The sequence below is a fragment of the Hemiscyllium ocellatum genome, chromosome 3 (genome assembly GCF_020745735.1).
Source record: "Hemiscyllium ocellatum isolate sHemOce1 chromosome 3, sHemOce1.pat.X.cur, whole genome shotgun sequence".
In the NCBI taxonomy this organism is placed as follows: Eukaryota; Metazoa; Chordata; class Chondrichthyes; order Orectolobiformes; family Hemiscylliidae; genus Hemiscyllium; species Hemiscyllium ocellatum.
Window position 1 is genome coordinate 3,375,322 of NC_083403.1, and position 70,046 is coordinate 3,445,367.

Sequence of the window (70,046 nt, forward strand, 5' to 3'; positions counted from 1 at the left end):
CGAAGTTACTATTACTCCTCCTAGACACATGGTGGCGCTGCAGGATGAAGTCACTGCTACTCATCCGAGACATTCGGTGACGCTGCAGGAGGAGGTCACTGACAATCCCAGACAATGGGTGGCGCTGCAGGAGGAGGTCACACACGCTCCCAGACAATGGGTGGCGCTGCAGGAGGAGGTCATACACGCTCCCAGACAATGGGTGGCGCTGCAGGAGGAGGGCACACACGCTCCCAGACAATGGGTGGCGCTGCAGGAGGAGGTCACGGACGCTCCCAGACAATGGGTGCCGCTGCAGGAGGAGGGCACGGACGCTCCCAGACACTGTGTGGCGCTGCAGGAGGAGGTCACGGACGCTCCCAGACACTGTGTGGCGCTGCAGGAGGAGGTCACGGACGCTCCCAGACAATGGGTGGCGCTGCAGTAGGAGGTCACATACGCTCCCAGACAATGGGTGGCGCTGCAGGAGGAGGTCATACACGCTCCCAGACAATGGGTGGCGCTGCAGGAGGAGGGCACACACGCTCCCAGACAATGGGTGGCGCTGCAGGAGGAGGTCACGGACGCTCCCAGACACTGTGTGGCGCTGCAGGAGGAGTGATTTGGACGAGCCGGTGTTGGACTGGGGTGTACAAAGTGAAAAATCACACAGCACCAGGTTACATGTAAGAGGTTTAATGGGAAACACTTAGCTTTTGGAGCGCCGCCCCATTCATCAGGCGGTTGTGGAGCGGAGAATTGTGTAACAATTGCAGAAGGAGTGACCTCCCATCCAGCTGGCGGCGCTGCAGCAGGAGGTCACTGTTACTCTTCCCAGACATTGGGTGGACAAAGTTAAAAATCACACAATACTCTTTCGGACCTGATGCAGGAGCAGCGCTCTGAAACCTAGCATTTGGAAATTAACCTGTTGGACTATAACGTAGTGTCGTGTGATTTTTAACTTTGTCCACTCCATACCGACGCTGGCTCCCCCACATCAGACATTGAGTGGCGCTGCAGGTGGAGGTAACGGGTACACCTCCCAGACATTGAGTGGCGCTGCAGGTGGAGGTAACGGGTACTCCTCCCAGACATTGAGTGGCGCTGCAGGTGGAGGTAACGGGTACTCCTCCCAGACATTGAGTGGCGCTGCAGGTGGAGGTAACGGGTACTCCTCCCAGACATTGAGTGGCGCTGCGGTAGGAGACTATGGTTTCTCCTCAGAGCCAGGGGGAGGAGCTGCTGAGGCCACACCCCCCTCGGTGTTGGCCAATGGCAGCGGAGAGACGGTCGGTCTGAGATGGCGCAGTGAGGTCACACTGAATCTGGGCGCCAAAGTAAAGGAGCAGTTTGTCTGGGGTGGGGGCGGCAAGGGGGTCAGTGTTGGGGAGGGGGGCTCAAGTGTTGGGGGAGGGGAGCGCGGGGGAGGGGGCTCAGTGTTGGGGAGGGGGGGGGTCAGTGTTGGGGAGGGGAGCGCAGGGACGGGGGTCAGTCTTGGGGGAGGGGGCTCAAGTGTTGGGGGAGGGGAGCGCGGGGGAGGGGGCGTCAGTGTTGGGGGAAGGGAGTGCAGGGGGAGAGGGTGTCACTTGGGGAGGGGAGCGCGGGGGGAGGGGGTGTCAGTGTTGGGGGGAGGGGAGTGCAGGGGGAGAGGGTGTCAGTGTTGGGGGGAGGGGAGTGCAGGGGGAGAGGGTGTCAGTGTTGGGGGGAGGGGAGTGCAGGGGGAGGGGGTGTCACTGTTGGGGAGGGGAGCGCGGGGGGGAGGGGGTGTCAGTGTTGGGGGAGGGGAGCGCAGGGGGAGGGGGTGTCAGTGTTGGGGGAGGGGAGTGCAGGGGGAGGGGAGTGCAGGGGGAGAGGGTGTCACTTGGGGAGGGGAGTGCAGGGGGAGGGGGTGTCAGTGTTGGTGGGGGCTATAGTAAAGAGTGTGCTTGTTTGGGGTGGTGTTTTTGGGAAGAGGGCTGTGTGTAACGGGGTGTATGTCTGTGTGGGGCTTGTGAGAGATGAATATTTGTTGGAGGAATTTACTTCAGGTGCTGGAATCTGTCCTGAAAACAAAACAAAACAAAAATGGCAGAGATCGCCGTGGGTCAGACAGCATCCGAATGTGGCGGAGCGCTCACTAATGTTGAGAGTCTTAATGACTCTCAGCAGGTCTGAAGTTTAGTGTGGTGGGTGTAGCGTTAATGCTGTCGTTTGGGGATGGAAGGTGAGGTTTAGTGGTGGTGGGGGGTTTGGTGCTGGGGGCTGGAGATAATGGATGTAGGGTGTTGGTGTAGAAACGTTGTTAGTTCAGATTAAGTGGTGGGAACGTTAGAACGGCAGAACAATAGTGTATCCCCTGCTAAACTGGGAAGGACAGACTGTCCCACTGGGATAGGGGGGAGAGGAGAGAGGACATTGTGACAGAGAATGTCACAACTAAAGCTCAATAAAGGGAAGAAATGGTTCACAGTTTGTAGGTGCTGTACTCAATATTAAGTCCAGGAGACTATAAAGTGCCGCGTCTGAAGATGAGATGTGGCTTCTCCACCTTGCTGCTGTATTCTGGTCAGTCCCACCAGCCCCGGCATTCAAAGGATAATTCTCTACCATTCCAGACAATGCCAATAAAACACCACCACTAAACACTTCTTCCCCTGACTCCCCAGTCTAGTCCATTGCACAACCCCCGCCTTCCCCATGGCATCTTCCCAACACCTGCCCCTTTATTTCCTCCATGTTCACCATCCAAGGGCCTAAGCAGCATTTCTCCTGGACCTCCTGCAATCCTGTGTATTGTATTTGCTGCACCCAATATGGCCTACTCTACATTGGAGAAACCAAACACAGACTGGGTGCATGCTTTGTGGAACACCTTCAGTCTGTGTGCATGCAGGACCCTGACCCTCCTGGAGCCAGTCGCTTTAACACAGTGTCCTGCTACATAGCAACATGTCTGTCCTTGGCATGCTGCAGTGTTCTAGTGAATCCCAGCGCACACTGGAGGGGCAACATCTCATCTTCAGACTAGGCACTTTATAGCCTTCTGGGCTTAATATTGAGTTCAACACCTTCACATTGTGTGAACCATTTGTTCTAGCTTGTTACATTCTGTTAGCATCTCCTCAGCACGGTGGCTCAGTGGTTAGCACTGCTGCCTCACAGCACCAGGGACGGGTTCAATTCCCGCCTCAGGCGACTGACTGTGTGGAATTTGCACATTCTCCCCGTGTCTGTGTGGGTTTCCTCCGGGTGCTCCGGTTTCCTCCCACAGTCCAAGGATGTGCAGGTCAGGTGAATTGGCCATGCTAAATTGCCCAGAGTGTTAGGTAAAGGGGTAAATGTCGGGGTATGGGTGGGTTGCGGGTCGGTGTGGACTTGTTGGGCCGAAGGGCCTGTTTCCACACTGTAAGTAATCTAATCTCTCTCCCCTGCCCCATCCCTGTGGGACTGTCTGTCCTTTCTTGTTTGGACAGCACGGTGGCTCAGTGGTTAGCACTGCTGCCTCACAGCACCAGGGAACCGGGTTCAATTCCAGCCTTGGGCAACTGTCTGTGTGGAGTTTGCTCATTCTCCCGTATCTGCATGGGTTTCTTCCCAGTGCTCTGGTTTCCTCCCACAGTGTAGGTTAGGTGAATTGACCATACTAAATTGCCCATCGTGTTTAGGGATGTGTGGGTTAGGTGCATTACTCAGGGGGAATATAGAGTAATAGGGTAAGGGAATGTGTCTGGGTGGGATACTCTTAGGAGGGTTGGAGTGGACATGTTGGGCCTGTTTCCACACTGTAGGGATTCTATGATTCTCTAATGTGGAGGAGCTGGTGTTGGACTGGGGTGGACAAAGCTGAAAATCACACAACACCAGGTTATAGTCCAACAGATTTATTTGAAAGCACTATCTTTCGGAGCCCTGCTGAAGGAGTTAGCCACCTGATAAAGGAGTAGTGCTTCCAAATAAACCTGTTGGACTATAACCTGGTATTGTGGAATTTTTAACATGATTCTGTGAGACGCACCATTCTTCTGCCATGCTCACATTCCCATCACTTAATCTGAACCAGCACTCTACAGTCATTACCCCCAGATAACCCCCCCTCCCCCAAACTGTCGTATCCCCAGACTTCACCTCAGCTGTGAGGAAGCGTCACCTAACCTCAGTGTTAGCTTGCTCTCTCTCCGTGGATGCTGTCTGACCTGCTGTCATCTCCGGCATTGGTCGTTTTTGGTGAATATTTGCGAGAATGTTTTTAGGGACGGTGAATGTTTTGAGTCGGGGTGAGAGGAGGTCTCTGTCTGTCTGTTCCTAGCCGGACCAGGTGTAGCTGTACTGCACTGAGTCCTGTTCTCCCTGACCCTGCTGCTTGCTGTTTCCAGGCAGGTGGAGCTGCTGCTGCTGCTGGTGGTGATGGGGATGATGACTCGTGGTCAGGAACGTGTGGTGGCCCTCATCGATATGGACTGTTTCTATGTGCAAGTGGAACAGAAGGACAACCCTGAGCTGAAGGGCAAGCCGTGTGCCGTGGTCCAGTATAAAACCTGGCAGGGAGGAGGGTATATCTATCAGCACTACATTATCAGCGCAGACTGATTGCACTTTCACTCCCGGGACTGGGCACTAGTAATTCCCAGGATGTGGGCAGTGGGCCATTCAGTGATGGTAACACTTGAACGTCAAGGGGTGGTCGTTAGATTCCCTCCTGTTGGAGATGGTCACTGTCTGATTTGTATGGTACATTTGTCACTTGGCACCCAAACTGGATATTATCACAGCATCAAGGGCCAGGATCGAGGGGCTGAGTGGCCACCTCCTGTGTTACCCTTAAAAAGGAAGTAAAGTAAAAGATGGAAAATTACAGACTATTTAGCCTAACCTCGGTTATGGTAAGGTCCTGGAATCCATTATGAAAGATGAGATTTTGAATACTTGGAAGTTATTTGGTAAAATAGGGTCAAGTCAGCAAGGTTTCATCAAGGGGAGGGTCATGCCTGACAAATCTGCTTGAATTCTTTGAGGAGGTAATGAGCCGGTTAGACCAAGGAGAGCCACTGGATGTTATCTCCCTGGACTTCAAGAAAGCCTTCATCCTAGTTGGACTCCAATTGGAGAGGTGCTAAACAAATATTTCTCATCTGTTTTCACTCAGGAAAAGGAGAATATTGTAGAGGAGAAGAATAAGATACAAGATATTAGACTAGAAAGGTTTGAGGTTCGTAAGGAGGAGGTATTATCGATTCTGGAAGGAGTGAAAGTAGACAAGTCCCCTGGGCCGGATGGGATTTATCCAAGGATTCTCTGGGAAGCTCGGGAGGAGATAGCAGAACCTTTGGCTTTGACCTTTGAGTTGTCATTGTCTACAGGTTTAGTACCAGAGGACTGGAGGATTGCAAATATTGTGCCCTTGTTCAAGAAAGGCAGTAGTGATGACCCAGGTAATTACAGACCAGTGAGCCTTACTTCTATTGTAGGAAAAATTTTGGAAAGGATTATAAGAGAGAGGATCTAGCGAGCATCAATTGCATCGTAAATAGTCACATGATTCGTCAAGGTCAGGTCATGTCTCTCAAACCTCATTGAGTTTTTTGAGAAGGTGACCAAGCATGTAGATGAGGGTAGGGCAGTTGACGTGGTGTACATGGACTTCAGTAAAGCCTTTGATAAGGTTCCACATGGTAGGCTGTTGGAGAAAATGCAGAGGCATGGAATTGAGGGTGATTTAGCAGTTTGGATTAGAAACTGGCTTTCTGAAAGAAGGCAGCGAGTGGTGGTTGATGGAAAATATTCAGCCTGGAGTCTGGTTACTAGTGGGTGTACCACAAGGATCTGTTTTGGGACCACTGCTGTTTGTCATTTTTATAAATGATTTGGGCGCAGACATAGGTGGATGGATTAGTAAATTTGTAGATGACACTAAAGTCGATGGAATAGTGGACAGTGTGGAAGAACGTTACAGGTTGCAGGGAGACTTGGATAAACTGCAGAATTGGGCTGAGAGGTGGCAAATGGAGTTCAATGCAGCTAAATGTGAGGTGCTGCACTTTGGGAAGAATAACAGGAAGGCAGAGTACTGGGTCAATGGAAAGATTCTTGGTAGTGTGGATGTGCAGAGGGATCTTGGAGTCCCATGTACATAGATCCCTGAAAGTTGCCCACCCAGGTGGATAGTGCTGTTAAGAAGGTATACGGTGTGTTAGGTTTTATTGGTAGAGGGATTGAGTTCCGGAACCACAATATCATGCTGCAACTATACAAAACGCTGGTGCGGCCGCACTTGGAATATTGTGTACAGTTCTGGTCCCCATATTTTGGGAAGGATGTGGAAGCATTGGAAAAGGTGCAGAGGAGATTTACCAGGATGTTGCCTGGTCTGGAGGGAAGGTCTTATGAGGAAAGGCTGAGAGACTTGGGTCTGTTCTCATTGGAGAGAAGAAGGTTAAGGGGGGATTTGATAGAGACATACAAGATGGTTAGGGGATTAGATAGGGGAGACAGGGAGAGTCTTTTTCCTGGGATGATGACAGCTTGTACAAGGGGCATAACTACAAATTGAGGGGTGATAGATTTAAGATAGATGTCAGACGCAGGGTCTTTACTCAGAGAGTGGTAAGGGTGTGGAATGCCCTACCTGCTAATGTAGTCAACTCAGCCCCATTAGGGAGATTTAAACAGTCCTTGGATAAGCTCATGGATGACGATGGGATAGTGAAGGGGAATGAGCTTAGATTAGTTCACAGGTCGGCGCAACATTGAAAGCTGAAGGGCCTGTTCTGCTCTGGATTGTTCTATGTAAGGCCTTTGACAAGGTCCCGCACAGGAGGCTAATGAGTAAGATAGCAGTGTTAGAGGTAAGGTGCTAGCATGGATAGGAGCTGGGCTGTCTGACAGAACGCAGAGTGGGGATAAAAGGGTCCTTCTCAAAATGGCAGCCGGTGACAAGTGGTGTTCCACAAGGGTCAGTGTTGGGACCATAACTTTACACTTTATACATTAACAATCTAGAGGAATGAACTGAGGGTATTCTGGCTAAGTTTGCAGATGATACAAAGATAGGTAGAGGGATAGGTAGCATTGAGGAGGTGGGGAGACTGCAGAAGGGTTTGGACAGGTTAGGAGAGTGGGCAAAGGAGGGGTACATGGAGTACAATGTGGGGAAGTGTGAGGTCATGCACTTTGGGAGGAAGGATAGAGGCATGGACTGTTTTCTAAATGGGGAGAAATCTGAAGTGCAAAGAGACTTGGGAGTTCTGTCAAGGTAAATTTGCAGGTTGAGTCAATAGTAAGGAAGGCAAATGCAATGTTGGTATTTATTTTGACAGGACTTGAATATAAATGCAGGGGTGTACTTCTGAGGCTCTGGTCAGACCACATTTGCACAGTTTTGGGCCCTGTATCTCAGGGAGGATGTACTGGCCCTGGAGTGTGTTCAGAGGAGGATCAGGTGAATGGTCCCAGGAATAAAAAGCTTAACATATGAGGAATGTTTGAGGACTCTGGGTTTATACTCAATGGAGTTTAGAAGGATGGGGGGCGGGGAATCTAATTGAAACATACAGAATACTGACTGGCCTGGACAGAGTGGGTGTTGGGAAGATGTTTCTGTTTGTAGGAGAGACTAGGATCCGAGTGCACAGCCTTAAAGGGAAGGCCTTTTAGAACAGAGACAAGGAGAGACTTCTTCAGCCCGAGAGTGGGGAATCTGTGGGATTCACTGCCACAGAAAGCTGTGGGGGTCAGATCATTGAGAGTGTTTGAGACTGAGATACATAGGTTCTTGAGTATCAAGGGTTATGGGGAGAATAGGGTTGAGAAACCAATCAGCCCTGATTGAATGGCAGAGCAGACTTGATGGGCCGAATGGCCTAATTTCTGTCGCTATGTTTTACGGCCTTATACTGTGGGCTGTTTTAGTCCCCTCATTTGAGGGAAGATACCATTTCATTGGAGGCAGCTCAGAGAAGGGTCCCTGGGATGGAGGGAGTGTCTCATGAACAAAGGCTTAAACAGGTTGGGACTCTACTCCCTGGAGTGGAGAGGAATGAGAGGGGACTGCATTGAAATACATTGGATTGTTCAGGGATTGACAGGATTAATGCTGAGAGGATGGTTCCCCTCATGGGAGGGTTTGGGACCGGAGGGCAGAGTGTCAGGATAAAGGGGGATAAGGAGGGATTTCTTCTCTCTGAGGGTTGTGTGTCTTTGGAACTCCTTGCTCCAGGGACTTGTGGGGACAGAGTCTGCGTGTACATTTAAGGCTGAGCTAGATCCTTGTTCAATTGGGGAATCAGTGGGGTGCAAGGAATGGGCAGGAAAGTGGACAGAGCAAGATGGAGGGACTGACCGTCCTACTCCCGTTCCTATTCCATGTGATCCGATGGTCTTACAAGTAAGCGTGCAGGTACAGCAGGCGGTGAGGAAGGGAAATGGGATGTGGGCCTTCATAGTGAGAGGGTTCGAGTCCAGGAGCAGGGAGGTCTTGCTGCAATTATACAGGGCCTTGGGGAGACCACCCCTGGAGTATTGTGGACAGGTTTGGTCTCCTTATCTGAGGAAGGATGTTGTGGTGATGGAGGGAGGGCAGCGAAGGGTTACCAGACTGACCGGATGTACATGTATTTGGAAGGCAAGGACTGATTAGGGATAGTCAACATGGCTTTGTGCATGGGAAATCATGTCTCACTAACCTGCTTGTTATTTCTTCAAAAAGCTCAAAGAAGATTGATGAGGCAGAGCAGTAGATGTGATCTATATGGACTTCAGTAAGGCATTCAACAAGGTTCCCCATGGGAGACTGTTTACCAAGATTAGATCTCATGGAATACAGGGAGAACGAGCCATTTGGATACAGAACTGGCTCAATGGTAGAAGACAGAGGGTGGTGGTGGAGGGTTGTTTTTCAGACTGGAGGCCTGTGACCAGTGGAGTGCCACAAGGATTGGTGCTGGATCCACTGCTTTTCATCATATTACATACATGATTTGGATGTGAGCGTAAGAGGTACAGTTAGTAAGTTTGCAGATGACACCAAAATTGGAGGTGTAGTGGACAGCGAAGAGGGTTACCTCAGATTACAACAGGATCTGGACCAGATGGGCCAATGGGCTGAGAAGTGGCAGATGGAGTTTAATTCCGATAAATGCGAGGCGCTGCATTTTGGGAAAGCGCATCTTAACAGAATTTATACACTTAATGGTAAGGTCCTGGGGAGTGTTGCTGAACAAAGAGACCTTGGAGTGCAGGTTCATAGCTCCTTGAAAGAAGGTAGATAGGATAGTGAAGAAGGCATTTGGTCTGCTTTCCTTTATTGGTCAGGGTATTGAGTACAGGAGTTGGGAGGTCATGTTGCAGCTGTACAGGACATTGGTTAGGCCACTGTTGGAATATTGCGTGCAATTCTGGTCTCCTTCCTATCGGAAAGATGTTGTGAAACTTGAAAGGGTTCAGAAAAGATTTACAAGGATGTTGCCAGGGTTGGAGGATCTGAGCTACAGGGAGAGGCTGAACAGGCTGGGGCTGTTTTCCCTGGAGCATCAGAGGCTGAGGGGTGACCTTATAGAGGTTTATAAAATTATGAGGGGCATGGATAGGATAAATAGACAAAGTCTTTTCCCTGGGGTGGGGGACTTCAGAACTAGAGGGCATAGGTTTGGGGTGAGAGGGGAAAGATATAAGAGAGACCTACGGGGCAACCTTTTCACACAGAGGGTGGAACGTGTATGGAATGAGCTGCTAGAGGATGTGGTGGAGGCTGGTACAATTACAACATTTCTGCTGTTCCTATCTCTCTCTAGAATTATTGCTGTCAGCTACGAGGCACGAGCCTTTGGAGTGACGAGAGGAATGCGAGGTCAGGAAGCGAAGAAGAAATGTCCACAGCTGCAGCTCGCGCGAATCCCAGAGGCCCATGGGAAGGCAGATCTCAGCAAGTATGTTGTTTTCCCTCCTGCCCATCACCTTTGCAGTTCCCCACCCCCACCCCGTCCGCACTCCCCACTCCCTTCAGTTCCCATTCTTTCCGACCCCACCTCATCCCCTCACTTCCCTGCCACCTCTCCACAGCCTTTGTGCCCAGTCCATTAAAGCACCTGCCTATTCCCCCCCCCCCCCCCCGGGGCTAGTCTCCTCTCCCTGCCGTGCACCCTGCTCAGTTCACCTTGTTTCACTTTGTTTTATAAAGTTAGTTGTTTCTGAGCTGTTCTCTGGACTAACATTGGATGAAAGTCCAGTGTGTTTTTAGTACAGTGTCTGACTGAGAGAAATGTCAGGTTTGCTGATAACGCTAAGGGTGTACGGTGCCTGGGTTCGCCTTGATCACTAACCCCCCCCGGCTGTGCTAACAGCTACAGCAGGGGCAGAGTCTCGTCTTCCTTGTTACTGTTACTAAAGTCATCGAGTCTCTCACATCTCTGTCCGCCTGAACTGAGATGTTTCCTCCTTTTGGTGATTTCACAATCTGCTCGGTTTCTCTGAGTGTCTGGGATCGCAGCCAGGTATCTGTCCCAACGCTCCATCTCCCCCCCCCCCGAAGTTCCCCTTCCAGTGAGGGACAGGAATGTGTCGGCTGTTACTGTTGTACGTGTCCCCACAGGTACCGTGAAGCCAGCGTACAGGTGCTGTCGGTGCTGTCCCGGTTTGCAGTGATCGAACGGGCCAGTATTGATGAGGTCTTTGTAGATCTGACTGCAGCTGCCCGAGAGCGAGCCACCAAGCTGGAGGCTCAGCGGATTGATCATGGGCTGCTGCCGACTACCTTCGTACAGGGGTTCCCCCAACATGCTCAGGCAGAGCAGTGTAGAGAGCCAGCTGTGCCGAGAGGTGGGTACCTGGGGGAGAGCAGGGGAGGGGGGGGGGGGGGGGGGGGGGGGGGAGGGAATTACACTGAGGCCACTGGCTGTTACCACCAGTCACACTGTGTGTGTGTGTGTCCTCACAGAGCAGGCACGCCGAATGGGGCTGGACGCCTGGCTGGACTCGCTGCCCCTCAGTACCCGAGATGGAGCCAGCCCTGAGCTGCAGCTCACAGCTGGGGCCCTGATTGTGGAGGAGATGCGGGCAGCAGTGGAACAGGAGACTGGATACAGGTGTTCAGCTGGAGTTTCACACAACAAGGTACACCGCAGAGACTGGCACCCCCTCTCCGTACACCGGCACCGTGCCCCCCCCCCACACCCCCATACACCGGCACCCTGCCCCCCCACACCCCCATACAGCGGCACCCTGTCCCCAGCACACCCCCATACACCGGCACCCTGCCCCCCCACACCCCCATACACCGGCACCCTGCCCCCCCATACACCGGCACCCTGCCCCCCCACACCCCCATACACCGGCACCCTGCCCCCCCCCCCCCCCACACCCCCATACACCAGCACCCTGCCCGCCCACACCCCCATACACCGGCACCCTGCCCCCACACCCCCATACACCGGCACCCTGCCCCCCCCACACCCCCATACACCAGCACCCTGCCCCCCCACACCCCCATACATCAGCACCCTGCCCCCCCACACCCCCACACCCCCACACCCCCATACACCGGCACCCTGCCCCCCCACACCCCCATACACCGGCACCCTGCCCCCCCACACCCCCATACACCGGCACCCTGCCCCCCCACACCCACATTCACCAGCACCCTGCCCCCCCACACCCCCACACACCAGCACCCTGCCCCCCCCACACCCCACACCCACATACACCAGCACCCTGCCCCCCCACACCCCACACCCACATACACCAGCACCCTGCCCCCCCCACACCCCACGCCCCCATACACCAGCACCCTGCCCCCCCACGCCCCCATACACCAGCACCCTACCCCCCCCCACCCCCATACACTGGCACCCTACCCCCCCCCCCCCACACCCCCATACACCGCCACCCTGCCCCCCCCCCCCCCACACCCCCATACACTGGCACCCTGCCCCCCCCCCCCCCCCCCACACCCCCATACACTGGCACCCTGCCCCCCCCCCACACCCCCATACACCGGCACCCTGCCCCCCCGCCCACACCCCCATACACCGGCACCCTGCCCCCCCGCCCACACCCCCGTACACCGCCACCCTGCCCCACCACATCCCCATACACCGGCACCCTGCCCCCCCCCACACCCCTGTACACTGGCAACCTTCCCCCCCCCCCCCCCACACCCCCATACACCGGCACCCTGCCCCCCCACACCCCTGTACACTGGCAACCTTCCCCCCCCCCCACACCCCCGTACACTGGCACCCTGCTGCCCCCGCACTCCTGTACACTGGCAACCTTCCCCCCCCCCCCCCCCCCACACCCCCGTACACTGGCACCCTGCCCCCACCCCCACACCCCCGTACACTGGCACCCTGCCCCCCCCTCCACCCCTGTACACTGGCAAACATCCCCCCCCCCCCCCCCCACACCCCCGTACACTGGCACCCTGCTCCCCCCGCACCTCACACCCCCGTACTCCGGCAGCCTGCCCCCCCTCCCCCAAACACCCCACACCCCCATACAACAGCACCCTGCCCCCCCGCCCACACCCCCGTACACCGCCACCCTGCTCCACCACATCCCCATACACCGGCACCCTGCCCCCCTCCCACACCCCTGTACACTGGCAACCTTCTCCCCCCCCCCACACCCCCATACACCGGCACCCTGCCCCCCCACACCCCTGTACACTGGCAACCTTCCCCCCCCCCCCACACCCCCGTACACTGGCACCCTGCTGCCCCCGCACCCCTGTACACTGGCAACCTTCCCCCCCCCCCCCCCACACCCCCGTACACTGGCACCCTGCCCCCACCCCCACACCCCCGTACACTGGCACACTGCCCCCCCTACACCCCTGTACACTGGCAACCTTCCCCCCCCCCCCCACACCCCCGTACACTGGCGCCCTGCTCCCCCCGCACCTCACACTCCCGTACTCCGGCAGCCTGCCCCCCCTCCCCCAAACACCCCACACCCCCATACAACAGCACCCTGCCCCCCCACACTCCCATACACTGGCACGCTCCCCCCCCCCCCCCCCCACACCCCCATACACTGGCACCCTACCCCCCCCACACACCCCCATACACTGGCACCCTACCCCCCCCACCCCCATACACTGGCACCCTACCCCCCCCCCCCCCCCCACACCCCCGTACACTGGCACCCTGCTCCCCCCGCACCTCACACCCCCATACACCGGCACCCTGCCCCCCCCAAACACTCCACGCCCCCATACACCAGCACCCTGCCCCCCCCCACACCCCCGTACACTGGCACCCTGCCCCCCCCCACACCCCCGTACACTGGCATCCTGCCCCCCCCACACCCCTGTACACTGGCAACCTTCCCCCCACACCCCCCACACCCCCGTACACTGGAACCCTGCCCCCCCCCCACACCCCCGTACGCCGGCACCCTGCCCCCCCGCACACCCGTACTCCGGCAGCCTGCCCCCCCCAACACCCCACACACCCATACAACAGCACCCTGCCCCCCCACACTCCCATACACTGGCCCCCCCCCCCCCCCCCCCCCCACACCCCCATACAACAGCACCCTGCACCCCACACCCTCGTACCCCGGCACCCTGCCCCCCCCCCCCCACACCCCCATACACCGCCACCCTGCCCCCCCCACACCCCCATACACCGGCACCCTGCCCCCCCCACACCCCCATACACCGGCACCCTCCCCGTACACTGGCACCCTGCTCCCCCCGCACCTCACACCCCCATACACCGGCACCCTGCCCCCCCCCCCACACCCCCATACACTGGCATCCTGCTTCCCCCCCCCCCCCACACACACACACCCATATTCCAGCACCCTGCCCCCCCACACCCCCATACACCGGCACCCTGCCCCCCCCACACCCCACACCCCCATACACCGGCACCCTGCCCCCCCCACACCCCACACCCCCATACACCGGCACCCTGCCCCCCCAAACTCCACACACCCATACACCGGCACCCTGCCCCCCCCCCCCCCCCCCCACACCCGCCCCCTGCCCCCCCACACCCCCATACACCGCCACCCTGCCCCCCCCACACCCCTATACACCGGCACCCTGCCCCCTGCACCCCACACCCACATACAGTGGGTCAGTGTGTCATCTCCTCCCCTTGCAATAGGCTGGGACAAGTGTTCCCCCACTCCCTCACAGACCCATTCCCTGTTCCCCCTTCCCCAGTGACCGAGAGAACTACCCCCCAAGACCAGTGCCTTATTCCTCCCCCCACAAGCCCAGGGGGTTGGCGCACACAGGCCCACCCTCTCCCCCGGCAGGCAGATATCCCCCAGGGCTGTGCCCGTGGTGCTTGTCTTGTTGTTGATAGTGTGTGGTGGTTGAGTGGGAGTTGCCTGTCTCTCTCTGTTGTGGCTGTAGGTGTTGGCGAAGCTGAGTTGTGGCTTGAACAAACCGAACCGTCAGACGGTGCTGCCGATGTGCTCCGTGCCGAGACTCTTCGACAGCCTGCCCATTGGCAAAATGTAAGTTTATTGGGAGATCTCGTCTGTTGCTTTAATCGTTCACGTGATGAGGGTGGTGCTGGCCAGGCCGGTGTTTACTGCCCAGAGGGTAATGACGAATCCGCCACATCGCTGTGGGTCTGCAGTCACATGTAGGTAGGCCTGTCCAGGGAAGGCTGGTAGTTCCCTTCCCTAAAGGACCCAGATGGGGGTTTCCAACAGTCGGCAATGGATTCATGGTCAAACCCGATATTTTAGTGAATTCCAAATTCCACCATCAGCTGTGACGGGACTCCGATTCCCAGAACATTACCAAGGTGTCTGAGTTAACAGGATAGCTACTCTACAGTTAACCCTTGTCTCCATCAGCGTGTGGGCTAGTCAGGATCACCGAGACATTGCTGCAGGGTGAGCAGGGATGGGGACTGAACATCCCGACAAAAAGGAAAACGTTTTGGAGATGTGTTCATGGTTAAAGGAGAAATTAGCACAATAGGGGAATCTGTGGGTTCAGCTCAGAAACAAAAATCATGAGAGGGGCTTGTTTATAGAATCTCAAATAGTAAAGCTGATCTTGGGAATGGCGTTAAACAGGAAATTAGAGATAGATGCTATATGCGTGAATTTAAGCTGCGTATAGATTGAGTAAATCAAATTCTTAACTCTACTGCGAAGGAGGAGTTGATGCAAGATGTTTTTTTTTGCACCCATACGTTCAGAAACCAGCTGGAGACCAGGCCGTTCTACACTGGCCGTTGTGTAATGAGAGAGGGTCAGTCAGCAGTCTCGTTGTGTGAGGCCCTTTGGGGAACAGGGATCATAATGTGATAGGATTCTGCATCAAAACGGAGAGTGATGTATTTGTTTCTGTGACTAGAGTCCTCAATCGAAATGAAGGATGCAACAGTGGTTTAAGGCATGGGTTGGCGAGAATAAATTCGTAGAATAAAGTGATTTAAAGGGATGATGGTGGTGAGATAATGAGAGCACATGGTCAACCCCAACAGTTCATTCCTGTCTGAGGCAGAATTAAACCAGAGAGAGTGCCCTGACCATGGCTAACAGGGACATTAGGGACCGTATCACATCCAGGAACTGGCCAGAAAAGCAACAGCAGAGCCATGGAGTGGGAGTAGTTTAAATTTCAACAAAGGAGGGAGGGAGGGACTGGTCAAGGGGAGTGTGAGAGTGAGCTGGGAGGGAACATACAAACTGACTGTGGCTGCTTGGATAGCTATTTGAAGAGAAACAGATGCCAAATGTAGTTCCCTTACAGTCAGAAACAGGGGCGTTTACTATGGGGAATAAGAAATGGCCAACACTAAATACACACAAGTAACATCCCAGAAATATTGGGGATCACAGGCTTTAGTGAGAGGGAGGAACTGAGGGAAAGCTGTATTAGTAGGGAAGTGGCGTTGGGGAAATTGATGGGATTAAAGGCAGATAAATCCCCAGGGTCTAATAAAATACACCCCAGAGCACTTCAGGAAGTGGCTTAGAAATAGTGGATGCATAGAGATGGACAGCATGGAAACAGACCCTTCGGTCCAACCCGTCCATGCTGACCCGATATCCCAACCCAATCTAGTCCCACCTGCCAGCACCCGGCCCGTATCCCTCCCAACCCTTCCTATTCATATACCCATCCAAATGCCTCTTAAATGTTGCAATTGTACCAGCCTCCACCACTTCCTCTGGCAGCTCATTCCATACACGTACCACCCTCTGCGTGAAAAAGTTGCCCCTTAGGTCTCTTTTCCCCCTCACCCTAAATGTATGCCCTCTAGGTTTGGACTCTCCCCACACCAGGGAAAAGACCTTGTCCTTTTATCCTATCCGTGCCTTTCATAATTTTGTAAACCTCTATAAGGTCACCCCTCAGCCTCTGATGCTCCAGGGAAAACAGCCCCAGCCTGTTCAGCCTCTCCCTGTAGCTCAGATCCTCCAACCCTGGCAACGTCGTTGTAAATTTTGTCTGAATCCTATCAGGAGACCAGAATTGCACACAATATTCCAACAGTGGCCTAACCAATGTCCTGTACAGCTGTAACATGACCTCCCAACTCCTGTACTCAATACTCTGACCAATAAAGGGAAGAATACCAAACGCCGCCTTCACTATCCTATCTACCTGCGACTCCACTTTCAAGGAGCTATGAACCTGTACTCCAAGGTCTCTTTGTTCAGCAACACTCCCCAGGACCTTACCATTAAGTGTATAAGTCCTGCCCTGATTTGCTTTCCCAAAATGCAGCACCTCACATTTACCTGAATTAAACTCCATCTGCCACTTCTCAGCCCATTGGCCCATCTGGTCCAGATTCTGTTGTAATCGGAGGGAACCCAGCACTGATCCCTATGGTACTTCGCTGGTCACAGGCCTCCAGTCTGAAAAACAGCCCTCCACCACCACCCTCTGTCTTCTACCTTTGAGCCAGTTCTGTATCCAAATGGCTAGTTCTCCCTGTATTCTGTCATCTTCCAAGATTCCTGACACTCTGGAAGAGTTCCTACAGTTTGGAGGGTAGTTAATGTTACCCCACTGTTTAAAATAGGAGGTGGAGAGAAAACTGGGAATTTCAGCCCGGTGATCTGATATCTGGTGGGGGATCGGTGGGTTACCGCGGGGATCGGTGGGGTACCGCAGGGATCAGTGGGGTACCGCAGGGATCAGTGGGGTACCGCAGGGATCAGTGGGGTACCGCAGGGATCAGTGGGGTACCGCAGGGATCGGTGCTTGGACCCTGCTATTCACAATATAGATGAATGATGGAGGTGGGGGAACTAAATGTAATCTGTCCAGGTTTGCAGACAGCACAAAGCTGGCTGGGAGGGTGAGCTGTGAGGGACAGGCAGAGATGTCTCAGTGGGATTTGGACAGGCTGAGGGAGTGGGGAAATACATGGCAGATGCAGGATAATGGGGATCAATGTGAGGGGTTGGGGGGGTCAGGAAGGCAGATGGTGATCTGAATGGGGACAGATTGGGAAAGGGACAGGGGCAATGGGACCTGGGTGTCCTTGTACCCCAGTCTCTGAAAGTCAGCGTGCAGGTACAGCAGGCGGTGAGGAAGGGAAATGGGATGTGGGCCTTCATAGGGAGAGGGTTCGAGTCCAGGAGCAGGGAGGTCTTGCTGCAATTATACAGGGCCTTGGGGAGACCACCCCTGGAGTATTGTGGACAGGTTTGGTCACCTTATCTGAGGAAGGATGTTCACTGGAGTTTAGGAGACTGAGGGAGATCTCATAGAAACTGATAAAATTCGAACAGGACTAGACAGTGTGAACACAGGAAGGGTCTTCCTGATAATGGGGTGGTGCAGGACCATGGGGTCATGGGGTAAGGATACGGGCTGGGTCATTTCGGACTGAGATTAGGAGAAATGTCCTCACCCAGAGAATGGGGAGCCTGTGGGATTCTCTCCCACTGAAGGTGGTTGGAGCCAAAACATTGACTGTTTTCAGGAAGGAGTTAGATGTAGCACTTGGGACTAAAGGGATCGAAGCATATGGGGGAGTTTTCTCCGGTTCCCCATGAGAACCACCCGATGGTCCTGTCTTCCCTCTCCCCTTGCTGGCTGGGAGTGACTTGAGTTGGTCAGCAATTCTCAGCTCAGGGCGATGCTCAGGAAAAGCCTGTGTCTCACGTATCAGGTTGGGCTGTGATGTTACGTCCCTAAGGCTTATCATCTCATTAAGGCCATAAGACGTAGGTGTTGGCCATTCAGCCCATCTAGCCTGATCCACCATTCAGTGAGATCATGATTCAACTGATCATCTTCAGCTTCACTTTCCTGTATTTTCCCCGTTACCCTTGATTCCCCTCCTGATTAAAATCTCTCTCTCTCAGCCTTGGATATATTAAATGACCCAGCCCTCTGTTGCAGAATTCCACAGTTTGACCCCCCATCTGAGAGATGAAATCCTTCCTCATCTCTGTGTTAAATGCTTATTCTGAGATGATGCCCTCTGGTCATGGACTCTCATTTCCCCACGTTCTATTCCATGTGCTAAGTTATTACCCGCTCAGTTAAACCTGTCTCTATCTTTTGGCAGGCTGTTTGTCACCTTCCCAGCAGTTCTTGTGTTATCTGTAAACGTAGCGATAGTACATTCACTTTCCTGATCCAAGTCATTCGTGTGTGTTGTAAATAATTGTGGTCCCAGCACTGATCCCTGTGGCACTCCACTAGTTACAGGCTGCCATCCTGAAAACACCACCCTTACCCCAACTCTCTCCAGGTAGTTAGCCAGTTCTCTGTCCATGCTGGTATAATCCCTCCAACACCAAGGACTCTGGTTATGTAGCTTTCGGTGTGATACTTCATATCAAACCTTTCTGAAAATCCAAAGACATCCCATCTGCTGCATCTCCTCGACCTGTCCCTACTTGTTTGAGTATCACTACCTTGTCTCCTGGATCGGAGACACATGGGGCTGTTGGTGAGTGTGCAGTGTGAAAGGAGACTGTGCACCTTCCAGAATCACCTCTGTGCTGGGTCAGCACATCAAGGGCCCCCTTGTGCTATCCCCTCCCCAAAATAATTTGCCAACTGGCCCTCCCACTTCCGCTGACTGTGCCTTTCTCGTCTGTTCCTGTTTTAGCCGCTATCTTGGTGGAAAGCTGGGAGAATCCGTAGCTCGGCTCCTGAACATCGAGTACATGGGGCAGCTGCGCGCATTCCCAGAGCCTCAGCTCCAGAACACATTCGGGGAGAAAACTGGGTAAGTACACGGACTCCTGAGCCCCTGGGACCCCACGGTTAGTGGAAAGCTCAGGCTCTGTAAGGAGTCAGTCTGAGGGAAGAGGATGGTGTGAAAGTTATCTAACTGGAGATAGGCTACTCCTCACTGGTCACTGTTTAGCAGTTACTTCCTGAACTTCAATACAGGGAATACTATTTGGAAAGTTGTGGTAGTTTTGTTTTAGCAATCCTGTCAGGGGATATAGTGTGGCATTGGGTGCCCATCTCTAATTGACCCTTGAATGGAGTGTTGGCCATGTCCACGGACAGTGAGGATTTCCTGTGGGTCTGGAGTCATGTGTAGGCCAGACCGGGTAAGGATGGCAGATTTCCTTCCCTGAAGGACACTAATGAACTGGGTGGGTTCCTCACAATAACTGATGATCATCACCATTGTGATGACCCTGAGGCTCACTCTCGATTCCAATCTGTAGGTTCCTATCCAGTGACATGACCCACCCCAGCACAACCTCCCATAGGGCAGTCTGAGGCATTTGTTACAAACCCTACCCCTTTACAGCAGCACCCAGCTCCCCCAGGCCTCAGTCCCACAATGTCAGAAGAATGTGGAAGCTGTGGAGATACTGGGGCAGTCAGAGCGCACAGAGGATTACAAATCTGGTGCTACGGCGATAAGGCACAGGCAGTACACTAGCCTGATAACTGATGGGCTGAGTGGCCTCCTGAGCTCGGTTTTATGGTTCTCCAGTTGGCAGGATCTGGGTGCGAGCTGACATTGCCTTCCCAGTCCCCGGCACCTTTCTGACAAAGCTACCGCTGCCTTGGTTTCAGGAACTGGCTGTTTGACCTCTGCCGGGGAGTGGAGTCTGAACCTGTCAGACCCCGACACCTCCCCAAATCCATTGGCTGCAGCAAGAACTTCCTGGGCACGCAGGCTCTCAGCAGCTGTGAGCAGGTACGTGTGTCATATAGGGGGAGGAGAGGAGCATTCTCGCTCTGTCTGTGTATATGTGTGTGTCTGGTGTGTGCTTGTGTGTCTGGTGTGTGCTTGTGTGTCTGTCTGATGTGTGTCGGGGGTGTGTGTGTGTGTGTGTGTCGGGGGGGTGTGTGTCTGCGTCTGGTAAGTGTGTCTGGTGTCTGCGTCTGGTAAGTGTGTCTGGTGTCTGTGTCTGGTAAGTGTGTCTGGTGTGTGTGTGTGTTGTTCAGGGAGAGTTGACCAGCCTGTCTGATGTTGGGTTGTGATCCCAGGTAAAGCACTGGCTTCAGCAGCTGGCCACTGAGCTGGAGGAGAGACTGGAGAAAGACAAGGAGCAGGTCAGCCTTCTCTTCCATTCAATTTACCCGAAGAAGGGAACGGGGAAATGGGTGGTCTCCTGTCTCATGTGTCAAGTCCAGGATAACAGCAAGCCCCCCAGCAGTGGATATACCAGTCCATTCCACACTTGCTCTCTCAAACTGGCTACGAACACAGCTCTAACCAGTTTGGAGGTTCAAGTCATCAACTTGTCCAAAGTATACTACTTCTGGGCACTCCCTCAGCACTGACCCTCCGACAGTGCGGCACTCCCTCAGCACTGACCCTCCGACGACGCGGCACTCCCTCAGCACTGACCCTCCGACGACGCGGCACTCCCTCAGCACTGACCCTCCGACAGTGCGGCACTCCCTCAGCACTGACCCTCCGACAGTGCGGCACTCCCTCAGCACTGACCCTCCGACAGTGCGGCACTCCCTCAGCACTGACCCTCCGACAGTGCGGCACTCCCTCAGCACTGACCCTCCGACAGTGCGGCACTCCCTCAGCACTGACCCTCCGACAGTGCGGCACTCCCTCAGCACTGACCCTCCGACAGTGCGGCACTCCCTCAGCACTGACCCTCCGACAGTGCGGCACTCCCTCAGCACTGACCCTCCGACAGTGCGGCACTCCCTCAGCACTGACCCTCCGACAGTGCGGCACTCCCTCAGCACTGACCCTCCGACAGTGCGGCACTCCCTCAGCACTGACCCTCCGACAGTGCGGCACTCCCTCAGCACTGACCCTCCGACAGTGCGGCACTCCCTCAGCACTGACCCTCCGACAGTGCGGCACTCCCTCAGCACTGACCCTCCGACAGTGCGGCACTCCCTCAGCACTGACCCTCCGACAGTGCGGCACTCCCTCAGCACTGACCCTCCGACAGTGCGGCACTCCCTCAGCACTGACCTTAGAATGAATGCTTGGGTATACAAACAAAATGTGCTGGACAAACTCAGTGGGTTTGGCAGTATCTGGGGAGAGAACCTTTATGGCCCCTTAGGAGAGTTCTGCCGACGTGTCACTGAGCTATACCTCCTGAGTTTCTGCAGTATTTTGTTTGTTTCTCCAGCATTGGCAGGACTTTGTTTTTGGAGGTGAGTGTAGGTTTGGAATTATTCCCATGTCTGTTGACTGGGGTAGGATTCGAGAGTAAGACCAGAATGGAGGCAGAGCGCCAGCGATGGATCGGTCATGGTGCGGGTGATCACTGCGGGAGCGAGTGGATTCACATGCTGTTTTCACTGCTCCTCCAGAACCAGAGGGTGGGAAAGCTGTTGTCGGTGGGAGTTCGACTCGAGGGCAGTGACAGAGGGAGCAGTGTGTCACGTTGCTGTGCTCTGCCCTTGTACCAGGCTGCGAGGATCGCCAAGGACGCTTTCACTTTAATTCAAGGACTGAACTCTGCAGCAAGGCATCAGGCAGCATGGTGAGAGGGAGGGGGGAAGGGAAGGGGGAGTGAGGGGAGAAGGGAAGGCGGAAGGAGGGGAAGCGAGGGAGGAAGGGAAGGGGAAGCAAAGGTATGAATGAGGGAGGGAAATGAGGAGAGGGAGAGCGATGGGATGGGGAAAGAGGGTGGGGGGAGGGATGGGGGTGGGAGTGAATATTTTGCATCAGTATTGACTGTGGAAAAGCATATGGAAGATATAGACTGTAGGGAAATAGATGGTGACATCTTGCAAAATGTCCAGATTACTGAGGAGGAAGTGCTGGATGTTTTGAAACATTTCAAGGTGGATAAATCCCCAGGCCCTGATCAGGTGTACCCGAGAACTCTGTGGGAAGCGAGAGAAGTGATTGCTGGGCCTCTTGCTGAGATATTTGTATCATCGATAGTCACAGGTGAGGTGCCGGAAGACTGGAGGTTGGCAAACATGGTGCCACTGTTTAAGAAGGGTGGTAAGGACAAGCCAGGGAACTATAGACCAGTGAGCCTGACCTCGGTGGTGGGCAAGTTGTTTGGAGGGAATCCTGAGGGATAGGATGTCCATGTATTTGGAAAGGCAAGGACTGATTAGGGATAGTCAACATGGCTTTGTGCGTGGGAAATCATGTCTCACAAACTTGATTGAGTTTTTTGAAGACATAACAAAGAGGATTGATGAGGACAGAGCAGTAGATGTGCTCTACATGGACTTCAGTAAGGTGTTCGACAAGGTTCCCCATGGGAGACTGATTAGCAAGGTTAGATCTCATGGCATACAGGGAGAACTAGCCATTTGGATACAGAACTGGCTCAAAGGTAGAAGACAGAGGGTGGTGGTGGAGGGTTGTTTTTCGGACTGGAGGCCTGTGACCAGTGGAGTGCCACAAGGATCGATGTTGGGCCCTCTACTTTTTGTCATTTACATAAATGATTTGGATACGAACATAAGAGGTACAGTTAGTAAGTTTGCAGATGACACCAAAATTGAAGGTGCAGTGGACAGCGAAGAGGGTTACCTCAGATTACAACAGGATCTGGACTAGATGGGCCAATGGGCTGAGAAGTGGCAGATGGAGTTTAATTCAGATAAATGCGAGGTGCTGCATTTTGGGAAAGCAAATCTTAGTAGGACTTATACACTTAATGGTAAGGTCCTGGGGAGTGTTGCTGAACAAAGAGACCTTGGAGTGCAGGTTCATAGCTCCTTGAAAGTGGAGTCGCAGGTAGATAGGATAGTGAAGAAGGTGTTTGGTCTGCTTTCCTTTATTGGTCAGAGTATTGAGTACAGGAGTTGGGAGGTCATGTTGCGGCTGTACAGGACATTGGTTAGGCCATTGTTGGAATATTGCGTGCAATTCTGGTCTCCTGCCTATCGGAAAGATGTTGTGAGACTTGAAAGGGTTCAGGAAAGATTGACAAAGATGTTGCCAGGTTTGGAGGATCTGAGCTACAGGGAGAGGCTGAACAGGCTGGGGCTGTTTTCCCTGGAGTGTTGGAGGCTGAGGGGTGACCTTATAGAGGTTTACAAAATTATGAGGAGCATGGATATCGTAAATAGACAAAGTCTTTTCCCTGGGGTGGGGGAGTCCAGAACTAGAGGGCATAGGTTTAGGGTGAGAGGGGAAAGATATAAAAGAGACCTAAGGGGCAACTTTTTCACGCAGAGGGTGGTACGTGTATGGAATGAGCTGCCAGAGGATGCGGTGGAGGCTGGTACAATTACAACATTTAAGAGGCATCTGGATGGGTATATGAATAGGAAGGGTTTGGAGGGATATGGGCCGGGTGCTGGCAGGTGGGACTAGATTGGGTTGGGATATCTGGTCGGCATGGACGGGTTGGACCGAAGGGTCTGTTTCCGTGCTGTACATCTCTATGAATCTATGGTGGAGAGAGGCATGGAGTGAAGGAGAGTGAGGAGGAGGAGGAGGGGCACAGGGAGGCAGGTAGGTTCAGTGACATCGGGTATGTCCAAATGGGAGTGGGACAGTCCAGGGAGGGAGGGAGGTGGTCAGGGTACCTGAGCGATGGAGAATGGGGTTATCAGAGGTTGGTTGTGATGGCTTCCTTTGTTGTTTAGGTTCCCAGCTGTCACCGGCCTCTCTCTGTCTATCAGTAAATTCTCGGAGCTCTCAGTAACAAAACCCATCGAGCAGTTTCTGAGCTCAGACCGCAGGCTGACGGAGACAGACCGCTCGCTGCCTTCACGGCACCAACCACCCAACCCTCGCCAAGATCCACGGAAACACACAACAGCTCCGAGCGGGCCCACTATCCGCAGCATCGCTTCCTACTTCCAGAGAGTGAGGAACCTTCCGGAATCTTCCACAAACCCTGACACAGGCTCTGTGTCTGTGACACCCTCAGTGAGGACTCACGGTCATCAGGGGATGCCTCAGAAAAGCTTCCCAACAAAACCATCATTTTTCAAAAGCAGAGCTTTCAGAACCCACCCAGACTCCCCGGGAAAGCCCCTCCCTGTCCCCGGTGACCCAGGAAGCCCCGTCCCCCATGGTGATGCCCCAGGAAGCCCCCTTCCCCTTCGTGATGCCCCAGGAAGCCCCCTCCCCATTGGTGATGCCCCTGGAAGCCCCCTTCCCCTCAATGAAGCCCCAGGAAGCCCCTTCCCCCTTGGTGATGCCCCAGGAAGCCCCCTTCCCCTTTGTGATGCCCCTGGAAGCCCCCTTCCTCTCAATGATGCCCCAGGAAGCCCCTTCCCCATTGGTGATGCCCCAGGAAGCCCCTTCCCCATTGGTGATGCCCCAGGAAGCCCCTTCCCCCTTGGTGATGCCCCAGGAAGCCCCCTTCCCCTTCGTGATGCCCCTGGAAGCCCCCTTCCTCTCAATGATACCCCAGGAAGCCCCTTCCCCATTGGTGATGCCCCTGGAAGCCCTCTCCCTGTCACTGATGCCCCAGGAAGCCCTCTCCCTGTCACTGATGCCCCAGGAAGCCCTCTCCCTGTCACTGATGCCCCTGGAAGCCCCCTCCCCCTTGGTGATGCCCTAGAAAGTCCCTTCCCTGTCTCTGGTGCCCCAGGAAGCCCCCTCCCCCTCAGGGATGCCCCCGAGAACACCCTGCCCCTGGGCTGCCTGCTGCAGTGCCTGAAATGTGGTGAGTACAAGCTGTCCTGGGAGATGCCTGAACACGAGGACTTCCACTTTGCCCTTGAGCTGCAGAAGAGTCTGTCAGCAGCTCCCGCGGCTCAGAGTCCTGCCACAACCCCGAAAAACAAAGCAGCCAGGCAGCTCGTCTCCAGAGCTAAAAAACCCCGACTCAGCCACAGCCTGCTCACCTACTTCCAAAGGCCCACACAGTCATAAACCCAGGGTGGAGAGAAGGAGGCTCTGATCTGGGCTGTGGGAGTGAGGGAGACAGCCACAGTTAGGTGGAGGCTGAGGAGAGGTGATCGGGGTGGAGGGGCGCAGGTTTACGCTTCACTGCTTCCTCGTGGATCGAGAGAGCGTGTGGCGGAAGCACTTTTTAAGTCTTTTAAAACGTGAATTCTGTATTTATGATGTATGATTAAATATAGATGTATGTATGATTAATTAACGATATCCCAAACATTACTGAGCTGTTATATTAGTGCTTTGTTTCTGCTGGGATAGTGGTGAGAGTGTGTTTGTGTGGCTGTAGCTATATTGGCTGTGGATTCCTGGCCAGCCCAGCCTCTGTTATCCAGCCCTCATCCCTGTTAAGGATCCCATTGGGGAATTGGAAGTGTACACTCACACTGGTTTTGGCCATGTATGTGGAGTTTGATGTTGTCAGTGCAGACTCCATCCACTGCATCAGGTACTGCACTGCCTGCTAGTTTGATACAAATATATGGATCCACTGTTTTGTTGTTAACAAAAGGAAAAACGAATGTTTCTATGGGACTTGGAGCTTGACTAATTCCACCTCTTTGAAGTGACCAAGAGGTATCTGCATTCCATTCAATAAAACGTGCTTTAATTGCCTCCAGCTCCTCTCATGGCCAATGGATTTTAAGGCAGGATGGCTATGATTGGCTCACCATTACTGAGGCCAGCTTTTTAATTACACTTGCTTTTTAATTTGAGCTCATTTCACGTGTGTTTTCTAACAGTGTCCCTCAGATCCGCGGGGTGGGGGGTGGCTGTAAACATCAGCTGCCAGTTGAACCCCTTGAAAATTGAATACATGAATGATTTTATTGTCAAATGTATTTGGGAAAACCCAGTGAAAAATGTTTTGTCACAATCCAGCACTACAGTATTTTGAAATTACAAAGAATAAAAATGAATCATTTAAATGGAGCTTCATCTTCTGTTCAATTGCCAAGAAAATATAAAGGCAGAAACGCAGTAAATATTCAGCTTTCGAGCCCTCCTTGTGAAGCTGCTTCTGGGTTTTGTTCAGGTCTTTGGTCTGAGCTGGAACTGGGAGAGTGAGGATGTGTTTTGGGTGGAGAGGGGTGTCAGATTGGGGTTTGGGGTGGAGTGGAGGGGTGAGAGTGGGGACGGGGGGAGTGGAGGGTTTGGGGTGGGGATAGAAAGTTGGGGGTGGGATTGGGGAAGAGTGGAGGGTTTGGGTTGGGGGGTGGGACTGGGGGGGAGTGGAGGGTTTGGGGTGCGGGTGGGGAGTTGGGGTGGGACTGGAGGGGGTTTGGGGTAGGGGTGGGGAGTTGGGACGGGACTGGGGGGGGGGTTGGGGTGGGGAGTGAATGGTGGGACTTGGGGGGGGCGAGTGGGATGAGGGTTGGGTTTGGGGATGGGAACTCGGGGTTGGAGGTGGGACGAGGGAAATTGGGGAGTGAGTCGTCTGGGGTTGGGAAGAAGGTGGGGTGTGTCGGACTGGGGGACTTTGGGTTTATGGGCAGAGTGTGGGTCAGATTGGGGTTGGGGAGAGGGAATGAAGGTCTGGGGTGGGAGATGGGGTTGGGGAGAGGTGTTCTGGCAGTAGGGGATGTGGGGCTGCGGTGTGCTTCCTTCAGGAGGGACGTGGGGCTGTGTCCAGAGACTGAGCCCTGGCACCAACACTCTGCCTGTAGTTTCAGTGGTTATCACTGCTGCCTCTCAGTGCTAGGGACCTGGGTTTCCACCTTCTGGTGTCTGTGCACACTTCACACAGACATTCCCCCTCCAGCCGTGTGTAGGTTAGGTCAATGGACCATGAGTATCCTGCTATTCAGGCAAGGTGAACTTCACACTTCAGGGTGATTGGTTTTTATCTCCATAGTAACTCCGGCTAGTGTGTAAACAAGAGACTCCACCCTAAGCAGTGTTCACTGTCCAAGGAGCCACGTTGCTGTTCCCCGTCCTGCCCTGAGCAGAGAGTGGGAGTTGGGCAGCGTGCAGCTCCAAGCAACCAGACTCTGAGAGTGTGACAGTGAGCTCCACCAACTCCACGGTGTGTCTGGCCAGTGTTGTTGAAATTGCTTTGCTCCACCCCTGGGCTCTGTTTCCATGTTATTGCATCAGCTGCTGTTTGTGCTGAGGTTTAGCAGAGAGCGATAGCCTGACTGCGTGGATTGAGTGTTTTTGCTGATTTTCACTCCTGCCCAGGTTCTCTCTCTCTCTTTAATCATTTTAAACATCTTTGTTTCTCTCTTCTCAATCTATGCTCAAGGAATTGCAAACTCTGACCTTCCCACTGATCCCCTGCCTATCCAGCCATGTCTCCTCCCTTCCATTCCAGCTACCAACCAGGTCATACCTTCTACCTGTGCCTACCTATCACTACCTCACCATTCTGCTACTCTCCCCCTCCAACCACTTGTCTGTCGCTCTCTCTATCCCCAGATCTTGACCTGACGAAGGGTTAATACCTGAAACGATTAGACAGGCAGGAGGCTGCAAGAACACAGCAAGCCAGGCAGTATTAGGAGCTGGAGAAGTTGGAGATAGGTTGAGAGGAGGGAAGCTGCCACACTGATTGGGCTATGCCACATCTTTCTAATCTAAAATCCTTCTGCCTCTATACTGTCCATATCCCTCTATTCCCTGCCTATTCATAGTTAAAAATCACACAACACCAGGTTATAGTCCAACAGGTTTAATTGGAAGCACATCAGCTTTCAGAGCGACGCTCCTTCATCAGGTGATAGTGGAGGGCTCAATCCTAACACAGAATTTATCACAAAAATTTACAGTGTGATGTACTGAAATTATACGTTGAAAAATTGATTGTTAAGCCTTTCATCTGTTAGAATACAGTGATAGTTTCACTTCTTTCATGTGTAAATCACATAACCTTTTTTTAAAAAAAGTTGCATTCTAGGGTTAGCTGTTCACAATGGTGATAACTAGACATTATGTTGAAGGTGTTGGCCCCCTGTGTTCTCTGTCTTAATTCTAATCTAAAAAGTGAGATAAGAGTTTTACATGAATGCATGCACTTTTTGAGCAAAGTACAATGTAACTCAGCAAGTACAAATTCACCCCACAAAATGTGTGTGCATGTTGGTCTTTGTGTGTGCATGTGTCTGTCTGTTTGGGTTGGGGGTTAAGAGTGTGAGAAAGTGTGTGTGTGTGTGTAGTGAGTGCAGAGTATCTTAAAGTCTGTGAGGGGCTGCATGTGGGAATGTGTGTGCCTGTGTCTGTGTGTAGGAATGTGTGTGTGTAGGAGTAGGGGTGTGTGTGTACAGTGTAATGGTGGTCACCTGTAGTGTGACATGAACCCAAGGTCCCGGTTGAGGCCCTCCCTATGGGTACCGAACTTCTGCCCCACCACCAAAATGGACCCGTTGGTTCTGGCAGCAGACACGGAAAAAGCATCTCCAAATCATGACTGCCTATTCATGATGTTAGGGGTAGATTCTTCACACAGCGGGTTGTGAGTTCATGGAATGCCCTGCCCGTATCAGTGGTGAACTCTCCTTCTTTATGTTCATTTAAGCGGGCATTGGATAGGCATTTGGAAGTTATTGGGCTAGTATAGGTTAGGTAGGACTCAGTCGGCGCAACATCGAGGGCCGAAGGGCCTGTACTGCGCTGTATCCTTCTATGTTCTATGTGAGTGTCAAGGTGCCTAAACATTGCTATTGTATCTGCCTCCAGGCATTTAACACCCTCGTGTAAAAAGCAAAAGTCTCACACATCATCTTTCAATTTATTCCCTTTCACCTTAAACCTGTGTTCCCTAGTTATTAACAGTTCTACCCTGGAAATAAAACGCTGTCCAGTCTATCCACGCCTATCATCACTCTGTAAACTTCTATCAAGTCCCCCTCCTCCTTCAACATTCAAATAAAAACAAAGAAAACTTGCCTAACCCCCTCCAAACCAGGCAATATCCTGGGAAACTGTTTCTGGACCCTCCCTAAGGCCTCCACATCCTTCTGACAGTGTGGGGACTAGCTCTGGATCCAACATTCTCAATGTGGCCTTTCCACAGCTGCAACAATAACCTGCCAGTTTTTATACTCTGTGCCCTGACCGATGAAGGGAAGCATGCCATGTGCCTCCTTCACCATCTTATTCACTTGTGACAGTGCAGCACTCCCTGTATCTCTATGTTGATGGTACTCAGGGTTCTGCCATTTACTGTATACCTCCCTTCTGCATAAGACTTTCCAAAATGTATCACTTTGCATTTTCTGAAATAAATTCTATCTGCTATTTCTCCACCCAAGTTTCCAACCAATCACGATCCTGAAAAAAAACCTCAATCAAGTTTATGAGACATGACCTTCCCCACACAAAGTCACGCTATCTTTCGCTAATAAGTCCCAATTTTTCTCAATGTGAGTAAATCCTTCTCCAATAATTTCCCTGCCCCTGATATAGGCTTCAGTGTCCTGTAGTTTCCCAGATTATCCCTGTTCCTTAAACAAAGGAACATTGACTATTCTCCAGTCTTCTAGGACCTGGCCAGTGATAAGGGGTTACAAAGGTTTCATTCAAGGCTCCAGCAATTTTATACTTCTTAAAGTACCCAATACTTCCTTCTTGGTATTACAATGCCCTAAAATATCAACAGCATCCTCCCAAAATATATTATCCATCTACCAAGTCCTCCTTTATGAATACCGAGGCTAAGTATTCATTACAAATCTCATCCACTTCCTCCAGCTCCAGGCATAAATACCCTCCTTAGTCCTTGAGTGGATCTAACCTCCCTAGCAACCCACTTGTTCCATATGTATAAAACTCACTTTCCAAGTGGGTATTAATTTGCTCCTTCAGAATTTTCTCCAATAGTTTCCCTATCACTGATGTGAGACTCTCGGGTTAGTAATTGGCTCACTGGTTCACCTCTACCAATCCTGTTAAAAAGTGGAACCACATCAGCCATCCTCCAGTCCTCTGGCACTTTCCCTGGGGTCTGAGAGGAATTAATAACGTGCATCAGAGCCCCTGCAATTTCCTGCATCACCTCCCACAGCAGCCTGAGGTGCAATTCATCTGGGTCAGGGGTTTTGTCTGTTCTTAAGCCCAGCAGAGCCCAACTTGGGAAAGTTGAAATTTCCTAATATAATTACCAGATGATTACTCTTACAGTATTAGTGTCCTTACCACTGGAACAGGTAGGACTTGAACCAGGTCTCCCAGAGCAGAGATGAGCAATATCATCTCTGAATAGGTTGATTAGAGTGTTACAAAATAGGACTAGAGTAGATAGATGCTCAATGACCAGTGCAGACACGATGAGTTGTAGGGCCTAAATCCATGCTGTAAACATTCTGACTCTATGACAGCAAACAGGCTTAAGTCTGCACCATGCCTTCCTCCCCAGACAGCTCAGCTGAGATTATCTTTGTACTTCTGATCATTTGGGAGAGAAATGCAGGGGCCACTGTGACAAACAAGAACTCTCAGCAATTTCAGTACTGCTCGCGTTTTTATGCAACATCCAGTTGAGAATGACTGAATGGTTAATTTTTAAAATTCATTCATCACTGGGTAATTAATGCCGACCTAGTCAAAAGGCAGTTAAGAGTCATATATACTGCTTGGAGTCACATGTACACCAGACCAGGTAATGATGGCAGATTTGCTTTCCTAAAGTATATTAGTCTTTCCTGACAATCAGTAATGGTTTCACAGTCATCATTAAAACTCTGGAATTCAGAGTCTATTGAATTCAAATTCAATGCTCTGCCTGGTGGTATTCCAACCTGTACGCCCAGAACATTCCCAGGGTTTCTGGATTAATACTCTAGTGATAACACTGGGTCATTACCTCCCCTAAAGTAAGGAACATCAGAGAAACAGTGAATTAAACTTTTATTTAAAACAAATTTCTCTGTACATCTGTTATATACAGAAACACAATATACATGAACTGTCCTATATCACACATGAAAACTAACAGCTACCATTAGAAGGCACTGACTGGATTCAGTAAAATGAAGTCATGCCCCCAGCTGCAGACCAGAAACCGAGTGCACAGCACTGGCTGCAAGGCAAACTAAAGAGATCCTTTTTGTTATCAGAGACCCTCCTGTTGGTGATCCCACCCTCAACATCCAACCACAAAAGACTGTTCCAGCACAGGGTTAGATTCAGAGTAAAGCTCCCTCGACACTGTCCCCATCAAAAACTCTGAGGACAGGAATAGCACAGGGTTACAGTCAAAGTCCCTCTGTGCTATTGAGGACTCTGCTGTTACTTTGGCAGAATGCCACTTCGAGGAGTCTAGCTTTGCCAATTGCTGCTGAATTAGAGGCTGTGAAAAATCCTCATTGAACAGACTGCACAATGCAATAGCCCAGCCTAAAGCTCTGGAGGAAGCAGGTGGGAGCATCGGACAAAGCTCCCAGGTATGATTTGATAGCCTGCTTTGCCTGGCAGCATAAAGTGATAAATCAGCAGATGGGTACAAGATACAGAGTGAGAGAATGTTGGACTGAGAGAGCAGGGACAAGAATTCTTCCAGCAAGGAGACATGGTAAAGGGTGCTTTGATCTTTAATTGGGTTGGAGATACTGGGGTTGCCTTGAAGCTGAGTCAGTGACACAGGTAACGTTGTGTTTGAATGGGACCAGCAATTGCTGCTGGAAGTCAGTCTTGGGTTGACTGACGTTGCCTTGTGAGATGATCCCAGGGAACCATGTTCTCCAGTACACACGCACTCAGCACTTCAGTTCATCAAGAACCTTCGTCACGTGACCAATCCCTTTTGTCACTCCTTCCCGGAAGAGCAGCTTGGCTCCCACTTTCAGATACTCCGGATGTTTAATAAAACGGAAACGGACAACGGCTTTCTCCCCTGTTCTCAAATCCTCCTGAAACAAGTAACTCCAGTCAGACTTCAGTGAGAGGAGATTTTGGAAGTGGGGGGGGGGGGTTGGGATAGAAGCTGACAGTAGGAGCCGAATGGAGAAGCTTGCTAATGCATGGTGGCTGGAAATATCACTTACCTTTCCATGGATCAGCTCCACAATGGCAGTCTGCCGTACATTACCAACATGCACCGTCACCTGGAATCCCTTACGGAACGTCTTTGCGTGGAAAAGCAGTACAATCTCGGATTCAAACAGTGAGCTGACAGTTGGGTGCATCTCGAGACTCACCATTACCATGCCCTGGGCCAGAGACAGAGTTAATTAAAGTCCCAGAGTTGTGACCCAAACTGATCATGTTCTCCATCACTATTAACCCCAGCACCTGTACCTCCAGCATCCATTCTCCAGGACAGTGACTCCACTGGGCAGGCCGTGCTCTCTAGATCAGCCTGAATCAATGGAGTTTATATTAGGTCAGTGCAACCAGCTGCTTCCTGGAGGAAGATGTGGCCTTTCATGCCCCTCCACAACCTGTATTCTAACTTTCCAAACTGCTCTCCGCTTGTCAAGATAATGGGCCTAACTTTATAATGAGCAGAGAGGTGGCCGAGCCCGTGGACTGCCTGAGGAACAGACAGTAGGCCAGGCCAATGCTGAACTGGATACCCACCTTACGCAGAAGGGCTCTGTCAAAGTTGCCCAGGGCCAGAGTAGCAGCCTGTCCTGCTCTCAGCACTCGACAAGCAGAACGGTTTCGCTGGATACTGCACACTTTCAGAGGCAGGAACTTGCCGTTGTCTGTGGGGCCCACAACCAGCTGCTCCCCTTCTCTGCAAATGCCACTAGGTGTGAGAGAGACAGAGAGATAAAACCATAGCCTTGAGGAGCTGTCAGTCAAAACAACCAGGGTGAGGGGCAAGGGATGATCTCAACTAACTCCTTACCCACCCATTCAGGGATCTGAGAGCATTCAAAGCCCCGATCTCTCACCAACCACCACAGCTCGGGGAGGGAGGGTCCAGATTCCCATCCCTGTGAGAGGGTGTTTTTCTGACACCAGCTGCCCCCCCACCCCCGAAAAACCCAGCTTCAACATTAAGCTGCTGCCTACTTGTTTAAACTCCTCACCCCCACAACTAGAGGAAATCTTACCTCTGTATTCTCCTTGTAAACAATTTAATCCGTTTAACAATGATGAAAGCAATCTCCTATGCCCCAATCTTTTGAAGTCAGGCCATTACCAGCCGGTCTGAGCCGGTCTCAAACCTTGCCCCTTTCACACCCCCAGCCTCACTGTGCTGAAACCTCGCAGCTCTTAAACTCGATCCCCCTGTTAATGAAAGCCGAAGCACCATGTGCTTTCTTAACAACCCTATCCACTTGGGTGGCAACCTTTGAGAGATCAATGCACTCGAACACCAAGATCCCACTATCCCTCCACACTGCCAAGAATCCTGTCTTTAATCCGATATTCAGCATTCAAGTTCGACCTTCCAAAATGCATCATTTCACAATATCCAGGTTGAACTCCACCTGCCATTTCTCAGCCCAGCTCTGCATCCTGTCTATGCCGTGCTGCAGCCTGCAGTAGCCCTCTATACTATCGACGTCACCTCCAACCTTTGTGTCATTGGCAAATTCACTAACCCTCTCCTCAACCTCCTCATCCAAGTCATTTATAAAAACTACAAAGAGCAGAGGCATGACCTGCCCCTCACAAAGCCATGCTGACTGCCTTTAATCACACGATGCTTTACCAAATAGTCATCAATCCTATCCCTCAGAATTCTTTCCAAAACTTTGCTGACCACAGACATAAGACTGACTGGTCTGTAATTGCCAGGGATTTCCCTATTACTCCTTCCAATCCTCCAATACAACTCCTGGGGAGCGTGAGGAAGCAAAGATCTTCGCCAGCGGCTTAGCAACCTCCTTTCTTGCTTCCTGGAGCAGCCTAAAATCTGGTCTGGCCCTGGGGACTTATCAAAACCCCCAATGAGGTGGCTGTTCCCTTGCTGTTCCTAACTCCCACCCATACTGACTCAGTAGACAAACCTTCCTCAACAACCTTCATTTCTGTAGCTGTGACTCACTCTCCGAATAGCAATGTTACACCTCCTGCTCTTTTTCAAAGCTCTAAACCCTGGAACATCTAGCAACCATTCCTGCCCCTGTGAAACCCACGTCTCTGTTATGGCCACAACATCATAGCACCAAGTACTGATCCATGCTCGAAGTTCATCACTCTTATTTCTGACACTCCTTGCGTTAAAGCAGACACACTTTTAACTGATCCCTTTGTTTCATCACATGAAAAATCTTCCCAATAGATTCACTAACATCCTGTCACTGCCCCTCTACAACCACCCCCCTCTAGTTGCCATCGCCCTGACAAACTAGTTTAAACCCTCCCGAACCCCACAAACAAATCTCCCACCCAGGACATTTGTGCCCCTCCAGTTCAAGTACAACCTGCCCTTCATGTACAGGTCCCACCTTCCCCAGAAGGAATCCCAATGGTCTAGGTACCTGCAGCCCTCCCTCCTGCACCAGCCTTGCAGCCACATGTTAAGCTGCACTCGCTGCCAGGTCCACACCTCACTAGCCCGTGACAAACCTGAGAACACTATCCTACTCGTCCAACTCTTCAGCTTCCAACCCAGCTCTCCTTAGCCACTTTTCAGATCCTCAATCCCTTTCACCACTATGTCATTGGTGCCAATATGTACCCTGAGTTCTGACTGCTCACCCTCCCCCTTCAGAATCTCGTCAACCTTATTGGCAACATCCTGGACCCTGGCACCAGGGAGGCGACATACCTTCCAGGAGTCCTGTTCCTGACCACAAATCTCCTGTCAATCCACCTATGGAGTCCCCTACCACTAGCGCTTTTCTATTCTCCCCCCTTCAGTTCTGAGTCACAGTGCCAGGCTCAATGCTAGAAACCTGACAAGTATGGCTTTCCCCTGGTATTCCCCACCAGCAATATCCAAAACGGTATACTTATTGCTGAGGGAAATGGCCACAGGGGATCCCTGCCTTATCTGTTGGTTCCCTTTTCTACCCCTGACAGTAACCCAGCTGTCCTTATCCTGTGACTGAGGATCCTGTACATCCTCTCAACTTCCCCCTCAGCCTCCCAGGTGATCCACAGTTTATCCAGCTCCAGTGGGTCTTTGAAAATTAGACAACTTCTACAAACACCATTTTCAGCGAGTTCTATCTTCAACCATATAGTCCCAGCTGTAGACAGCCTCAGTATCCCATTCTTCCACAAACTCCAGTAATGGGCCCAGAACAGACGGTTGGAAACAGTTGGGACACACTTACCTGTACAAGGTCCCACCAACAACTGTCCCCACATCAGGGACAGAGTAGATTTCATCAACCTGGAGGAGATATAGGAACAAGAGATCCATAAACTTCACAAGGAACATTGCTTTACAATGCTATCTGAAATATGTTTCCAGCCCATTCCCTTCCATACCAACAAACGACAGTGCTTGACAAGACAAAGCAGAGGGAGCGCCGCACCGCCCGAGCGTCAGCGCCCAGGGAGCGCTGCACCGCCCGAGCGTCAGCGCCCAGGGAGCGCCGCACCGCCCGAGCGTCAGCGCCCAGGGAGCGCCGCACCGCCCGAGCGTCAGCGCCCAGGGAGCGCCGCACCGCCCGAGCGTCAGCGCCCAGGGAGCGCCGCAACGCCCGAGCGTCAGCGCCCAGGGAGCGCCGCAACGCCCGAGCGTCAGCGCCCAGGGAGCGCCGCAACGCCCGAGCGTCAGCGCCCAGGGAGCGCCGCAACGCCCGAGCGTCAGCGCCCAGGGAGCGCCGCAACGCCCGAGCGTCAGCGCCCAGGGAGCGCCGCAACGCCCGAGCGTCAGCGCCCAGGGAGCGCCGCAACGCCCGAGCGTCAGTGTTAAGTGGGTGCTGAACTGATGGAGGGTCAGCACTAAGGGGCACATGTACATCCATTTTATTTTAAAGAATCCCCAGGTATTATTTGAAGGTGTCCAGTACCCTGGTCAATAACTATCCCTCAACCGACATTCCTTAATGAAATAATGATTAAATGCCATTTGAGACAGCTGGATGTAAAATGTCTGTTTCCTGCATTACAACAGCATAAGGACAGGCTGTTGTTGTAAATGCAGGTTGTTTCTATTGCCTGGAATACAGAGTCAGGTGATCTCCCTCACAGATCCATTTACCTGAAACTCAGTCAGTTGCTGCATAAGCTCCTCCTGTTGCTTACTGTTGGTTAATGGCGGCAGCACATTGAGGAATACTTTCAGCATGTCCAGGTTGATGCCACTTACACTCGACAGGGTAAAGATTGGAGTGATGCTAAACAGAACAACAAATAAAAAGGAGATTAACAGAGAAGTAGAATACATCCGTTCAGGTTAGATAGGCAGTGGCGGAAAATCTCTGCAGCGTCTGTGGAGAGTGTAGCAAAGCAGCAAAAGGGACATGCAGGGAGCCAAGAACACCAACTGGGTCAATGATGGGGAGAAAGATGCTGATGTTCGAGCTCAGACTGTTAAATAACTACATGACGATTGCTTCCTCCTTGATTCTTTGCTGGGACACGGGCAGTACACACGATGCCGGCAGCAGCTGGCCTGCCCAAAGTGCTCTTAAACTGAATGGCTCACTTCGTCATTTCAGAAGGCAGTTCACAGGGAGGGGGTCTGGAGTTTTTTTTAAATGAGGTGATCACCTCAAACATGCAACCCAACGTTAAACCTCAATTCCACCAGCTGTGCTGGGATTTCAACTAGTGACCTTAGATCTCTGCATTTCTATTCAATGGCATTAGTCACGACACCACAGCCTCTCGTACAGCAAACACCAGTGATGCAGCTATAGTGAAACACATTGTCAGGTTGATGTCATTTCCCAGGTATGTCCTCTACATAAAAAGCAGGACAGATCCAACCCGGCCAATTACCCCCCATCAGTCTCCCCTCGACCCTCAGTAAAGTGATGGAAGGGCTCAGTGACGGCGCTATCAAGCAGTGACGCCCAGTTTGGGTTCCCCCAGGGTCACCCAGCCCTGACCTCATTCCAGCCTTGGGTCAAACATGGACAAAAGAGCTGGATTCCAGAGGGGAGGGGAGAGGGACAGTCCTTGGTATCAAGGCTGCATTCGACCGAGTGTGGAACAAAGGGGACTGCCTGATCGATACCACATCCATAAGCATCCACTCCCTCTTCCACTGATGTTCAGTAGCAGCACTGAGTACAATCTTCAAGATGCACTGAAGATTCTTAAACAGCATCTTCGAAACCCATGACCACTTCCTCCTAAAAGGACAAGAGCTGCAGATACATAGGAACACTACCCCTGTAAGTTCCCCTCCAAGCCACTCACCATTCGGACCTGGAAATATATCACTGCTCCTTCAGTGTCCCTTCCTGGGTGAAAATTGTGCAATTCCCTTAACAGCATTGCGGGTCAACCCACAGCATATGGATTTCAATGGTTCAAGATGACACCTCCCCACCACCTGCCCAAGGGCAGCTAAAGGACAGGCGATAAATGCTGGGACCAGCCGGCGACACCCAAGTCACTGAATGAAAAACATTTTTTGAGAGAGAGTTGAAGGAGTTGGGCCTTTATCAACGGGAGCCTGGACGAACAAGATGATCTTATTAAACACACGTCCCTGCGGGAGACATGACAGGGCGAATATGGAAAGGATGTTTTCCCTTGTGAACGGAACTGAAATGAGGGACATAGTTTTAAAACTAAGAGGTGCCCCATTTAACATGGAAATTAGGAAGCTGTCTTCCTCTTTCTTCAAATGCTCATCCAAGCACCTTTCAAAGGCTGAGGTTTCCTGGCTCAACTCCCCTCCCAGGTAGTGCATTCCAGACCCCCACCACCTTCTGGGTGAAAATCATTTCCCTCAAAATCCCTTTCACCCTTCCAAACCTCACTTTAAATTATTCCCCTTCGTTACTGACCCTTCGACTAAGGGGAACAGCCGCTCTCTCCCCACCCTGTCCATGCCCATCATTATCTGACACACCTCGATCAGTCCCCCCTCAGCCGTCTCTGCTCTGAAGATACCAGCCCGAGCTTATCCAGCCTCTCTCCATCACGGAGACACTCCATCCCAGGGAGTATCCTGGGGGTCTCCCTCTGCACCCCCTCCAGGACAATCCCATCCTTCCTGTAGAGTGGGGACCAGAACTGCACACACTACTCCAGCTGTGGCCCTAACCAGTGGCCTGTCCCAACATCACCACCTGCTCTCTCAATTTCTGCAACGACTGATAAATGCAAGTGTCCCATATTCCTTCTAAACTCCCCTATTAACCTGACTTCCACCTTCAGGGGTCTGTGGACAGACACCCCAAAACCCCTCTGTTCCTCTCAGCTTGCTCTTGTGCTGCTACTCACGGAGTATTCTCTTGGCTTGTTCCCTTTTCCAAAGTGCATCACCTCACAGTGATCAGGTTTAAACTCCATGTACCACTAATTTGCCCAATTGGTTCATATCTTCCTGTAACCTAAGACCGTCTTCCTCATCGTCAACCACCCGGCCAATCCTCATGTCATCTCCTATTATTGTCTCCCCTACATTCTTATCCGTATTGTTTATGAATATCACGAACAGTAAGGGACCCAGCCTGGATCCCTGTGGGCCACCACTGCACACGGGCTCCAGGCACACCACCCTCTGTCTCCTGTCTCTAAGCTAATTCCAGATGCAACATGCCAAGATACCCTGAACGCCATCAGCTGTTACCTTCTGTACCAGTTTCCCCTGTGGGACCTTGTCAAAGGCCGCGCTGAAATCCATATCAACTGCACGATCCTCATCTACACAGTTGGTCACATCCTTGAAACATTCAATCAAATTTGTTAGGCGTGCCCTCCCTCTGACAAAGCTGTGCTGACTATCCCTGAGAAGACCTTGCCTCTCCAAGTGGAGATTGGCTTTAATTCAGAATTTTCTCCACGAGTTTCTCACCTGTTTTGCTGTAGATTTACACAGAGGTCACTGTTCCCAGTCTACTTTGGTTAGATTTTACTGTATCTTGCACACCATCTCCTTCCTTTTCAGTAACAAATTGAAACTGAATGGTGTTGTGGTCACTATCACCAAAGTGCTGTCCCACTGTCACCTCTGAATGGTGGAGCAGGGACTGGGTAGCTGATTGCTGTTGTTCCTCTGTATGTTTGTAAAACCTGGTCTCAGCCTTGGTGAGCATGATGACTCCCATTGACTGTTTGAAAAACCCATCTGCTTAACCACCCTCTGAAATGGCGAAGTCAGACACTCTGTTCAAGAGATGATCAGGAATGAATGCCAGACTTACCAGTGATCCCCATGAGAGGGGAGGGGAGAGTACGGCAGAAAGCAGAGGCTGGTGATGGTGAAGCTGAACGTGTACTTTGCTGACGGAGAACCCTGGTGCAGTCCTGGTGCATTTCCGAACCAGCCCTTACCTGGGAGACTGTGCAAACTGCTGAGCGGCAGTTACTGCATCATCACTGCTTGACACGAGCAGGGGAACTTTGTTACATCCTGGCTGCTTCAGGACCAGTTCCAACTGTTTGACGGTGCGATCAATGGTAGCCTTTGTGCACAAGTCGACCTTACTGATAACAATGAAGAAGGGCACTTTGAGAGCCATGGCCAAGCCCAGGTGCTCACGTGTAGTGCCAGCTGTAGACATAAGACAACAGTGAGGGTCAAAGAGTCAGTGGTGTTAGTGTTCAAAAACAGCAGCATGTGACCAGATCAGAGTGAGCCAGCAAGAGTCCCGAATCCATCAATGAAGTTCCAGAAACTGGGAACACAAGGGGAAATACCTCAGCAGTCACTCAGCTGCAATGAGTTGCACCATGTCAAAGCACTGAGCCCCTGTGAGCACTCAAACCAGACTGACCAGAGCCCAGTTCTCCAGGACACCAGCTGGCCAAAGGGACAGAACGTGACTCTGGAACAGGAATAGGCCATTGTGCTCAAACCTGTTTCAACTCAATCTTCCACTTCAGCACCATTCTCCAGCCCCACCTGTCTCCCTCCACCTTTTCAACATGCAGAAAGCTATTGCTCTGTGTGTTAAACATACTCAGTAACTTGGTCTCTGCTGCCTCTGGAACATGCATTTACAGGTTCACCACCCTCTGAGGGAAGAAATTCCACTTAAACAATATGTCCCTTACCCTGAAGCCCCTTGTTTCAATCCCCTACCTACCAGGGTGGTATACCCTGCCTGTCTACCCTGTCGAGCCCTGCTTTAAGTTTCAATGAGATCACCACTCATTCTTCAAAACCCTAGAATGTAGATCCAGGCTCCTGACTGAACGGTGCTCCCAGCCCAGAAACAAGCCTGGCAGCAACATTCTGGCAGGGCTGTACTAAGAACTGTTGGCCACTCAAACTGACCTAATCCTATAGATCAGTTCCTGAAAGGACAGGAAGTCATTTCTCTTTCTTTTAGGGAGGAGAGAGAATGTGAGAGATGAAGAGCGAGCAATAGAGATACAGAGAAGGAGAAAGGGCTGTTACATTGTATTTGGGACTCCACGAACACTGAACACAACTCTACAGCTCAGTGATGAACCATTTTCCACGTGAGGGGTTTGCTTGCAGCAAGGAATTCCAGCATCAGTCTGAACAGTCAGACTGATAGACCTCAGCACAGTTGCCCTGAACTACCAGCTCCCACTCAGGATTCATTCCTTGCCAACTTTCCCCACATCATCACAATGGAAGAGCTGATTTAGTCTGAGCCTACTCCCCAACATTCAAGAATGGTCACCTGATAACAGAGCTCAATGGATAGTGATCAGGCGCACTGACTGATCTTATTCAGTGGCCCTGTACCACACACCCATTCCCAGCGTCCCATTATCATACCATCTCCCCAGAGAACATACCTATGCCAGTGTTGGCACTGACAACAAGCATGGCAAAGTCAGGGCAGTAGCTTGTGAGGCCAAAGATGGTGGTTTTCAGGTACTTGTGGTGCCCTGCCAGGTCAATAAAGGTGATCATTTTCGAGGCACTTTCACAGATGACCTCTGCTGTCCGGGAATCGCTGTAATTCACCACCTACAGTGAGACACAAGCAGCACAATATAGAAACTTGACTTCTGAGAACATAAACCGACAATGTAATGAGTGGTGAGCTGACAGGACCCAGTGTGATCCAGTACCTGGTCATGAGTGGATCTTAAACAGCAAACCACGAATCATTCTCCTGGGAGCACAGTGCCAGTGCCATTCAATATCAGAGTTCAAAGATCAACAGCACCGACAGCAGCTCAGAGGCAGTCCCATCTCAGGCCATCCAGCTCTTTGAACCAGTGTTACCCTCTCAGGAAGGGAGGAATGGACGGGCGGCTGCATGTTTCCCACATTATGGGGATGTCGCTGGACAGACTGCCTGGGGACATGGGGTCCCCAGCAGTTGAGATGAATTGAATTTCAATTCACAAACCTGCTCTCAGTAATGGTGACTCAAATATAACGCTCATTGATCATTGGGAATATTCTTCAGGGAAGGAAATCTTCCATAGTCAGTCTGGCCTACATGCACTCCAAACCCAAGTGTCAACACTCAGTTCAAGGGCAACTAGGGATGGGTAAGTGCTGACTTCGCCCAAACCGCAAAGAAGGCAAAGGGAAGAGAAGGCAGTCAGAAACACCCGGGAATACTCTTTACTGCTCACTTAGCCTGGGGAAGGGGGTCAGGCTCTGTCATGTACATCGCACTGTGAGCACCAGGTGAGTGAATATTCATGGTTAATGTAGCTGACATTTCACTGTCATCTCCAATTTTCTTGGCAGTCCTGCAATCACACCAGGCCTAGAAACCTTCACAAAGTAAGAGAGAAGATCCGACACACTGCTCAAGGCCTGCTGCTTCCTCAGTGAGCCCCAGCAGCTCAGTATAACACAGGCTGGGTCCCAGGCCTACCTCGCCTTTGCTGTTGAATCCCAGGATCTCGAAGCTGATGCTGGATGTTCGGCCGGACTGGATCTCATGCAGATGTCTGAACAGGTTCAGGCGTGCTCGCCCACGGCCATTATCCAGCTCGCCTTGTGTCAGCACACCTAGCAGGGTTGACTTCCCCGAGTCGACGTTGCCCAGAACTGCCACCCGCAGGTCAAGAAACTGCAATGGAATCCAAGAGTGAACATTACAGTCACCTCAAGTAGAGATGCTCAGAAAGCAGGGTTACCCTTTCAAATATCTCCTTACTCAAACTTCAGTCCCAGAGGACACTGCTGCACAAAATTATTTTTTAATACTCCAAATTACAGACAACACTACAACATTTTAAATCTTGGGTTTTTTTGCTGATCAATGCCCTTGCAAATATTCCCAGCCTGAAGGTGACACTGAGCCGTGTCCCATCCTGGGAGACAGTCCTACTGTTTCTCTCTGATCCTGGATCTGCAATGCCCCTGGAGTAGCCGAGCCCTTCGCTGGTTGATGCTGACCTCTGGAATGATGAGGGTACAGCTCTCTCAGTTAACAGCTGTGAGGCTAGTCTGTGTTTTGAACATACTTTCCTGCTCCTAATTCTCATCACCTCACCAAGTGAGCATTGATCTCTCCAGACTGTTGGCTAGACACTGCCGCCTAGCTGGGTGTCAGGGGCATACCTGCTGATCATCGGGAACTTTCCGGATCAAAACCTCAGCTATCCGCCTCGGGGAGTCCATGTCATATTCCACATTACGCTCCCGGAGGATTGTGATGTCTGCTCCAACCCTGCACACAACAAGCAGCAACTTAGATACAAGGTGGACTAGAGCAAACAACAATCTGACACACATCACTTTCACACAGAACTGAAAACAGACAAAACTGGATAGGAGGCTATGTTATGAGGAGACTGCGAGAGGATGTGCACAAGATTGAGAATGGGTTCAAACACTGAAGATGGGGGGGTGAAGCAAAGAAGCGGCAGAGAAAGTGATAGAGAAAGCGAAAAGATAAAACATTTCCAAACTAGTGAGGGGCTGGGAAGTGCAGGTGTCTAGTGACTGGGTGGATCTTGCCTAGAATGTGGTGGAACAAAAAGGGGGGAGAGGAGAGGAGAGCTGGGGGGTATGGGGGGGACAGGCTGAAAGGGGGGGGGGGGGGAAGTAGGGGACAGGCAGAAGGTGGGGGAGTGGTGGACAGGCGGAAGAGGGGGAGCGGGGGACAGGCGGAAGGGGGGGGGAGAGCGGGTGACAGGCGGAAGGGGGGAGAGCGGGTGACAGGCGGAAGGGGGTGACTGAGGGACAGGCGGAAGGGGGTGAGTGAGGGACAGGCGGAAGGGGGTGAGTGAGGGACAGGCGGAAGGGGGTGAGTGAGGGACAGGCGGAAGGGGGTGAGTGAGGGACAGGCGGACGGGGGGGGGGGGGGGGAATTGGGGGACAGGCCGAGGGGTGGGGGGAGGTTCAGTGGAAGTTGGTGGTGACCGCTGCTTCTCTGTGTCAGTGAGTACTGGAACCACAGCCAGTGAATGTGTGCTCATGGCTGAGTCTGGGAAACAATTAATCAATAAGGAAGTCCCAGGTTAGGGGACAGGCAGCTGGGGGTCACATTCTGATCAGTCATTAGCTTTATCAATTGGGTGCAGCACACTTGAGGGACAACCCCCTCCTGTTGCTATGGTGACTCGGTGGTTCCCAGGCATGTGCTGGATCCTGAACAGGAACTGAGCCCGAGTTGTTTTAGCTCACATTCACCCCATTACAATTGAGGCACCATTTACTTTTCAGCCATTCTGCGGAGTGTTTTTAGAGAGGCTCGCAGCTCCTCCTCAGACAGGCCAACCAGGAGACCATTGTCCTCAACCCCGATCTGATAGACAGCTTCTCCCCGACCCTCCTGCAATCGCCACTTCATCTGGGTGACCAAGTGCTCAAAGCGATACTGGGAAGGATTCACCAACTTCAGCTGGAACAAAAGAGAAGAAACTGAACACCGATCCAGTGAGATACCTGGCAGTAACAGTATCAACAGTTCAGCAACATCAGCAACTCTCCTGCTCTGTGCAGCATATTCAGACAAAACAACGAGACTAATGTCTTGCAGGCTAACCGATATCAGCCGAAACAGACATGATCTAAAACCCATCAGCACAGTCGCCCAACTATGTAAACAGGTTCACACCCTCTTCACCAGCCTGTACAATGATAACCCTTTCCCTAATACATACCCACACGTCAGAGCAACTCACCTCCATCTGAAGGTCAACATTCAACCCACAAACTCCAGCACCAGTCCAGACAGCCTGAATTTGCTGTTGGTTATTTCAGGGATCTTTCTGAGCAGAAACCAGCAGTTACCTTCGCCCAGATAACAGTCAGCGTTCCCAAGCTCAGCCCCTGCCCACAACAGCTCCTTCACAGCTGCTCTCTAAAATCACATGCTCACTGTTGGGACACTCACTTTAACTCGGCTCAAAAAGCTCACTGTCTCTTTTTCTCTCTCTCTCTACAGAAGCTGCCAGACTCGCCAAGTTTCTCCAGCAATTTCAGATTTTATTTGTTTCAGATCTGCATTAACTTTCCTTTAGAAAGGGAAATAGACCTCATGGAATAGAATTGAGAGGGAGAAGCTGGAATCAGCTGTAACAGGATTACCACAGGGTAAAAGGGACTACAAAGACAAGAGGGAACACTGACCGGAGTTAATTGGAAGGGGAGTCTAACCGGGAAGACAATGGGGCAGCAGTGGCTGGGGTTTCAGGAGGAAGAGCAGAAATGAATCCCAAGAAGAAACCTACTAATGGGGTGAGGAAGCAACCGTGGCCGACAAGGGAAGTCAGGGACAATATAAAAGCAAAAGAGAATGCATAGATTGTAGGGAAGCTGAGGGGAAGCTTACAAACCAGCAGAAGAGAAATCAACAAGTAAAAAGGGGAGAAATAACGAAACACGAGGGCAAGCAGCTCGTCATGTAAAAGATCGCACGAGTTTATTTTTAGGTATCTGAAAGGTTGGGTGGGGGGAGGGGAGAGAAGAGAAGAGTGGACGTTGGACTGCTGGAAATTGAGGCTGGAGAGGTAGTAATGGGGAACAAAGAAATGGCGGAGGAACAGGGCCAGGACTTTGCATCAGTTTACACAGTGGTGGAGAACTTCGAGAGTGTCAGGGGCAGAGGTGAGTGTCGTGGTCATCACTGAGGTGGGGTTGGTGCTGGGGAAACGGAAAGGTCTGAGGGTGGATAAATCCCAAACCAGATGGGCAACACCGTAGAGCTTTGAAGGAGACAGCTGAGGAAATAACAGATTTTGGTGGGATCTTTCAGGCTTCACTGGAGTCAGGAGGGTCCCAGAGAACTGGAGAATGGTTAATGTATTGCCCCTTTTAAAGAGAGGGGAAGGCAGAAGACAAGAAACTATTGGTCAGTTGGTCTGCCCTTGGTCGTTGGGAAGGTTTTAGAGTCCATTATTAAGGATGTGATGACAGAGTATTTGGAAGTGCAGAGTAAAATAAGACAGAGTCAGCGTGCCTTTGTCAGGGGGAGGTCACAACCGACAAATCTGTTTGAGCAAGTTAGACAAGGGAGAGCTAGCGGGGGGGATCGGTTTGGATTTCCAGAATGCCTTGGACAAGGTACCACAAGGCTGCAAAATAAACTTAAGAGCCCATGGTGTTAACAGCAAGGTACTGTTTTGGATAGAGGATTGGCTGACTGGCAGAAGGTAGAGTAGGCATAGAAAGGTCTTTTTCAGGGTGGCAGCTGGTGACTAATGGAATTCCGTGGGGGTCAGTGTTGGTACCACAACTATTCACATTATACATTAACAATCTGATGCTAAGTTTTCAGATGAACAAAGCGAGGTGGGGAGTCAGTAGTATTCAGGAAGCAGGGAGGCTACAGAAGCACTTGGGATAGGTTAGGAACGTGGGCAAAGAAGTGACAGATGGAATACAATGTTGGAAAGTGAGAGTCTTGTGTACTGTGGTAGGAAATGGGAAAAAGCTTCGGAAATCTCAGTTCAGGAGTCTGTCAAGGTTGATATGCAGGTTCAATTGGTAGTTGGTAGCTTGTGTTCATTTCCACAGGACTGGAACACAAGAGCAGAAGTTTGAGGAAGGGTACTGGACCCAAAACATTAACTGATTTTTCTTCAGATGCTGCCAGATCTGCTGAGATTTTCCAGCAACCTCTGTTTTTGTTCTGTAGCATTTACAGCATTACTTTATACTTGGCGTTGAGAACAATGGGGGGTGATGATTACAGAGTACTGAGAGGGCTGGACAGAGTGGACATGGAGATGTCTCCACCAACTGTACAGATTAAAACCTGAGGGCACAGCCTCAGAGCGAAGGGACAAACAACCCTTTCAAACTGAGATGAGGAGTGCCTTCAGCTTGTGAGTGGTGAATCTGTGGACCTCAATGCCATATAGAGGGGTGTGGAGACAAAAAAACAACTGCAATTGCTGGGAGCCAAGGTAGACAAGCAGGAGGCTGGAAGAACACAACAAGCCAGGCAGCATCAGGAAGGAATAGAAGTCGATGTTTTGGGTGTAACCCTTCAGGACTCCAGTCCTGAAGGGTTACACCCAAAACATCATCTTCTCCACCTCCTGATGCTGCCTGGCTTGTTGTGTTCTTCCAGCCTCCTGCTTGTCTACGGCTGCAGAGGGCTATGGAGGCCAAGTCATTTGAGTGTTTTTAAGGCAGAGGTTCTTGCAGCATCTGTGGAGAGAAAGCTGAATAATGGTTTCAGGTCCAGTGACCCTCTTTCAGAACTGAAGTGTTACTGGACCCAAAACATGAACTCTGATTTCTCTGTATTGATGCTGTCAGCGCTGCTGAGCTTATCCAGCAATTTAGAGTCATTAAAAAAAAAGCTGTTTTTGTTTCTGATTTCCATCATCCACAGTTCTTTCGTTTTGCCAAATAAACAGGTTCTTGATTAATAAGGAGATCAAGGGTTACAGAGAGAATGGCAGACTCGATGGGCTGAATGGTCTAATTTTGCTCCTCTATCTTATGGTCTTTATGCTTCAAACAAACTCACAGTAAACATGACAAAGCTGCTGTGCTCACCTTGTATTCGATGTTTCCCTCTTCAGCCTGAAATTGAAAAGATATGGTTACTTCATATTTACTAAAACCTGGATTCCGGATAAGCCAGTGATTAAACATCCCCGACCAATCACAAGATCAACAAGAAAAGTTTCTGATACGTCATAGAGACACTTCAGCCCATTTGGTCTGAACGACTAAAAATATATTATCTGCCTACACCAATCCCACTTTCCCACACTACGCCCATAGTCTTGAATGTTATGACATATTAGTAGCCATCCAAATACTTTTTAAAGGTTTCCTACCTCAACTCCCTTCTGAGACAGTGCATTCCAGACCCTACCACTTTCTGGGTGAAAAAGCATTTTCCTCAAATCCCTTCTAAAGCTCTTGCCTCTCACTGTAAAATTACACCCCCTTGTTAATGATGTGCCACCTAGGGGGAACAACCACTTTCTTACCACTTGTCCATACTCCTCAGTCTTGTACAACTCCGTCAGGTCACCCCTAAACCTTCTCTGGTTGAAAGGAAACAACCTGAATTTATCCAGCCTCTCATCGCTGACAAGCTCCATTCCAGGCAGCATCCTGGTGAATCTTCATTGCATCCCGACCAGTGCAATCACATCATTCCTATTGTGTAGAGGCCAGAACTGTGCACAGTACTCCAGCTGTGGGCTCACCAATGTCCTGGATAGACCCAACATCGCCTCTCCAATCTCATAACTTATGTCTCAACTGATAAAGGTAAATGTCCCACATTCATTAAGTATCCTACTAATCTCCTATTAACATTTGTTCAACAGAAAAGCTCAGAGCTTGCTGTTTCATTTGGCATGCTGCTCTGCAGGAACCTTTCGGATTCCAATCATAACAGCTATTGTATCTGACACATAGTATGTTTAAATTCTTATATTCAACAAAACAACTGAATCAACTTTTATAGACAATAAAATTTGTTTACTGAACACAATTAATATTAGAACAACAAAGTATACTATAAACTCAAGAACATAAACACTACAAATTATCTTGTGCTTTCACTTAACTTTGTATGATTGTAAACCTCCACACTAGAGCATGGCCGCGCTCCGATGATCTTGGAGGTAGACAATAGGTGCAGGAGTAGGCCATTCTGCCCTTCGAGCCTGCACCACCATTCAATATGCTCACGGCTGATCATCCTTAATCAGTATCCTCTTCCTGCCTTATCTCCATAACCTTTGATTCCACTCTCCTTGAGAGCTCTATCCAACTCTTTCTTAAATGAATCCAGAGACTGGGCCTCCACTGCCCTCTGGGGCAGAGCATTCCACACAGCCACCACTCTCTGGGTGAAGAAGTTTCTCCTCATCTCTGTCCTAAAAGGTCTACCCCGTATTTTTAAGCTGTGTCCTCTGGTTCGGGACTCACCCATCAGCGGAAACACGTTTCCTGCTGCCAGAGTGTCCAATCCTTTAATAATCTTATATTCTCAATCAGATCCCCTCTCAGTCTTCTCAACTCAAGGGTATACAAGCCCAGTCGTTCCAGTCTTTCAGTGTAAGGTAGTCCCGCCATTCCAGGAATTGACCTCATGAACCTACGCTGCACTCCCTCAATAGCCAGAATGTCTTTCCTCAAATTTGGAGACCAGAACTGCACACAGTACTCCAGGTGTGGTCTCACCAGGGCCCCGTACAGCTGCAGAAGAACCTCTTTGCTTCTATATTCAATTCCTCTTGTTATGAAGGCCAGCATGCTATTAGCCTTCTTCACTACCTGCTGTACCTGCATGCTTATCTTCATTGACTGATGTACAAAAACACCCAGATCTCTTTGTACTGCCCTTTTACCTGCCAACCAACTTTCAATCCAAGTTAGTACTTTGCCCCCAATACCATGCACCCTGATTTTGCTCACTAACCTCCTATGTGGGACTTTATCAAAAGCTTGCTGAAAGTCCAGGTACACCACATCTACTGGATCTCCCTCGTCCATCTTCAGAGTTACATCCTCAAAAAATTCCAGAAGATTAGTCAAGCATGATCTCCCCTTCATAAATCCATGCTGACTCTGCCCTATCCTGTTACTACTATCCAGATGTGTCGTAATTTCATCCTTTATAATAGACTCCAGCATCTTCCCACCACTGAGGTCAGACTAACTGGTCTATAATTTCCTGCTTTCTCTCTCCCACCTTTCTTAAAAAGTGGTACAACATTAGCTACCGGCCAATCCGCAGGAAATGATCCCGAATCTATTGAACTCTGGAAAATAATCACCAACGCATCCACGGTTTCTCGAGCCACCTCCTTCAGTACCCTGGGACGTAGACCATCAGGCCCCAGGGACAGATCAACCTTCAGACCTAACAGTCTCTCCAACACCAATTCCTGAAATATAAATTCCCTTCAGTTCAGGTCCTTCAGCCACCGTTACCTCAGGGAGATTGCTTGTGTCTTCCCCAGTGAATACAGATCTGAAGTACCAATTCGATTCTTCTGCCATTTCTTTGTTCCCCGTAATATATTCCCCTGTTTCTGTCTTCAAGGGCCCAATTTTAGTCTTCACCATTTTTTTGCCTTTCACATACCTAAAAAAGCTTTTACTATCCTCCCTTATATTATTGGCCAGTTTACCTTTGTACCTCATTTTTTCTCTGTGTATTTCCTTCTTAGTAACCCTCTGTTGTTCTTTAAAAGCTTCCCAGTCCTCCGTTTTCCCACTTATCTTTGCTATGTTATAGTTTTTCTCTTTTAACTTTATATGTTTCTTAACTTTCCTCGTCAGCCACGGCCACCCATGCCTCCTCCTGGAATCTTTCTTCCTTTTGGAAGAAAGATCTGCCATTGTTCCTCCACGGTCATCCCTGCTAAGGTATTGCACCATTGAACTTTGGCCAGCTCCTTCCTCATAGCTCCATAGTTCCCTTGATTCAACTGAAAAAGCGTCACTTCCGATTGTACCCACACCCTTTCAAACTGCAGATTAAAGCTTATTGTATTGTGGTAACCAACTCCTAATGGCTCCTTCACTTCGAGGTCCCTGATCAATTCTGGTTCGTTATACAATACCAGATCCAGAATTACCTTCTCCCTGGTAGGCCCCAGAACCAGCTGTTCTAAGAATCCATCTCGGGGGCACTCCACAGTCTCTTTATTGAGGTCCAATACCATCCTGATTCTCCCAGTCTACCTGCATGTTGAAATCCCCCATAACAACTGTAGTAACATCTTTGCGACCGGCCAATTTCAGCTCCTGATTCAACTTACATCCGACATCCAGACCACTGTTTGGGGGCCTGTAGATAATTCCCAAGAGGGTCTTTTTACCCTTAGTATTTCTCAGCTCTATCCATACTGACTCTACATCCCCTGATTCTAGGTCCCCCCGTGCAAGGGACTGAATATCATCCCTTCCCAACATGGCCACCCGACCCCTTCTGCCCGTCAGTCTGTCCTTACGATAGCACGTGTAGACTTGAATATTCATTTCCTTGGCCCCCTGTCCACTTGAAGCCACGTCTCAGTTATCCCCACAATATTGTATCTACCAATATTGGGGGGACGGGGGAGGGGGACGAGGACGGGGGAGGGAAGGGGGACGAGGACGGGGGGGAAGGGGACGAGGACGGGGGGGGAAGAGGAGGGGAGGGGGACGGGTGGGAAGAGGAGGGGAGGGGGACGGGGGGGGAAGAGGAGGGGAGGGGGACGGGGAAGAGGAGGGGAGGGGGACGTGGAGGGGAGGGGGACGAGGACGGGGGGGGGAAGGGGGACGAGGACGGGGGGGAAGGGGGACGACGACGGGGGGGGAAGGGGGACGAGGACGGGGGGGGGAAGGGGGACGAGGACGGGGGGGGGAAGGGGGACGAGGACGGGGGGGGGCAAGGGGGACGAGGACGGGGGGGGGGAAGGGGGACGAGGACGGGGGGGGGGGAAGGGGACGGGGACGAGGACGAGGACGGGGGGGGGAAGGGGACGGGGACGAGGGGGGAAGGGGACGAGGACGGGGGGGAAGGGGACGAGGACGGGGGGGGAAGGGGACGAGGACGGGGGGGGAAGGGGACGGGGACGGGGGGGGGGAAGGGGACGGGGGGGGAAGGGGACGGGGACGGGGGGGGGAAGGGGACGGGGACGGGGACGGGAAGGGGACGGGGACGGGGGGGGGAAGGGGACGGGGACGGGGGAAGGGGACGGGGACGGGGGGGGGAAGGGGACGGGGACGGGAAGGGGACGGGGGGGGAAGGGGACGGGGACGGGGGGGGGAAGGGGACGGGGACGGGAAGGGGACGGGGACGGGAAGGGGACGGGGACGGGAAGGGGACGGGGGGGGGAAGGGGACGGGGGGGGGAAGGGGACGGGGGGGGGAAGGGGACGGGGACGGGGGGGGGAAGGGGACGGGGACGGGGGGGGGAAGGGGACGGGGGGGGAAGGGGACGGGGGGGGAAGGGGACGGGGGGGGAAGGGGACGGGGGGGGAAGGGGACGGGGACGGGGGGGGGAAGGGGACGGGGGGGAAGGGGACGGGGACGGGGGGGGAAGGGGACGGGGGGGGGAAGGGGACGGGGGGGGAAGGGGACGGGGGGGAAGGGGGAGGGAAGGGGGGGGAGGGAAGGGGGGGAGAGGGAAGGGGGGAGGGGGAGGGAGGGAAGGGGGACGGGGGGGAAGAGGAGGGGAGGGGGACGGGGGGGGGGGATGTGTGTGTGTGTCAGCCCGGCCCCGATGTCAGTCTTACCTCTGGCGGCAGGAAGGGCGGGTTGTTGTTGCGGCCCCGGGGCCGGTTGCGGGTTTTCTTGTGCGGACCTTTCGGGGCCACGGGCGGTACCTTGTTGTTTTTATGAGAAGGTCCAGAGGGTGAGGGCCCTGCCGTCAGGCCCGGGGCTGGGGCTGGGGCTGGGGCTGGGGCTGGAGCAGCAGCAGGAGCCCGGCCCGAGCCGGAGCTGGTGCCGGTGCCGTGGCCCCGGGCGCGGCCGTTGGAGGAGGCTGTCTGCCGTGAGGAACGCCTGGTGGCGGAGGCGGCGGTTCCCCCGGCCGCCATAGTCCCTGCTGCAGCGCCCGGGAAACCCCCGAACAGCTCACTCAGCCGCGGCTCCATGACAACGGGCCTCGCGCCCCCGCTCAAAACCCAACCGTCAGTGACCCACACCCGGGCTGCCACTGCGCCTGCGCCTCCCCGTCCATCGCACCGCGCATGCGCCACATCCGCCGGCAGCGGGCGTGCCGACTGCGCAGGCGCCTCCCCCGCCCCAGCGCGTCATCCTCTGTGAGCGCAGTCAGCGCGCACGGCATGCCGGGAGATGTAGTCTCTCCTGCAAAAACAGGGAGAAAGTGAGGATGCTGGAGATCAGAGTCTAGATGCTGGAAAAAGTGCTGGAAAAGTACAGCCCGGTCAGGCACCATCTGAGGAGCAGCAGAATCCTTTCCACCAGAAGCTATTCTTCAGGAATGAAGCTTGTGGGCCTGGGGGGAAGGTAGCTGGGAATGCTACCTGAGCTCCATCTCCTCCCACCTGCTTCCTGTAAAATCTCTAACCTGTATTCCCAATTCCTCCACCTCATCTGCTCCCAGGATGATGAATTTCACCGGATAAAATCCCAGATGGCCTCTTTTATCAAAGACTGCAATTTCCCCTCCAATGTGGCCAATGATGCCCTCCAGCGCGTCTCCTCCGCTTCCCACATCTCTACCCTTGAACCCCACCCCTCCCAACGCAACAAGGACGGAGCCTCCTCCTCACCTCCATCACCAATCCCTTACCACCCAATGCCTGGAGGACGAACACCTCATCTTTCTGCAGTCACAAGGGATTAATGTGGATTTCACCAGTTTCCTCATTTCCCCACCACCCACCTTATTCCAGTCCGAAGCCTCCAACTCGGCACTGTCCTCTTGACCTGTCCATCATCTTTTCCATCTATCTGCTCCACCCTCCTCTCCGACCTATTAACACTTCTCCCCCACCTTCCCCTACCTATCACATTCACAACTACCTTTCCCCCCACACCCTTCCCATTTATCTCTCAACCCCCCAGCACACAAGCTTCATTCCCTTTTGCCCAAAACATTGGTTCTCCTCCTCCTTGGATGCTGCCTGACCTGCTGTGCCTCTCCTACAAAAGCAACTTGATTTTTCATGGCAACTCTTACAAAGCATGCTTCCAGCCCAGACGGAGAGAATGGGACTTTTTCAGGGATATCTTCAAAGCAACTCTGAAGAGGTCAATCCCACTTTTTAAAAATTCATTCATGGGGTGAGGGCGTTGCTGGCTAGGTAGCATTTATCACCCATCCCCTAATTGCCCAGAGGGCAATTAAGAGTCAATCACATTGCTCTGGGTCTGGAATCACACATAGGCCAGACCAGTTAAGGATGGCAGCTTCCTTCCCTGAAGGAGCTTAGTGGTCCAGATGGGTTTTTCCAACAATCGACAATGGTTTCATGGTCATCATTAGACTCTTAATTCCATTTCACTGTCTGCCAAGACGGGATTCAAATCTGGGTCCCCAGAACGTCATCTGGGTCTCTGGATTAACAGTCCAGCGACAATACCACTCAGCCATTGCCTCCCCTAATTCATTCATGAGACGTGGGCATCGTTGGCTATCCCAGCATTTATTGCCTGTCCCAAGTTACCCAGAGAAGGTGGGGATGAGCTGCCTTCTTGAACCAGTGCAGTTCAGGTGCTGTAGGTGGACCCACAATGCCCTCAGGGAGGGAACTCCAAGCTTTTGACTGAGCGACACTGAAGGAACGGTGATATATTTCCAAGTCAGGATGGTGAGTGGCTTGTCGTGGAACTTGAAGGGGATCGTGTTCCCATGAATCTGCTGCTCTTGTCCTTCTAGATGGAAGTGATCGTGGGTTTGGAAGGTGCAGTCTCAGGATCTCCCTGCAGTACATCATGTAGATGATACTCACTGCTCTTGGTGCCAGTAATAACTAGAGGGATGGATATTGCTCTCTGCAGCTATGAGCTGGGGCCCAGAAGTTACAAAGAACAAAGAAAATTTACAGCCCAGGAACAGGCCCTCCAAGCCTGAGCCGATCCAAATGTACTGTCTAAATCTATCGGTCAATTCCTAAGCATCTGTGTCTCTCTGCTCCCCACCTACTCATGCATTTATCCAGACGCATCTTAAATGGTTAAGGAAAGGAAATCTACTTAGGACTGAAGAAAAACTGAGAGAAGGCGGGGAGGGATCCAGCAGACATCCATAATGTATCTAACTAAGGTATTAAGTGGCACTGCTGCCTCACAGTGCCAGGGACCCAGGTTCAATTCCAGCCTTGGGTGACTGTGTAGAGTTTGCACATTCTCCCCGTGTCTGTGTGGGTTTCCTCTGGGTACTCCGGTTTCCTCCCACAGTCCAAAGGTGTGTGGGTTAGGTTAATTGGCCATGCTAAATTGCCCGTAGTGTTCGGTGAATTAGAGGGAGATGGGTCTGGGTGGGTTACTGTTGGAGGGTCAGTGTGGACTTGTTGGGCCAGGTGGCCTGTTTACACACTGTAGGGAATCTAATCTAACAACATTGGTTGGACTAAAAGGAGGTTTTGCTAAAAGTCTTTGAACAATCAGGAGCTAAAACAATATACAGACCCTCCAAGATAATAATGATTACTATCTGGGTTGGGGGCATACTGGCAAAGGGTAAATAAAGTCAGGGATTTAAACGTGAGGCTCAAAGATCAGTGTGGGTGAAATGGCTTTCAGTTTGTGAGGCACTGGCGCGAGTTGGAAAAGAAGGGAGCTGTTCTGCTGGGATCAGCTTCACCTGAATCATGCCAGGACCAGTGTGCTGGCAAATCAAATAACTAGGTCTGTAGAGAGGGCTTTAAGCTAACTGAGGGGAGGGAAGAAATGTTACAAAGCATGAGAATATGGAGATTTACAGAGCAGTTATTTGGATAACAATACCCAGAATCTGACAAGGGGTGACAGAGGATACAAAAATAGGAAAACTGCAATAAATAGGGTCAGGAGGGGGGAAAATGATAAAATGGCAAAATTAATAGCTTTTTTACTTGAATGCATGTAGTATTCAGAGCAAAGTAGATGAAGTAACTGTACAAGTAAAGGGTAATGGGTATGATCTAACCATTACAGAGACAGGATTACAAGGAGGTAAAAGCTGGGAACTGAATATTCAAAAGGAGAGGCAGGAAGTGGGATGGGGTAGCACTGTTGGTACAGGATGGAATAAGTACAATTGCAAGAAATAATGTTCAAACAGAAGCTAGAGAACGCATGTGGATGAAGGTAAGAAATAAAAAGGGAAAGAAGAGACTGATTGGAGTTGTCTTTAGGCCCCCTAACAGTGGCTATACAGTGGGACAGAGAATTAATCAGCAGGTTATGAGGGCAGTACGTAAATTATGGGTATCTTTAAAGTACATGTAGAGCACAGAGGGATGTATACAGCATGGAAACAGGCCCTTTGGCTCAATTCATCCATGTTAACCAAATACAGGTGCCCCCCTCCTCCGCCCCTGTATCCGAGGGTGATACATTCCAAGGCCGACCACGAATGCTCAAAACCGCAGATAGTAGTGTACCCTAACATTTAAATGGGATACTTATCTCCCCAGTAGTCCCCTGGAATTATTTCTGGAATGTTCTATGCATTATCTTCGGGCCTCAGTAAATCGCGAAAACCAAATCCGTGGAAACAGGGGTTCTACTGTATCCTAAACGGATAGTAATGGTCATAGAGGTATATGTTGTAAACTAAATGTTGTAATTGTACCAGCCTCTACCACTTCCTCTGGCAGCTCATTACACACACACACACACACACACCCCTCTGCATGAAAATGTTGCTCCTCAGGTCCCGTTTAAATCTTTGCTCTCTCACCTTAAACCCATGCTGTCTAGTTCCGAATTTCCTCAGCTTGCTGAGGAGGTGGAAGTGTTGGCGTGTTTTCTTGACCGTCACATCAATGGGGGAGTCCAGGACAGATTGTTGGTGATCGTCACTCCCTGGAACTTGATGCTGTCGACCCTCTCCACCTCAGTCTCATTGATATGGACAGAGGCGCTCCCTCTAACTTGCTTCCTGAGGTCAAACACCAGCCCTTTCATTTTACTGACATTGAGGGAGAAATTGTTATCTCTGCACCGTGCCACCCAGCACTCTCTTCCCTGTATTCTTGAGACTGTTTGAGATCTGGCCTACAACGTTAGTGTTGTGAGAGATGTAGGTGGAGTTAGGACAACATTTTGTCACACAGTCATGTGTACGGGGAGTACAATTGGGGTCTCAGCATGTAGCCTTCCGGGACACGGGTGTTGAGGATTGTCCTGGAGGAGGCGCTGTTGCCCGTTCTGACTGATGGTCTTGAGCGTCGGGAAGTTGCAAAAGATGGAGCAGAGACCTAGGTCTTAGATTTTGGAGATTAATTTGGTTGTAATTCATGGGATATAGCCCACAACTGGGGTACTGTGAACAGCTTTAGCCCCTTATTCCAAGGAAAGATATTGGCATTGGAGGCAGTCCAGAGAAGGTTCACTCGGCTGATCCCAGGTAAGAGATGCTGCCTGGTGAGGACAGATTGAGTCGGTTGGGCCTGTACTCACTGGAGTTTAGAAGAATGAGAGGTTGCCTTATTGAAATATACAAGATTCTGAGGAAACTTGACAGGGGAGGTGAGGAGAGATTGTTGGCCCTTGTGGGAGACTTTGCGATGAGAGGGCATCATCTCAGAATAAGCGGTCACAAATTTAAGACAAAACTGAGGAGGAATTTCTTCTCTTTGAGGGTGATGGATTTGTGGGATTCTTTACCACGGAGAGCTGTCAAGGCTGGGTCTTTATGTATATCCAAAGATAAGAGAGACAAGATTTTTCATCAATAACGGAATCAAGGGTTATGGAGAAAAGGTAGAAAAGTGGAGTTGAGGATTATTAGAGGAATTATCATCAGTTCACCAGACCTGAAACGTTAACTTTGATTACTCCTCACAGATGCTGCCAGACCTGCTGAGCTTTTCCAGCAATGTCTGTTTTTGTCGTTGAGGATTATTAGAGTTGGATAGGGTACCGAGAGAGGGGAGGGTGGTCTCAGCTGCAGTTGTGTTGGCCCTGGATTGATTTTATTCATATATAGATTCAGTTGTGGCTGGTTCTCTGTCATTAATTCCCCCGGAGATGATGACGATGATGATGATGATGAGCTGCCGTTTTGTCCCAATGCAGTCCTCCACGTTGTTTTGATATCTGTGAGATGACCCTTTAGATTTACCTTATCTTGCTTTCGATCCCCATTTGATGTGCTGACTGATACAAACTGAAATTCAGTCACAGTTTCCTTTTCAAAATCAAATTTTATTCAAGTAAAATACATTGGAGATAGCAGCAGAAGAGCTGACTAGGCCCCAAACTAATCAACTATTCTAGACACAGCACCTGACACAGTGAGTCAAATACATTACATTAATTAAGAGAAATAGAGATCCTGAAAGATATTTAAATCAAATTCATTCATATAGTTTAGATTAAATCCAGCAGAAACTCAGTTCTGATTAACCTTACATTCAGGAACTGGGCTAGGAGTGTGAGAATTTGTACCAAAATTCCAGATTGTGTCAAAAACAAACCAGGAATCCTCAATCATGTCAATTTAGTGTTTTCATAGTAGGATCAAGTCAAGTGTACGCCTTGGGTAATCCACACATTATCAGTGATTGACCCATCCTCAAATCCAGGTATGTTCCTATTCCCTCACTAGCTGGGAGACAGTGGAAAGGAGGTGGATCCTGAGCAGTGTTAAATATTGTACTGAGATCCCCAAACCTGTATCTAGGGTAACTGTGTGACACGTGTATTAAAACTGTGACAGTCCAAGACCTCTGCCAATACAGCCAGTCTGTGAGTGCAGTGATAGCACTGAGCCAGAACTCTGAGCAACATCTGCACTAAGACAATAGGTGGTGAACAAGTGAGGACAGCACAATTAGACTTCATTAGACTGCCTGCCTTCCTGTCTACTAGCTGGACATAGACCGGACAGAACTGCTGAAGTTCCTTTGTCAGGGAGCGTAGTTTAAGGGAAAACATGAGCAAACTAAGCTGGAAGGTAGGAAGTTAATGAACATCACGAGTTGTTATGATCTGGAACTTGCGATCTGCAAGAGTAGAGGAGGCAGATTTAAACAGCAAACTGGTGAAATACATGAAAAGGAAGCTTGCAGTTCACAGGGAAATACCAGGACAGGGAGAAAGTGAGGGCTGCAGATGCTGGAGATCAGAGAGATCAGACAGGCAGAGAGAGCTGCATGGGGTACAGTCTGCCGGGTGTACAGGCAGGGCGAGCTGCATGGGGTACAGTCTGCAGGGTGTACAGGCAGGGCGAGCTGCATGGGGTACAGTCTGCCAGGTGTACAGGCAGGGCGAGCTGCATGGGGTACAGTCTGCCGGGTGTACAGGCAGAGAGAGCTGCATGGGGTACAGTCTGCCGGGTGTGCAGGCAGAAAGAGCTGCATGGGGTACAGTCTGCTGGGTGTACAGGCAGAGTGAGCTGCATGGGGTACAGTCTGCCGGGTGTACAGGCAGGGCTAGCTGCATGGGGTACAGTCTGCCGGGTGTACAGGCAGGGCGAGCTGCATGGGGTACAGTCTGCCGGGTGTACAGGCAGAGAGAGCTGCATGGGGTACAGTCTGCTGGCTGTACAGGCAGAGAGAGCTGCATGGGGTACAGTCTGCTGGGTGTACAGGCAGAAAGAGCTGCATGGGGTACAGTCTGCCAGGTGTACAGGCAGAGCAAGCAGCATGGGGTACAGTCTGCCGAGTGTACAGGCAGGGCGAGCTGCATGGGGTACAGTCTGCCGGGTGTACAGGCAGGACGAGCTGCATGGGGTACAGTCTGCCAGGTGTACAGGCAAAGAGAGCTGCATGGGGTACAGTCTGCCGGGCGTACAGGCAGGACGAGCTGCATGGGGTACAGTCTGCCAGGTGTACAGGCAAAGAGAGCTGCATGGGGTACAGTCTGCCGGGCGTACAGGCAGAGAGAGCTGCATGGGGTACAGTCTGCCGGGTGTACAGGCAGAGCGAGCTGCAGGGGGTACAGTCTGCTGGGTTTGCAGGCAGGGAGAGCTGCAAGGGGTACAGTCTGCCGGGTGTACAGGCAGAGAGAGCTGCGAAGGGTACAGTCTGCTGGGTGTACAGGCAGAGAAAACGGTGAAGGATACAGTCTGCTGGGTGTACAGGCAGAGCGAGCTGCAAGGAATACACTCTGCCGGGTGTACAGGCAGAGAGAGCTACATAGGGTACAGTCTGCCGGGTGTACAGGCAGAGCGAGCTGCAAGGAATACACTCTGCCGGGTGTACAGACAGAGAGAGCATAAACGGGTACAGTCTGCTGAGAGGCATAGAGTGAAGATGGTACAGATTGTTGAGAGGACAGGGAGGTGGGAGATGTACAGACTACTAAAGTATGGGTTAGGGATGGTACAGGTTCCTGAAAGTATATGAAGGGAGTGGGTTACGGGCAGTTGGCTGTACAGGGAGAGAGGTGGGGGGGGGGATGTGTACAGACGAAAGGTTTGCCTGTCACTGCTCAGCCTTGATTACCATCTCCTGTTTCGACTGTCACTGAGAGGAGAGGGTGGAGGTGGTGAGTAGGAGAGCCCAGTTTCCATCACACTCTGACAGACGCTGCTCTGGATTATTCCCATGAACTGTACAGCATCACGTTCCGCATGTCTCAGGAGCAGCAGCTGACGTCCAATCAGGCTGCAGCATTTTCGCAGGTCCCTGATCAGCTGCCCCTTGCTCCCTGAAACAGCTAGTTCTGCTCAAGGAGTGAGGAGTGGTTACAGAGATCCACATTACTGGCACTCAGACCCCTAGACTCGGCCAAGTTATTGCGGGATCCCTGGAACAGAACCAGATAAACAAAGAGCTCAGAAATCTTCACAGAGAGAGTGACTGAGTAAGACAGAAGGTGAGAGTGTGTACAAATGTGTGAACGTAAGTGACCATGACAATGTTCACGAGGGTGTGTGTCTGTGTGAAAGACAATGCTTGTGATTGTACATGTGTGTGTTCACGAGTGTCTTAGAGAGACATTGTTTATGACAGAGTGTTAAACTGAGAGGGTGTAACTCAGGCTCAGTCCTGCGCAAGTCAGCGGGTCCGACTGACCCGGGGTCGGTGGGTGTCTGACCCGGGGTCGGTGGGTGTCTGACCCGGGGTCGGTGGGTCCGAGGGACCCGGGGTCGGTGTGTCCGACGGACCCGGGGTCGGTGGGTCTGTCTGTCCCGGGGTCGGTGGGTCCGACTGACCCGGGGTCGGTGGGTCTGTCTGTCCCGGGGTCGGTGGGTGTGACTGTCCCGGGGTCGGTGGGTCTGACTGACCTGGGATCGGTGGGTGTGACTGTCCCGGGATCGGTGGGTGTCTGTCCCGGGGTCGGTGGGTGTCTGACCCGGGGTCGGTGGGTCTGACTGACCTGGGGTCGGTGGGTGACTGACCCGGGGTCGGAGGGTCTGACTGTCCCGGGGTCGGTGGGTGACTGACTAGGGGTCGGTGGGTGACTGACCAGGGGTCGGTGGGTGACTGACCAGGGGTCGGTGGGTGACTGTCCCGGGGTCGGTGGGTCTGACTGTCCCGGGGTCGGTGAGTGTCTGTCCCGGGGTCGGTGGGTCTGTCTGTCCCGGGGTCGGTGGGTCTGACTGACCCGGGGTCGGTGGGTGTCTGACCCGGGGTCGGTGGGTGACTGTCCCGGGGTCGGTGGGTGACTGTCCCGGGGTCGGTGGGTGACTGTCCCGGGGTCGGTGGGTCTGACTGACCCGGGGTCGGAGGGTCTGACTGTCCCGGGGTCGGAGGGTCTGACTGTCCCGGGGTCGGAGGGTCTGACTGACCCGGGGTCGGTGGGTCTGACTGACCCGGGGTCGGTGCTGTGTTGTTTCCTGTACTGGACCAGAACCCTCCCCTGCCTTTACCTGGAACGATTCCTCGCTGGTGCGGTTGAGGTAATTCAGAGAGGATGCTCGTTTCATGCTGAAAGAAAGAGAATGTGAAGTCACTGTCTTTCTCAGGGAGAGGAGGCCCACAGTGGGACCAACAACATACACCGTGATCGTGCAATCCGCATTTCAGGAACATCGTCGGAAATGAGCAAACGGGAGCTTAAGCGTACGGATCTCGGATTCCTCCCAGAGTCGATCACAAGTGGGTACTGACAGAGGGGGATGAGGTGGATGTCTGTGCAGCTAGGATAGTGGTGCAGGAGGGAGGGCTTTAGATTTCTGGCTCACTAGGCTTGTCTCTGGGGGTGGGGTGTGAGTGTGCGTGAGTGTGGGGCTGTGTGTGGGGGTCTGTGTGTGTGTGGGGGGGAGGGGGTCTGTGTGTGTGTGTAAAAGGGTCTGTGTTTGTGTGTGGGTGTGTGTGTGTGAGAGTGTGTGTCTGTGTGTGTGTAAGTAAAAGGGTCTGTGTTTGTGTGGGGCTGTGTGTGGGTGTGGTGGGGGGCAGCGGGGTGTGTGTGTGTGTAAAAGGGTCTGTGTTTGTGTGGGGCTGTGTGTGTGGTGGGGGGCAGCGGTGTGTGTGTGTGTGTGTGTGTGTGTGTGTGTGTGTGTGTGTGTGTGTGTGTGTGTGTGTGTGTGTGTGTGTGTGTATATAGAGTTATTGAGTTTTTAAGCACACCCTTCTGCTGATCATGGTCTGCTGTCAAACTTCCCCATCTTGTCGAATGCCATTTCCCAGCACTTGGCCCATACTTTCACACACACTGGCATTTCAACTGTCCGTCTAAATGCTTCTTAAATGTGATGGAGTTCCGGCCTTTATCGCCCTTATAAGCAGTGACTAACACCCCCCCACCACTCTCTGGGTGAAAAAACAGTTTCCTCAAATTCCATTTAGCCCTTGTGCCCCTTACTTTAAAACTGTACCTGAGATATTGATCTCTCTGCTAAGGGGTGGTTTCCTCCTGAATACCCTGTCTATACTCGTCAGAATGTTGGATACCTCAATCAGATTCCCCCCCCGCCCCCCTTCAGCTTTCTATTGTTGTATGGAAAACAACCCGAGCCTACCGAATCTCTCTTCATTGGGGAACTGCTCTGTAACACATAGGAACAGATGGAGGCCATTCAGCCCATTGGGTCTGCTCCCCCATTGGAAGAAGGGTTACACCTGAAACATTGACCTCTCCACCTCCTGCTGCTGCCTGCCTTGCTGTGTTCTCCCAGCCTCCTGCCTGTCCCTCCTGCTGCTGCCTGCCTTGCTGTGTTCTCCCAGCCTCCTGCCTGTCCCTCCTGCTGCTGCCTACCTTGCTGTGTTCCTCCAGCCTCCTGCCTGTCCCTCCTGCTGCTGCCTGGCTTGCTGTGTTCTCCCAGCCTCCTGCCTGTCCCTCCTGCTGCTGCCTGGCTTGCTGCGTTCTCCCAGCCTCCTGCCTGTCCCTCCTGCTGCTGCCTGGCTTGCTGCGTTCTCCCAGCCTCCTGCCTGTCCCTCCTGCTGCTGCCTGGCTTGCTGCGTTCTCCCAGCCTCCTGCCTGTCCCTCCTGCTGCTGCCTGCCTTGCTGTGTTCTCCCAGCCTCCTGCCTGTCCCTCCTGCTGCTGCCTGCCTTGCTGTGTTCTCCCAGCCTCCTGCCTGTCCCTCCTGCTGCTGCCTGCCTTGCTGTGTTCTCCCAGCCTCCTGCCTGTCCCTCCTGCTGCTGCCTACCTTGCTGTGTTCTCCCAGCCTCCTGCCTGTCCCTCCTGCTGCTGCCTGCCTTGCTGTGTTCTCCCAGCCTCCTGCCTGTCCCTCCTGCTGCTGCCTGGCTTGCTGCGTTCTCCCAGCCTCCTGCCTGTCCCTCCTGCTGCTGCCTGCCTTGCTGTGTTCTCCCAGCCTCCTGCCTGTCCCTCCTGCTGCTGCCTGGCTTGCTGTGTTCTCCCAGCCTCCTGCCTGTCCCTCCTGCTGCTGCCTGGCTTGCTGTGTTCTCCCAGCCTCCTGCCTGTCTCCCGTGGATTCCAGTATCAGCAGAGTTTTGTCTCCCAACATTTGATCAAGGCCGAGATGTTTCTCAACCCCATTTTCCTGCCTTCTCCCTGTAACCTTTGATCCCTTTGCTCATCAAGAACCTGTCCACCTCTGCCTTAAATACACTCACTCAGTGTAACTGACTCCAGACTAGGCAATATTCTGGTAAATCTACTGTGCAAATGCAATCACATCCCTCCTACAGGGGAGACCAGAACTCCATGCAGTCCTCCCATGGTGGACTAACGTTCACTTCAGCTTCATTATAACCTCCCTGATCCTGCATTCCACTGCCTTCAAGCATCTATGGACATATACACCAAGGTTCCTCTGTACTTCCTATAGTCCTCCCATTCATTGTGTATGTCCTTGATTCGTTAGTCACCCCAAAAGACAACACCTCGCACTTTTCCAGATTAAATTCTCTTTGTTAGATGTTTAGGCCATCTGACTAGCCTGTCAGTTTCAGTCTTTCTTCCTTCCTGACAAACACAGGGCCAGTTTTCTTGCCATCTGTGAACAGTGATGTGAAGCTTGGATGACACTACACTTGGAAGCTGTCAGCAGGATCATGACAAACTCTGAAAGGCTGGAGGGTTAGGGGATGGACGGGAGACGAGGTTCAAGTGTGACAAACACTGACAAACAGTATAAAGCTGGGGGCGGCGGCGGGGGGGAAGAGGGATTGCAGGAGCAGCGAGTGTGGGGTGTGTACAGATCAGTAAAGGACAGGTGGAGAGAGCCCACAGTGTCCTTAACCCTTATCGATAGGGTCAGAGAGTACAAGAGCAAGAGGGTGATGTTGAACATGAGACAAAAACAATCCAAAAGAACTGTGGATCCTGGGAACCTGAAACAAAACTGCTGGAAGAGCTCTGCAGCATCAGAGGAGAGACAGCAGAGTTTATCTTTCAGCTCCAGTCACCCTTCCTCAGAAGTTCAGATGTTGAACTTGTCCTGTGAGCCCTCAGCTGCGATACTGTGTCCAGTTGTAGACATCACTTTATCAGAAAGATGTGAATGTACTGGGGAGGGAGGGGGAGAGAGAGAGAGAGAGAAAGGGAGAGAAAAAAGCTTTACAAGAATGGGTTCGGGGATGAGGAACTTCAGTGGTGAAGAGATTGACAAATTTGGGAGCATTTATATGAGAGAAGAGAAAGCTATTAGGAAGTTTTCAACATCATGAGGGGGCTAGACAGATGAAATCGGGAAAGAATATGCTCACCCGTGAGGTGATCAAGATCAAGAGGATACAGATTTAAAGCGATTGCTTAAGGAAGTGAAAGTGGTTCGAGGTAAAGGTTTGCTCAATGGGAACAGTCTGCACTGTCTGAGAATATGGCAGAAACAACTTACATTCATGTCCTCAACAAAGGAGAGGATCAGTAAAAAATCAAGGAACTGCAAAGTCCCAACAAGTCAGGAACTGGCACTCAGACAAGATGCTCATTTGGACAGCTAGTGCAGACTGGAGGGGTAGAATGGCCACCTATACTATATCAGTACATACAACACAGTGGCTCAGTGGTTAACACTGCTATCTCACAACACCAGGAACCTGGGTTCAATTCCCAACTGGAGCAACTGTCTGTGTGGAGTTTGCACATTCTCCCCGTGTCTGTGTGGGTTTCCTCCGGGTGCTCCGGTTTCCTCCCACAGTCCAAAGGTGTGCGGGTCAGGTGAATTGTTGAGTGTGTGGTGCTGGAAAAGCATAGCAGTTCAGGCAGGATCCGAGGAGCAGGAGAATCGACATTTCGGGCAGAAGCCCTTCATCAGGGAAATGCAGGATGTGGCCTGACCTGCTGTGTTTTTCTTGACTCTGATCTCCATCATCTGCACTCCTCACTTTCTCTGAGGGAAACTGGCCATGCTAAATTGCCTATAGTGTTCAGGGATGTGTAGGTTAGGGTGGGTTAGCCATGGGAAATGGAGGGTTGCAGGGAGAGGGTGGGATTCTCTAAGCAGGTTCTGTGTAGACTCGTTCGGCATGCTTCCATAATGCAGGGATTTTATGATTCAACGAATTTTGTGAAATTCTTCCTCATTGGGAGCAGAGTTCAACCAGAGAGTAACACTGACCCACACAGGGTAACGCTCACCCACACAGGGTAACACTCACCCTCACAGAGTAACCTGGACGCTCACGGGGTAACACTGACCCTGAGAGTAACCCTGACCCTCACAGGGGAACACTCACCTGCATGTCCTCGGTGGAGTGGGAGGGGGAGTTGAAGTGTTGAGCCACAGGGTGGTTGGTCCGGGTGTCCCAGAGGTGTTCCCTGAAACGTTCCACAAGTAGGCGGCCCGTCTCCCCAATATAGAGGAGGCCACATCGGGTGCAGTGGATGCAGTAAATGATGTGTGCGGAGGTGCAGGTGAATTTGTGGCGGAAATGGAAGGATCCCTTGGGGCCTTGGAGGGTAGTGAGGGAGGAGGTGCGGGCGTAGGTTTTGCATTTCTGAAATGCAGGTCCTTGGACTCCTCCATCGCCAGACCATAGCAACGCGACGGCTGGAGGAGGAGCGCCTCATCTTCCGCCTGGGAACCCTCCAACCACAAGGGATGAACTCAGATTTCTCCAGTTTCCTCATTTCCCCTCCCCCCACCTTGTCTCAGTCAAATCCCTCGAACTCAGCACCGCCCTCCTAACCTGCAATCTTCTTCCTGACCTCTCCGCCCCCCACCCCACTCCGGCCTATCACCCTCACCTTGACCTCCTTCCACCTATCACATCTCCATCGCCCCTCCCCCAAGTCTCTCCTCCCTACCTTTTATCTTAGCCTGCTGGACACACTTTCCTCATTCCTGAAGAAGGGCTCATGCCCGAAACGTCGACTCTCCTGTTCCTTGGATGCTGCCTGACCTGCTGCGCTTTTCCAGCAACACATTTTCAGCTCTGATCTCCAGCATCTGCAGTCCTCACTTTCCCCTCACAGGGTAATCCTCACCCTTACAGAGTAACCCTGACCCTCATAGGGTAACCCTCACCCTCACAGAGTAACGCTCACCTTCACAGGGTAACACTCACCCTCACAGATTAACACTCACCTTCACAGGTTAACACTCACCCTCACAGGGTAATCCTCACCTTCACACAGTAACACTGACCCTCTCAGGGTAATACTTACCCTCACAGGGTAACAGTACAATAATACATCCCCTGCCCCATTGCCTGACCTTCCTTACTGAGGGGCGGAGGAGGGGACCCTGTGTAACTGCACCAGGAGATGCTGCCATGCCAGCCTAATGGTGCCCCACCCCTCCCACCGCGCCGTGAGGGCATACCTGGGATTTTTCTGCTCAGGCTGACCATTTCCCTGGAGTTTCTTGACCAGCATCTCACTGCTACGTTTCAGAACATCGCGGATTTTCCCGAGTGAGCCACTCCGTCTCAGTGTGCCACTCCCATCCTGCAGGGTGGAAACACAGACAGTTAAACCGAAACGTTACCACTCCGTTAGAGCTAACCTCATCTCTCCATCTAACCCCAGTCCCTCTGTCAGTCTCTCTCTCTGACAGCAGTCCCACTGTCCGTCTTTCTGACCCCAGACCCTCTGAGTCTCTCTGTCAGTATCTCTCTCTCTCTCTGAGCCCAGTCCCTCTGTCAGTGTCTCTCTCTGACAGCAGTTCCTCTGTCAGTCTCAGTCTCTATCTGACCCCAGTCCCACTCTCCGTCTTTATGACCCCAGACCCTCTGTCAGTCTTTCCCTCTGACCCCATCCCTCTGTCAGTCTCTCTGTCAGTATATCTCTCTCTGACCCCAGTCCCTCTGTCAGTCTCTCTCTCTGACCCCAATCCCTCTGTCAGTGTCTCTCTCTGACCCCAGTCCCTCTGTCAGTCTCTCTCTCTGACCCCATCCCTCTGTCAGTCTCTCTCTGACCCCAGTCCCTCTGTCAGTCTCTCTCTCTGACCCCATCCCTGTCAGTCTCTCTCCCTGACCCCAGTCCCTCTGTCAGTCTCTCTCTCTGACCCCAGTCTCTCTGTCAGTCTCTCTCCCTCTGACCACAGTCCCTCTGTCAGTGTCTCTCTCTCTGACCCCTGTCCCTCTGTCAATCGCTCTCTCTCTCCCTCTGACCACAGTCCCTCTGTCAGTGTCTCTCTCTCTGACCCCTGTCCCTCTGTCAATCGCTCTCTCTCTCCCTCTGACCACAGTCCCTCTGTTAGTCTCTCTCTCTCTGACCCCATCCCTCTGTCAGTCTCTCTCTCTGACCCAAGTCCCTCTGTCAGTCTCTCTCTCTCTCTGACCCCAGTCCCTCTGTCAGTCTCTCTCTCTCTCTGACCCCAGTCCCTCTGTCAGTCTCTCTCTCTCTCTCTGACCCCAGTCCCTCTCAGTGTCTCTCTCTCTGACCCCAGTCCCTCTCAGTGTCTCTCTCTCCCTGACCCCAGTCCCTCTGCCAGTCTCTCACTTTGACCCCAGCCCCTCTCAGTCTCTCTCTCTCTCTGACCCCAGTCCGTCTGTCAGTGTCTCTCTCTCTCTCTGACCCCAGCCCCTCTCAGTCTCTCTCTCTCTGACCCCAGTCCGTCTGTCAGTCGCTCTCTCTCTCTCTCTCTCTGACCCCAGTCCCTCTGTCAGTCTCTCTCTCTCTGACCCCAGTCCCTCTGTCAGTCTCTCTCTCTCTCTCTCTGACCCCAGTCCCTCTGTCAGTATCTCTCTCTCTCTCTCTGACCCCAGTCCCTCTGTCAGTCTCTCTCTCGCTGACTCCCGTCCCTGTCAGTCTGTTTCTCTCTCTGACCCTAGTCCCCGTCAGTCTCTCTCTCGCTCTCTCTGACCTCAGTCCCTGTCAGTCTCTCTCTCGCTGACCTCAATCCCTCTGTCAGTGTCTCTCTCTCTCTCTGACCCCAGTCCCTCTTTCAATGTGTGTGTCTCTCTCTCTCTGACCCCAGTCCCTCTGTCAGTCTCTCTCTCTCTCTTTGACCCCAGTCCCTCTGTTAGTGTCTCTCTCTCTCTCTCTTTGACTCCAGTCCCTCTGTTAGTGTCTCTCTCTCTCTTTGACTCCAGTCCCTCTGTTAGTGTCTCTCTCTCTCTCTCTCTTTGACTCCAGTCCCTCTGTTAGTGTCTCTCTCGCTCTCTCTGACCCCAGTCCCTCTGTCAATGTCTCTCTCTCTCTTTGACTCCAGTCCCTCTGTCAGTCTCTCTCTCTGACCCCAGTCCCTCTGTCAATGTCTCTCTCTCTCTTTGACTCCAGTCCCTCTGTCAGTCTCTCTCTCTGACCCCAGTCCCTCTGTCAATGTCTCTCTCTCTCTTTGACTCCAGTCCCTCTGTCAGTCTCTCTCTCTCTGACTCCAGTCCCTCTGTCAGTCTCTCTCTCTGACCCCAGTCCCTCTGTCAATGTCTCTCTCTCTTTGACTCCAGTCCCTCTGTTAGTGTCTCTCTCTCTCTCTGACCCCAGTCCCTCTGTCAGTGTCTCTCTCTCTCTCTCTTTGACTCCAGTCCCTCTGTCAGTCTCTCTCTTTGACCCCAGTCCCTCTGTCAATGTCTCTCTCTCTCTCTTTGACTCCAGTCCCTCTGTTAGTGTCTCTCTCTCTCTCTGACCCCAGTCCCTCTGTCAGTCTCTCTCTCTCTCTCTCTGACCCCAGTCCCTCTGTCAGTGTCTCTCTCTCTCTTTGACTCCAGTCCCTCTGTTAGTGTCTCTCTCTCTCTCTGACCCCAGTCCCTCTGTCAGTCTCTCTCTCTCTCTGACCCCAGTCCCTCTGTCAGTGTCTCTCTCTCTCTCTCTTTGACTCCAGTCCCTCTGTCAATGTCTCTCTCTCTCTTTGACTCCAGTCCCTCTGTTAGTGTCTCTCTCTCACCCCAGTCCCTCTGTCAGTCTCTCTCTCTGACCCCAGTCCCTCTGTCAATGTCTCTCTCTCTCTTTGACTCCAGTCCCTCTGTTAGTGTCTCTCTCTCTCTCTCTCTCTGACCCCAGTCCCTCTGTCAGTCTCTCTCTCTCTCTCTCTGACCCCAGTCCCTCTGTCAGTCTCTCTCTGACCCCAGTCCCTCTGTCAATGTCTCTCTCTCTCTTTGACTCCAGTCCCTCTGTTAGTGTCTCTCTCTCTCTCTCTGACCCCAGTCCCTCTGTCAGTCTCTCTCTCTCTCTCTCTGACCCCAGTCCCTCTGTCAGTCTCTCTCTGACCCCAGTCCCTCTGTCAATGTCTCTCTCTCTCTTTGACTCCAGTCCCTCTGTCAATGTCTCTCTCTCTCTCTTTGACTCCAGTCCCTCTGTTAGTGTCTCTCTCTGACCCCAGTCCCTCTGTCAGTGTCTCTCTCTCTTTGACTCCAGTCCCTCTGTCTGTCTCTCTCTCTGACCCCAGACCCTCTGTCAGTGTCTCTCTCTCTCTCTCTCTGACCTCAGTCCCTCTGTCAGTCTCTCTCTCTCTTTGACCCCAGTCCCTCTGTCAGTCTCTCTCTTTGACCCCAGTCCCTGTCAGTCTCTCTCTCTCTCTGACCCCAGACCCTCTGTCAGTGTCTCTCTCTCTCTCTCTCTGACCTCAGTCCCTCTGTCAGTCTCTCTCTCTCTTTGACCCCAGTCCCTCTGTCAGTCTCTCTCTCTCTTTGACCCCAGTCCCTGTCAGTCTCTCTCTCTCTCTGACCTCAGTCCCTCTGTCAGTCTCTCTCTCTGATCTCAGTCCCTCTGTCAGTCTCTCTCTCTCTGACCTCAGTCCCTCTGTCTCTCTCTCTCTGACCCCAGTCCCTCTGTCAGTCTCTCTCTCTGTGACCCCAGTCCCTCTGTCAATGTCTCTCTCTCTCTCTTTGACTCCAGTCCCTCTGTTAGTGTCTCTCTGACCCCAGTCCCTCTGTCAGTGTCTCTCTCTCTCTTTGACTCCAGTCCCTCTGTCAGTCTCTCTCTCTCTCTCTCTCTGACCTCAGTCCCTCTGTCAGTCTCTCTCTCTCTCTCTGACCTCAGTCCCTCTGTCAGTCTCTCTCTCTCTCTGACCTCAGTCCCTCTGTCAGTCTCTCTCTCTCTGACCTCAGTCCCTCTGTCAGTCTCTCTCTCTCTCTGACCTCAGTCCCTCTGTCAGTCTCTCTCTCTCTCTGACCTCAGTCCCTCTCTCTCTCTCTCTGACCTCAGTCCCTCTGTCAGTCTCTCTCTCTCTCTG

General features: G+C 52.0%; 3 protein-coding genes across 8 annotated transcripts in view; 1 reads left to right on the forward strand and 2 right to left on the reverse strand.

Moving 5' to 3' along the window:
- Positions 1-560: 560 nt before the first annotated feature.
- On the forward strand, positions 561-26,110 carry polh (polymerase (DNA directed), eta). 5 transcript variants are annotated; one of them, XM_060847842.1, is made up of 11 exons: positions 561-665; positions 4,335-4,511; positions 9,747-9,881; positions 10,544-10,770; positions 10,889-11,064; positions 14,321-14,424; positions 19,011-19,130; positions 19,943-20,066; positions 20,360-20,425; positions 21,665-21,837; positions 23,915-26,110. In XM_060847842.1, coding segments are annotated over exons 1-11 (2,544 nt in total). In that variant the 5' UTR covers positions 561-663; the 3' UTR covers positions 25,155-26,110. The 5 variants fall into 5 exon arrangements, with proteins under 5 accessions (XP_060703825.1, XP_060703836.1, XP_060703863.1 ...); XM_060847853.1 differs by lacking the exon at positions 561-665 and adding an exon at positions 1,249-1,319; XM_060847880.1 differs by lacking the exon at positions 561-665 and adding an exon at positions 1,249-1,319 and having other exon boundaries at positions 4,335-4,465.
- A 4,898-nt stretch (positions 26,111-31,008) lies between these two features.
- On the reverse strand, positions 31,009-52,191 carry LOC132830304 (GTP-binding protein 2-like). Its single transcript, XM_060847894.1, has 12 exons — positions 51,753-52,191; positions 47,056-47,082; positions 43,761-43,945; positions 42,661-42,769; positions 41,969-42,166; positions 40,926-41,100; positions 39,486-39,705; positions 36,232-36,367; positions 35,357-35,415; positions 32,697-32,868; positions 32,162-32,326; positions 31,009-32,026 (listed from the first exon to the last, which is right to left on the reverse strand). Exons 1-12 carry the CDS (start codon positions 52,110-52,112, stop codon positions 31,874-31,876), a joined length of 1,959 nt encoding a protein of 652 aa, XP_060703877.1. The 5' UTR covers positions 52,113-52,191; the 3' UTR covers positions 31,009-31,873.
- Positions 52,192-57,378: 5,187 nt separating this feature from the next.
- Positions 57,379-70,046, reverse strand: part of klc1b (kinesin light chain 1b) — a 109,160-nt gene continuing 96,492 nt past the window's right edge. For both annotated transcript variants that reach the window (XM_060847907.1, XM_060847917.1), the window contains exons 14-16: positions 66,255-66,379; positions 60,953-61,010; positions 57,379-59,886 (exon numbers count right to left, since the gene is read on the reverse strand). In XM_060847907.1, coding sequence (XP_060703890.1) covers positions 59,797-59,886; positions 60,953-61,010; positions 66,255-66,379 — 273 coding nt within the window. In that variant the 3' untranslated portion in view covers positions 57,379-59,796. The remainder of the gene's footprint in view (positions 59,887-60,952; positions 61,011-66,254; positions 66,380-70,046) is intronic.

What these genes read in the sequence shown, in the direction of transcription:
- polh (XM_060847842.1), top strand. An exon ending in AAAACCTGGCAGGGAGGAGG is followed by an intron (nt 4,512 to 9,746) that starts GTATATCTATCA and finishes ATCTCTCTCTAG; the next exon opens with AATTATTGCTGTCAGCTACG. An exon ending in GCAAGGCATCAGGCAGCATG is followed by an intron (nt 21,838 to 23,914) that starts GTGAGAGGGAGG and finishes TTTGTTGTTTAG; the next exon opens with GTTCCCAGCTGTCACCGGCC.
- LOC132830304 (XM_060847894.1), bottom strand. Translation starts at nt 52,112, where the DNA reads ATGGAGCCGCGGCTGAGTGAGCTGTTCGGGGGTTTCCCGGGCGCTGCA. An exon ending in CGCCCTTCCTGCCGCCAGAG is followed by an intron (nt 47,083 to 51,752) that starts GTAAGACTGACA and finishes TTTCAATTTCAG; the next exon opens with GCTGAAGAGGGAAACATCGA. An exon ending in GATTCAACAGCAAAGGCGAG is followed by an intron (nt 41,101 to 41,968) that starts GTAGGCCTGGGA and finishes GTCTCACTGTAG; the next exon opens with GTGGTGAATTACAGCGATTC.